The following is a 70,730-nucleotide window of genomic DNA, read 5'->3' on the forward strand; positions in this document are numbered from 1 at the left end:
GCTTAAAATAGCTGCGTCCTGAAAAAGTATACAATCACATTAATGAAGTCTCGGATAAAAAATAATGCACGTCTCTTCTGATAAGAACCAAAAAAAAGGGTCAAAGTGAGTGAATGACTCAGAGGCGCGAGGCCCTCACAAACAGCAGGAAGTGAGCCACTCGATCAGTCGGTGTCAAAAATTACCCAAAGTCATCATAGAGGGGTTTTTTTGGGTTACATCGCGTAAATATATATAAATATTGTGTCGTTAAACCCGCCACGACCCGACACAGCCAATTAGGAAGCTTTTTGTCACGTAAACAGAACGTGGCCAATTCGTCACTATAGTACAGCAACACCGGTGTGGTGGAGAGCCAAGCCACAACATTTACAATCTGAGTACGACGTTTCACCAGTAATTACAACTAGCATCATCAGGCGGACAGCCAGATTTGTGACAAATACTTTACTAATTGTCGGGTGGTGGCGGGTTTAACGACACCTTTATATTTACACGATCTAACCCCCCCCCCCCCCCCCAAAAAAAAAAACTGTATTATGAATGATATTGTTCGCGAAAGCCGACGTGTTACAATTACCCAAACGCTCATCAGTAAATCTGATAATTAACCAGTGTTTACATGCGGGGAGTACACCGCAGTAGCCGGAGAAAACCCACGCGTGCCAGGGGGAATAACAGGTGGGAACCACACATTCGCTGTACCGCAACTCTCCCGGCAGAGCCAGGATTTCAGCACCTCGCCGCCCGCAGGAAGGGAGTTTTCAAGAGGTCGCGTGCTATCCAGGGTGCTGGATGACAGGCATGCACCGCCACCACCACCACCACCCGGCTACCGGGGCCGGCCACATCACAGGCAGAGATGATGTGAGAAGGCACAGTGAGCTTTGGATCCGTCCAGTCAACGGCGACGTAGAGCTGAGGGGTGGTCGTCAGCATAGAAATGATTGTTGACATTAAAGCTGAACGTGATCTTGCCAAGTGGGAAGGAGATGTTCGGTACAAAGTCTGTTCTCCTATTACGCGTGTTTTCGTAACGCCAATTGCATATAACGAAATGAATTTATGAGGGGACACTTTTATTTTCTATAACGTGGATTCGAATTGGATATAACGCGATTGCGTGAACAGAACAACGTCTCGCGAGTAGCAATTCGCAGTTGTGCGGCTGCCTCGGCGTAGCATCACACAAGGCATTGAGATGCTGCTGGATGCTTCTAGATGCTACCCACACGCCTCAGTCTTTGTTCAGCCTGCATACGCATCTCACGTGTTATCGCCAACTGTGCTTTACCCTAAATGATATATTATTTATTGTAACGCGATTTTTTCATAACGCGGTGTTCTTCAGGGAAGCAACTACCGCATTCTAGGAGAACAGACTATACTTTGTTTCCATGTACTGCAGTATCCAACTGGAGTAGACTCGAGTACAAATGAGCTGATCCTCCTTATAACCCAGATTCTTGTTCACGGATTATTGGAATCGCGTGGCTAATTCTTCCAAAAATCTACAGCGTCTTTTTTTTCTCCACGAATTTTAGGTGTATCATTCGCAGTGCGCCAGGGATTACAGGATCTACAGTATGGTCCCCCCCGCCCCCCCTCAGTTTAACGAGGATCGTTGTACAGGTTTCCCTCGCTTTATGCGGTAGTAGATGCGCTCTTACGAACGCTCGCGCACAAAACGAAACAGCACGAGACAGCTGCTTGCCGAGTAGCCCCCACAGTACGCAAGCACAACGTTGCCCCATGTCCGACAGCGTAGCCGCATGAGTGAATTTAAAACTGCATGATAGAAAATGTTTGGCTAGAACTCGGTTATCCTAGCAGTCCTGGTTCTGGGGAGGATGAGTAGGTTTACTTTGCAGCGCTGAAAAGAGATTCGAAATTCCCATATCACTGCTTGGCAGTAATATTTTTGCAGGTCTATTGACGAGTTAATTACGTTTGGTAAGATTGTAAAAATGTTGTGAATGTTTCTGAAACTAACAATTTTTTGTGGTATAAATACTGCCATGTTTTACGTGAAATGAATACAATTGATCATGAGTGAAAAACGGCCATTCATTGAAAGCATCGTAAATTATATTTGTAACAGTTGAAACATTAAAGCTGTTGCTATTTATTGTCTAATTGGCAAAACAATGATTGGCAAAGAGCTGACCGCATCGTGACGTAGTTCCCAACAGTCGTGTTGTGTTCTTTTTTGCTTTGCAGTCTTTCAAAACTCTCCTTCCCCATAATCTGGACAATCATCTTATCACGAGTAATAGAACAGCTGCCCTATACTATTTTCCCGTTGAAACGTTACGGAAAGTCAAACTGAATGAGTGCCATTTAGCCTGAGCATTTTGTGGGTCCTCAGATGGTTCTTTCCCAACGGTTGGGTTGATAGCTTTACGGATTGTGTGGTCCGAAAATCCATTCATCTTGAGAGCTTGGTGCACGTGTTTAAGTTCACTGGCTAGGTGATGATGGTCTTAAATACATCGAGCTCTATGGTGTAGAGTTTTGATGAGGGAATTCTTTTGGGATGGATGGTGGTGGGAGTCAGGTTTTAGGTAGGCATCCGTATGAGTTGCTTTCCTGTAGGCAGTGTCCCATTGAGCCATCTGGTCTCTTTTCGATTAGAACATACAAAAATGGTAGCTTGCCATCCTTTTCCACCTCCATGGTGAATTTGATGGCTGGGTGTATGGAATTAATGTGGTTTGAGGAATTGGTTCAGAGCTGGTCGGCCATGTGGCCAGATGACGAACGTATCATCTACGTACTGTACCTCTTCCACAAGGACGGACGTAGAGTGGATGGCATCTGTCTCAAATGTTTCCATGAAAACATTAGCTACAGCCGGAGATAAGGGAGAACCCATTGGGGTGCCTTCAACTTGTTTGTAAAATTTTCCATTCCAGGTGAAGTATGTATTGGTGAGGCAGTGTCTAACCAGGACCGGTACATCAGCATCCAATCCTTGTTGGACTAAATCTTCAATGATTGCAATGGTGTCGGGCACAGGAACTTTGGTGAACAAAGAAACTACATCGAAACTATATATTTTTATTAATTTGAACCTATCTACATGACTCTACAGAAAGACTCAAAGAATATTAATTCCTGCAGTCACGAAAACTGTATGTCAAGATTTGGAGTTGAGTTAGGTAAGTAAATTTATAAACGCACAACTCTTATAACCTACGTTTATCATGAGTCCAGCATTAGTATCATGTTTATCATCAACCATGATCTTATCCACTGCCAGATGAAGGCTTCCCCAGACTAACGCCTATTGCTCGTGGTCCTGCAATGTCGCAAGCTATCGGGGACTGAGCTCATCTTGTCACTCCATCTCCAGGGTGGTTGTCCCCTTGGGCGTGTTCTCTTGGGTTGCCATTCCATCATCGGGCTCGCCTATTGCCCATCAATCCCACCAGTGACGTGTCCTGCCCAAGTCCACGTACTTCCCGCCAGAGGTGGGACAAAGTCATTGTTATGCAAGTCACAAGTAAGTCTCAAGTCTTTGCTCTCGAGTCCCGAGTCAAGTCGAGTCAAAGATGAGGCAAGTCCAAGTCGAGTCTGAAGTCATCAAAATCATGACTCGAGTCTGACTCGAGTCCAAGTCGCATGACTCGAGTCCACACCTCTGAGGTGGGACAAAGTCATTGTTGTGCAAGTCACAAGTAAGTCTCAAGTCTTTGCTCTCGAGTCCCGAGTCAAGTCGAGTCAAAGATGAGGCAAGTCCAAGTCGAGTCTGAAGTCATCAAAATCATGACTCGAGTCTGACTCGAGTCCAAGTCGCATGACTCGAGTCCACACCTCTGCTTCCCGCAACAGTCGTTGTGATGTCTCTAATTTGCTTTTGGCATATTTTCAATGACTTCCTCCTTTGGCTTCTGAGTGTAATCGCAACGTCAATTTCCCCGTTTTTATTGGCACACTTTTCAGTCTCTATCCCACTTTATTTGTCGGTGTCCATTTTTCGGACTCATATGTCATAGCAGGAACGTAAAAGGTACTGATTTAAACCTTTACTTCTCTAGGTATGTTACCATTCCTTGGCACATTCCTCCATCCTGTTGTTCTCGTTTATTTATTTGGTTTATGTTCAGTCCAATTGCCATCAATAATTCACCTAGGTATAATGACATCCCTCTAAGAATGATTATCCTTGGAGCAAACTTGTTGTACTTGACTTTTAGGAGAGTAATACTTTTATTCAGACCTACTTTACAGCCTGCCATTTCCATGTATGGGTGTTTTTTTAAGCGGCCATAAACATACGGCCAAATGTTTAGTGGTATATCATAGTGTAATTTCCATCCATACAGGATTCAATTTGATTGGGTCTATTCAGTACAGAATTACTCTGCAACCCATAAACATAACCGAAAACCTACCTTAGTCAATTCACTTCCAAGGGTTGGAGGCCTCATGATGGTCACGAGGGTAGTTTGACCATACCTCACCACGCTTGTCACTTCAAGTTGGTGTAAGGTGAACCCAGGACCGGTTACGATATCACTCATCATTCATCTTAGCCGTGGTGGGCATTGAACTCAGGTCTCTGAGTTTATAGTGTAGTCAGCTAACCACTGTTCGGCAATTCAAATCCTGTTGCCCTACATCGCAATAATGTTGACACCAGTGTTACGATTGTTAGGGATAATCAGAGATACGGTGGTGAGTTGTTAAAGATATATGGTGCAAAATGTTAACTACCTCACCTGGTATACAGGAGGTCGTGACTTCGATCCTGACCGTGACGCCTGTATATTTGGAGTTTTCATGTTCTTCCCATGGTCGCGTGGATTTTTCTCCAGATCTACCGAGTTTTCCCTCAATTTTTATAATAAACATGCATTTGAAGCATGTGGCTGCTATAAATGTCCACATTATAAGCCACTTCGTTGCGCTATAATTTGTGACCAGGTCGTTTCTTAAAAAGAGCCTTTAGCTCAGTCAGCCTTACCTGGTAAAATAAAAAATATTTATATTGTAGTTTATATTTCATTTTTAGTTTTCTGTACCCAAGCGGCCTAACTGCCACACAGTGAAGCCTCCATCATTATCCGTTTGGGGGTGTAAGAAGTCAGCAGTCCTGGAGAGGCTGGTTCCAGACATGTAAATGTGGAAATTCTACCAAAGAAGTCATGGAGTAAGCAAATGTTTTCGTGTTTCCAGTGATGCATGAATATGTATGGGGATGGTGTATGTATGTTTACGTTGAACTTCTTTCGCACCGTACGTAGCTAACCGTGCAATGTGCACTCACTGCAGTGCTATTGTGGCGAGCGCTGATAGTGACTATAAAGGTTTGCTTGAACTCATTTAGGGGCCGTCCATAAATGACGTCACGCACCTAGGTGGGGGGGGGGGGTCAGACATTTGTGACGATGTGTGACGATGGGGGGGGGTTGAGAAATGTGACGTCACATCAAAATGCGCAACTTTAAATAAATATAGATAACGCGTTCTACTTCATTAAATAGACTTTTTAATAAATGTTTTCTCCTACAACAGAGTGCAGCGCCACACTAAACACGCACTACAATGACAATAGTTTAAAGCGATTTGAAGCATGTTTTATTTTGGGGGGGCAGAGCTTTGTGACGTCATATTTGAGGGGGGGTCTGACTTTTTGTGACGCCGTGTGATGACGGGAGGGGGGGGGGTGAAAAATCGTCCAAAATCGCGTGACGTCATTTATGGACGGCCCCTTATCTCCCAACTCCATCCCGATTGTGCCATCTGTGTAATTCCATGAGACAAGGCAGTCTGACACCTACACGTTGCCTTGCAACTAAACCAGCGAAACGTCGTACAGTACCAAATTAGCAAACGTGTGGATTGCTCACCAACAGCACACCCGGTGGGCGGTTTGCTGCTGAAGCAGTCATAACATTGACACGTTTGTTCACGTGAGAACTTCATCAAATCAATTATGAATCAAGCGCTCTCTTTCGCTTTGTTTGCTCCATCAATTAATGCATCTCCCGGGCATCTGTGAAACTGCTGGACATCTTATTCTTGGTTCTTTCGGTAAAGTCACATAGAAGGGAAATAATAAAATAATATTAAATTTTGATTTAAAGCTTTCGTGACTGCAGGGATTCATCTTCTTGGTTCTTTCGGTAAAGTCACGTAGAAGGGAAGTAATAAAATAATAAAAATAAAACATAATAGAACAATTGTTTTATTATGTGTAATAAAATAATAAAAATAAAACATAATAAAACAATTGTTTTATTATGTTTTATTTTTATTATTTTAAAAAAACAATTGTTTTATTATGTTTTATTTTTATTATTTTATTACTTCCCTTCTACGTGACTTTACTGAAAGAACCAAGAAGAAAAATAATATTAATATAAAACAATAAATATTCTCACGACGTTTCGACTGCAACACAAGCAATCATCATCATCAGGTGTGAAATCCATCTGTGAAGACGAACTTTACAGCTCAGCGCACTCCTCCCCAGTATAAATACATATTATAAATCTCATCGATTAAACTGCAGCCCCCTTGCCACGCATCACGTGCGAGATGACGCAACCATCCCTCCCCCTCCGACCTTTCACGGCCAGAACAATTCCGTCACCGCCCCCCCCCCTCCTCCAACGTGATCGCCGGCCAATGGGAATGCGGGAATGCGCGTGACCCCCCCCTCCCACCCCAACTGCCTCTTTAAGTGGGGGCCGCAGAGCGGGGTGGGGCTCAGTTCGGCGCCAGCCGCCGACGTGACAGGAGAGCAATTCTGTAGCGCATCAGAGACCCGGTCAACAGCAATTTGTTTTTATATCGGTAAGGGCGAAAACGTGTGTCAGTAAATGCCTGTCGATGTTATGATCGAGGTGACGCTCGCGTAATTTGTGTGTAACGTGTCCTTCACGTAATGCGGTATAACGCGGTGTGTTCTTTTGTTGTTGGAGCTGACGTGTTTGCAACGACGTTGTGTTTTCTTCTTAAGCCTGGCGGCGCGTTATGACTTTTTGTGGGTAATTGAGGTTATGATTTTTTTGTTTTGTATAAACGACCGTTCTCTTGTGTTGTGAGGGGGGTGGTGGAATGATGCCCGAACAAAAGCGATGGCTGTTTACGTGAGAGAGAGAAGGGAACGCCGATGGGTAGGCAGACTCTTACACAATCGGTCAGCAACCCGCTTTGTACAAACCCATGGGGGGGGGTGGTTATTGGTAATGGGTCGTTAGTGATCGTTGGTGTTGAGCACCTCGTGCGGTGTGAGGTACACATCAGCACTGGAGAGACAAAGGCGGCCGGGCGTGGTGCTGGCCACCCAACCGCCCCATCGTGGGTGCTCGCTAACAGCCCCACACATCTGTTTAGGCGATGTTGGAGGTGATTCTGATGATGTTGCCGCTGGTAAGTTGATGGTGGTGAGGTTTCATGGTAGAGGCGATGATGTGTTTGGTGGTGGTAATAGTGTAGGTGATGTTGACGGTAAGTTGGTGATTGTGGAGGTGATGTTGATGGTGGGTGCTGGTGTTGAAGACTATGTGGATGGAGGTCACGGTTGTTGATGGTAGCATTTGATGGTGGTAATTATATAGGTGATGGTGCTAATGATAGTGGAGATGATGTTGAGATGGTAGTAGTGATTGTGGAGGTGATGTTAATGGTGTTACTGGCGTTGGAAGGTGGATTTGTGAGATAGGGTGACGGTGTTGATGGCGGTAGTAGTGATGATGGTGGTGGTGGTTGGTGGCTAATGGTGTAGCAGCGACCACACCCCAAAGGTCTGTTGTAAACAGATTGGTGTCCTAGCAAATCACACGACGTGGGTCCAAACAAACTTGGTGGAAATTGAGAGAACATGGCGAAGTGAACGTGGTATAAGAAGCACATAATTGTTGTCGTTTATGTAACCTGCTACGGCTTGTTGCCGCAAGGGGCGGACTGTAAGGGTCCAATCGTTAAATGTGCTGCAGAGTTGACGCAGCCAATCACTGGGGGCGCCGTGACTTGTCAAATATGGTGCACTCGTCCACCAAGCCCATCATCACTGCGGATTCGGTAAAATGAAGTACCAATTTGTAGGAAGTCAACGGTGGTTGTACCATGGATAGGCTAGCTGATTGCGGCTCCGTTGTTTGGTTGTATTGGGAGACTGGCGTGATTTTAACGATTATCATAATGATGCCCTTTATCAAAGAATGCAAGATTTCAGTCTCAAGACTTTTTCAGGAGGATTCTGAATTGGGATGCGTGTCCAATTGTATTCACGAGGTGTTTGGCATGAGGAAGGAAACTGGAGTACCCAGAGAATGCACACACGAAAAGCTCCACACGTAACATTGTTATCGTCAACTTTCTGGGCTGTCATGTCCTGGCCCCACCGGGTTTGAGCGTTTCACATTTTTTTTGTGGGCCACCAATCTGTCGCCCCTAGAGTGCTGCTGGATTGCAGTCACGCCCCTATTCGGACTCTCTCATCACACGATTTGTGTCACACATGACCACCGGGAGGAGTTGTTGTTGTTACAAAGTGTTCTTTTTGTTGTTGTCTCTCGGCAGGTTTCTATTTTTAAAATCTGCCACCATGAATGTTCTCTGGAGCCTCGTGCCAGCGCTGCTGGCGGTCATGGCCTCGGCCACTCCCATCCACGACCCCATGCTGGACGAGGAGTGGGGCTTATGGAAGGACTTCCACCAGAAGCTCTATGAGCCGGTGCGGTGGACGCACGCAGAAGTTGGCACTCGCGGATTTGCTTGCGTATCATTTTATCTGCCGTTTGCGTGGCCGGGCGGTTTTAACTGATATGATAAATATATAATTGCAGTGATAATTTTTAGACTCCTTTTTGTTGGTGCACTACAAGATGAAGGCTTTCCCCCACTGTTTTGGTCATGGCACGGTGGGGGTTGTTTAACCATACTTTATATTTAGATACGATCTGCCACTGCTGTTAGCCATGGCTGGGAATGGAACTTTGGTGGTGGCCGTACAGTGCACAACCACTGATCCAACAGCTTCCCCCAATAATGAATAACGTCCCTGCTTTATTCATCAAAATCTCAAGACTTTTTCAGGGGCATCCTATATTGAGATGTCCATTTCCATTTAGTGTGTGTGTGTGTTTTGCACTCGCATGGTAACTTTGTGACCTTGGTGTGACGTGTTTTTTTTGTGCTATAGAGGCAGGAGAGCTGGCGGCGTATGATCTGGGAGAAAAACCTGAATAAGATTAAGATACACAATCTTGAACACTCCCTGGGGAAGCACTCTTGGCGCATGGAGATGAACCACTTTGGTGACATGGTAAAGACCTCTATCCCACGGTTTACATATACTATCAATGCACTACATGTATTAATGCACTCTTCATTGACATACAACTGTGGTCACAGCTGAAAGTATTGGTTTTAGTCTAGGAATATAATAAATTCCAATTGCATTCCCGCCTGAGCAGACTAATGAAGAGTTCCGCCAGAAGATGAACGGTTACCACGGGGCACAACCGCGCAAGGTCTCCAAGGGTTCCACCTTCCTGGTTCCCCAAAACTACGAGGCTCCACCCACTGTCGACTGGAGGGACAAGGGCTTCGTCACAGAAGTGAAGGACCAGGTGATGTCTCCAGACATGGTTTTTGTATTCCAAATTACCTCAGATCGGTGGCACGGTGGCGAAATGTTAAATACCTCGCCTGGTTTACAGGAGGTTGTAGGTTCGATCCCGACCCTGATGCCTGTATATTTGGAATTTGCATGTCTCTCTCCCCGTGGCCGTGTGGATTTTTCTCCGGGGCCGTCCGGTTTTTCCCATCCACATCTAGAAACATGCATTTAGAGTATTAGGCTGCTAGAAATCTCCACATAATATGCTATTTCGTTCAGCTATCATGTGGCCAGGTGGCTTCCGAAATAGAGCTATGTAGCTCAGTGGGCTTTACCTGGTAAATGAAAACATTTGTTTAGTTTTTAAAACTAGTTTTAGATTATATCAGGAAGCATAGGTAAGGAGAAATTGCACTTTCAGCATTTGTTTGGCAATCCATTTGAGGCATCTTGAACACACGCAATTTCCCATGGATCGCATTCCCTTTCACCAGGACATAATTTTTCACCAACACTTTTCTGGGCCACTGCTACCTTTTGACTAGTAACCAATGCCATAGCAAGAGGGTTTAATGAATGTGGAATGCCGGATGAAAAAATATTACCCAGGTAACCCCGGCTGAAGTTTAAAACACTTTACAACCCAACAATCTCAAAATTAATAACTTAGTGTGCTTTGTTATTTTACTGCTGCGTGAAGTCCTCCCCGAGCTGTGTTGTGTCGGTCATGGGAGTTTTTGTTACCATACCTCGGCAAACTGCTGAGTGGCGGTTAGTGAAGGCTCGGGGAAGGTGGTCGAGGAGCGGTTGACATAACGCGATGTCGCCTTGCGTGTTAGGGCGAGTGCGGCTCGTGCTGGGCGTTCAGCACGACCGGCGCCCTCGAGGGGCAGCACATGAGGAAGGTGGGCCAGCTGGTGTCGCTGAGCGAGCAGAACCTGGTGGACTGCTCGCGGCCCGAGGGCAACCAGGGCTGCGGTGGCGGCCTCATGGACCAGGCCTTCCAGTACGTCAAGGACAATGGAGGCATCGACTCTGAGGCGGCCTACCCGTACACTGGCACGGTGAGCACTGGAGTCCTCGCGATTTGTGCCCTCCCCCCACCCATTGCGATTAAATTACAAACATGAGAAATGTAATTGTTGAATCCATGCATTGATACACATCCTTGTAATTCTGAGTTTTGTAATCGAGTGTATTGGGTGTTCATTGTTTGACACGTAAATTCACTTAAAGATGCCCAGTGTTTGCGTAATAATGCAAGGCAAGATTTGACTGCAGTTTAAAAGTGTTTATTGTTGTGTTTTTGCGTTTCAGGATGGAGATAAGTGCAACTATGATCCCAAGTTCAACTCTGCGAATGACACTGGATTCGTAGACGTCACCAGTGGCGACGAGAAAGCGCTGAAGATCGCCGTGGCATCTGTCGGTCCAGTGTCCGTCGCCATTGATGCGAGCCATGAGTCCTTCCAGTTCTATCATTCGGGTGAGCGCTCGTGTGTCTGGAGTTTTCGGCGGGTTTTTATGTTCGTGTATTTGGATTTGAAAAATAAAAATGTACTTTAAGATGATTGCACAACTGCACAGGATTCGGTGAAGGTATACCCCCCCCCAATCCCTCCTTGATTAATGTGTTTTTATGTCTTGAACTTTGATTGAGAAGTTAATGTAACAGAAAGAGTAACAATTAAACAATTTCCTGCCTTAAGTAAATTTGCTGCTTAATGACTCTCCCCCCCCCCACCACATCAAACTTTTTCTTTCATGGGGGTTGTTTGACCATACTTCACCATCCTGGCCAGGTGATGGTTGGTGCAAGGGGGGGGGCAGGACTGTTTCCGATATTACAATTGACGTTAGCCATGGTCAAAAATCGAACTTTAGTCACCGGGTTCGTAGCGCAGTTGCACGAATCGCTTCACCCATCGCTACCCACACAGCAGTTGTAGTTACTTTTTAAAGTTTTGTTATTTCAAATTGTCCGTTATGCTTCGCTTTTGGATGGTGTTCTTGTGTGACCTTCGGGCGAGTCAGCGGCTTGTTGTCTTTGTGACACGAGGCAGGCGTAGTCCAAAGTTCAAAACATGTTTTGAGATAGATTTGCGCAGTGCATTGTTTTCACCGAGTACTTCAACGTTTTTTTAGCCAATTATCTTTGTTCCTTGGATTTAAGATCCATTTTTATAATAAGTAAAAGTTTCTAAAGAGTTGCAAAACATGAAATGTGTATCGTGTTTCTGATATAAAAAAAATAACATTTTTAAGTTTATATCTTTCGTGTGAACTGGTGAGAGTGTTTTGGTTGGATCGGTGCCAACTTTGCCACGTGCCAGCGGTAGTTTAACATCGCTTTGCTGAGCATTGCTGAAAGGGGCCATCGAGGGGAAATCCCTTCTCGGCGGCAGGAAGTTGCGGACTTTATTCGACGTGTATTCCGTTTCCTTTATAAAGAGAAGTGTCTTTTTAGTGCGATTTCCATGCAAGTCGTTCATGATTAAAAATCTAATTATTTACATAATATCGCATCTCCGCTGCTGGATGAAGACTTCCCCCCCACTGTCATGTCGGTCGTGGGAGGTTGTTTTTTTTTACCATTCTTCACCCTCTCCATTGCGGGTTGGTGAAATTGAGGTGGGAGCAGGGGAGATTATACAGGGTCAGTTGAAATATCACTCGCGTTAGCCATGGCTGGGAATGAAGGTCTGATCATCTGGTTCATAGCGCAATAGCACTAACCACTATGCTGGCACTCTGCAGTGGAAATGATTGCCTTGTTATAAATACATTTGCTTACTGTGCAGGATTCTTGGGCGTCACATGATCATGGTGTTTGTGCAATCTGCTTCTGCTGTTTTTCATGAGGCCGTGCATGCATGTTTATATAGTTGAATAATTTTTTACTCCTGCGGGTAGAGCTTTACTGGTTTTTCTTATTGCTTTTTAATGTTTGTTTTATATATACATATCTCTCCTAGGTGTGTACTTCGAGCCCGACTGCAGCAGCCAAGACCTGGACCATGGCGTGCTCGTGGTGGGCTATGGTGTGAAGGGGACTGGTGAAAACGGGAAGAAATACTGGATTGTGAAAAACAGGTACGTCCCATTGTTATGGTTCGTGTATCAGACTACGTACGCTTTTAGCCACACCTATTGTCACGTTTGCATTTGTATTGTTTTAATGTATCTGTCAATAAGTAGGTAATTTAATTGGCTTAATTGGCCAATAATTAGGCATGTAATTGATTCGTGCCACACCGATCTCCCACATCGATTCCATAAATTGTCTTATGTTTGTGTGTCTTATAATTTGTCTTTTTCCTTCATATTTAAAAGTATTCTCATTGTGTTTGTATAATTTGAAGTTGTATTCACTAATTGCCATAGGCGTAACATCATAACAGTTGTATATAATTTCCGAGAATTGCACGTAATTGGATATGCACATACAATTTGTTGCGTGTATCCTGAGTGCAATAATTATATTCCTGCGAACTAATGCATCGTTTATCATGTGCCAATAAATGACCGTTGAGTTTTGATGCCATGAAAAATAACTTCCTAGTGGTAACCAGAAGTGCGTGGTTTGTATTTTTAAATTGCTTGTCCATGTGAATGTACGCCTGTTGAACGTTTTTCGCACTGTAAGTCGCCAACCGTGCTAATTTGGACATCAAACTAAATACAAAATGCAGTTCTAAAGAAATTAGTTTTCAATCTAGATGTACCGTGCATAGCTCCAGTGGCTTCCTAATATCGGAAAGAAGAGCGCTCCAGACTGCCGCACAAGTGCATCTGAAGGCGCGCGATGCAGTGACAGTCTTTGTTCGATGGCAATCCAAAACCTGGCACTGCTGCGAGGATGACCGGAGGTTCACGTGATGGTTTTATGCTCTTCGAGATCCGTGACATTTTGTGTAATGAGAGCGAGCTTCGTTCAGCAACTGGAAGCCAATGCAGCTTTGCGAGCACTGGACTGACATGGTTTTGGATCTTGGCAGTGAAGTGATATTGCCATGCCATTTTTTTTATTAACACAACTGTTGTGTGTGTGTTCCCTCTTGTGTGTGTCCTCTGCAGCTGGAGCCCCAAGTGGGGCGATGAGGGCTACGTGCTGATGGCGCGCAACAAGAAGAACCACTGCGGCATCGCCACGGCGGCCAGCTACCCCTTGGTTTAAATGAAGCCACAGCAATGCCCACTTTAGGCTCGTTTGCTTTATATTTATCCCAACTAAAGTTCTTTTTTTTTAGTCGCAATTTTACAATATTTTTTGTTTTGATTAGGAAATCTAGATCAAGTTCGTTTTAATAGTCGTGTTCAACTTTTACATTTGATTGTACATAATGTGATCTTAGTTTCACAATGGTTAACAAATTGTTCTTAAACGTGAAATGTGTTTTTTATTTGGCATTTCAAAGGAAATAGTATTTTTTTGGGGGTATATCTGTGCAATACCCGAGTGTGTACACTAACCTCAAACTCAATAAAGTATTGACAATTTTTGGAGAGCTCTTATGCCAATTGATGTATCTGTTTTCATCCGTGACATTAATTACACAAACATACCCCAATGTTACAGGAGGGTGGTTTACTTATTAGGAGACCTGAACATTTTTACATTTTGACAAATGTGAAAACTCAACCTTTGGCCTTTGTTGGTTCTGAAAGATATGTTATCGTTACAAAGATTAGCTCGTTGGGTGTTTTATGGTGCATTGTTCTGCGTTTGTTGACATACACGAGTTGAGTCATTCTCCAAGTTAAACTCCAGTCTCATCATGTAAAAAAAATGACAACATACAAGAAGCAGTTTGTAGATCTTGTAATTGTATAGTTTTGTTTTAACAGTGAGTGGGGAAAGGGTGCCGATTTGAGGAAAGTGTTGGGATCGGAGCCAGTAATGTCTTATTCTTGGTTCTTTCGGTAAAGTCACGTAGAAGGGAAATAATAAAATAATAAATGTTTTTTATTCTCACGATGTTTCGATTGCAACACAAGCAACCATCATCAGGTGTGAAAACCACAGCAAGAACATTTTTGAAAAGTGGCGGTGGTTTTCACACCTGATGATTGCTTGTGTTGCAATCGAAACGTGAGAATTTTGTTTAATTTTGTATTAGTTTATTATTTCCCTTCTATGTGACTTTACCGAAATAACCAATATGAATCCCTGCAGTCACGAAGCTTTAAATTGAAATCCAGTAATGTCTGTTAACCTTTGCACCCCACTTGAATCCATGCACAGTTTCTCAGCACAGTGTTCGTACGCTTGGCACAGTACCCCTGTATTTGTGAGACTATAAACCTCGTGGTATGTGGGAGCATTGGTGGCGCTAGGAATTGGTTGTCCGTGTTTGTATGCATCACGGTGGAGCTGTGTGATGATAGTACAAACAACCCAGAGGACCACTTCAATCTTAAAACACATGCAATTGGAATAATTAATTTGGTGATGCTGCTTTGGCAGGGGTGCACATTGTATAACTCCACATTCGTTCATAAAAGTGGCCGAAAAATAAAATACTGTATATAATAGGTGAAGTTTCTGGCAATAGCCCTTCACAGCCACCAAGAGGCCAGACGGTGGATAATAGGGATTGGAGACTGCAATTTACACCATGAGGCCTGATGATTAAACCTTCAAAAATTTATTTCTGATTACTGGTTTTTAAATTGGCATAGGAATAGTTAGACTTGCAGCTATTGGGTAACAGACAAACCCTTACACAATAAAAACGTGTTTATAAATACACTTTTAAAATTACAATTATGTTGGTGACCATGTTCCAATTAAAATTAAACTGGTAATTTATTATTGAAAGACAATCTTAACTGGTCCAATGGTAAGAAGGACAGTCTCCAATCCTTACTGTCCACTCTGCCTCTGCTGTGAAGGGCCATTGCCCAATTATATATTTTTATTTTAAGACCAGTGGCGTTAATGAACGTGAGTACTAACTGAAGAATGATTTAAATCTAGAAGAATTTATGACGAGATAAAGATTAAAAACTAGTTAGATCAATTGTGCTATGCTTTAAGGTATACGTGATGCTTTAGATGAGGATCCTGATCCCAGAGGCAGATTAATAACCAGGGGGTGGGCCTAAAATGTTCAGCAGTTTAATCGGGCCTTAGATTAATACAAAAAAAACATTAAATGCATTTTCTCTGATAAAATATCAATCAAATAAAATGTTTCAGGGTCTGGAGGGGGGTGAGGGCATATGCCTGATCCACCACTGCCTGATCCTAGGTTTGTATTGGGGAAGCGACCCATAAACCAGGTTCTCAAGTGTACCGAGCTGTTGGGGTCAAGTCAGGTCTTCAATAACAGCACAGTGAAACTGGCTTTTTACTTCATGTGCCTTCATTCCAGCTCTGAATACACGGATTGCTTTTACTGCTACGAAACTACACATTTCTCCACAGCAGGGTGGATAATTGTAATCGGCCCTCGTGTGGTTAAGAGGTCACTTGGGAATACAGTATCAAGAGAAGTTATATGATATCTCCTCCTCTGCTAGCAGTGGGGTGATGCATTGCTGTATGAGAGTTTAAAAAAAATGGTCACGTGGGAGGTTAACGGAATTTGCTCACGTCAACGAGGAAAGAACCTTGCTGGCTCATTTCCTCTTCACTGGCCGATGGTGACTGAACAGTGCATGACTGGAGGGGGCGAAAACGTGTTTGGAGGAGGAGGTGGTGGTTTTGGGGGAATGTTGCACTGTGACACGTGCAGTCACGCGCGTTCGTGAGCGATGCACATGTTTGCTGGTGGGTGAGCAGCGTGTTGGGAGTTGTGTCCAAAATGACGTCGGCATTTTTGAGAAGTTGACGAGAACGAAGTGCGGCCAGAACGTTTGTCTTACTCCAGCTACGATTGTGTATGTTATAAAAATCCTTGGTTCGGCAGTTTTAATCGAATGCTTTTGATCATCGTGCTTCGTGACTTCACGTTAATAGGCATGTGACGATTCACTTCCTTTTCCAGCGATTCAATGGATTTTCACGATTTGGTGGGAAGGGGGGGTCACAGTTCAATTGAAGAATCCTTCATCTAATTATAATTATTTTTTTTATCTCGTTTGCATTATTTCTGTGGGTTTTTTTCGTGGCTTAAGCGTAGTTTTGTCCTCCATGACTCTAAATGTAACCTCACAGTGACGTAGCCTTGCGATAGTGCGTTTACCGCTTGTTTCAGAGGTCTAAAATTTCAGCTAAACTGGGTAATGCTGCAGGAGTATTAACAATAAAGCAATGCCTCCTTGACACTCGTCAACATTTCAGGCAATGCCACCTCTACACGTGAAGAAGGGCCATTGCCTGAAACGTTACCTATTAGCGCTTTTATTTCTCCCTTTGAAGGCGACGTTGTTGACGAGCGTGTTCAGTTTTTGTTTATTAATTGTGGTTGTGCACAAGTGGACGCTGAAGATCCCAATATTATTCAAAAGAGGAGGCCGTGCGCCGATGTCGCGGTCGAAAATTCGCCAAACATGAACAATCGCTGGCACCATTCTGCCCGTCCGTCGCACGCGTGCACGGAAGGTGCGATCGTAATGGGTCTGTGCATCGTCACGTGCCTAATCGTTTAACCGACGGTCCCGTCGCCTATTTCTTTGCCACGTGCTTCTTCACGATCTCCAGGTACTCGTTGACGTCGTCGGGTGACCCCACGGCGAAGGGCACGCGCTGGTGGATGGTCTCGGGCTGGACGTCCAGGATGCGCTGAGTGCCTGTGGTGGCGATGCCTCCCGCCTGCTCGATGACGAACGCCATCGGGTTGCACTCGTACAGGAGACGCAGCTACGCACACGGGGCAAGGCGGCGAAAGGGCGCAGGGGAGGGTGGTGACGGGTCAGAACGGCAGTGCCACTGTGACCATATTGGGGCATCTGTTAAAAAGAGCTTCATAGCTCATCGGATTCCTCCAGTATAAATAAAGATTCAGATTCTGATATTGGGGCATTTCTCAATGTCCACCACAATGGCGCGGCTGAGGGCCATGGTGACGAGATGTTAACTACCTCGCCTGGTATGCAGGAGGTCATGGATTCGATCCCGACCCTGAAGCCTGCTGTATATTTAGAGTCTGAATGTCTCTCCCTGTGGCCGTGTGTATTTTTCTCCGGATCCTCCAGTTTTCCCCTCCACATTTAGAAGCATGCATTTAGAGTTTTAGGCTGCTGGAAATTTCCACGTGATAAGCCACTTCGTTGAGCTATCATTCGTGGCCAGGTCGCTTCTGAAAAAGAGCTACATAGCTCAGTGGGCCTTACCTGGTAAAATGAAAATAAATCTTGACTTAAAGCTTTCGTGACTGCAGGAATTCATATTCTATGGGTTTTTCGGTAAAGTCATGTAGATAGGTTCAAAGAAAATAACAAAAACTACGACGTTTTGTTATATTTTTTGTTTATTTTAACCTATCTACGTGACTTAACCGAAAGACCCAAAGAATAAAAATGAAAATAGTTTAAAGGTAAAGAATATTTGCTGGCACGACAGTTCGATTTGGTTACATGCTGCGGAAGTCTTCTTAAGATAATCGCAGAGGTGGCTGTGTGGTTCTGGGGGGTCAGAGAGCTAAGGCTACTCCGTTGAGTTATGCTGGGATTTGAATCCGAGTTTCAGCCACCGCCTGCGACTAAACCAGGCTCTTAAGTGCAGCGAGTTGGTGGTCTCAGCCCGGTCACCAAACGACTGCACGCGCAACAACAAAAACCCGCATCGGATGAGATTTGTTTTCACTCAGTCTGGCTAAATTCCAGCTCTAAAGATTAAACAGCAGCGAATAGTTATCAGCGCCAGGGAGTGTGAGAAAGTACAACCCCGGGGGGTGTGGAGGTAGAATTCAACCCGAGGAAACCATTCTGCAGGCCGTTGTCGAGCACGTGGGGCGAAGCGCTGGTCCGGTGAGACTTCAGATTGGACACTTCGTCTCATCACATTTAGCAAATAGTTACACAAAAGATTGGAAAGATAAAAATGTATCATCGCGCGAAGTGGATGCGTGCGTACACGCTTATTAGAATTATTAATTTTCTTGGTGCAGTGCTTTGCCATGTATGGTACTGTGGAGTGGTAACTAGTCAAAAGTAATTCCACATATGTACTCGAAGTACACCTAGCCTGGCACAAATGACAAAGTGATATCACCACCACTAAGCAGCAAAGGGCAGCTGTTGCAAGTTTACACAGGTGAATACTTTTGGTCCGTTAAATCACCAACTTAATAACTTAAAGATATAGGCAACATAAAAAAAATAACAATAAAAATAATAGAAATAATAATAGAAGTAAAATTAGTGATTTATAATTTTATTTCTATTATTTTTATTGTTATTTATTTTTACCTACGTGACTTTACTGAAAAAACCTAAGAGTATGAATCCTTGCAGTCACGAAAGCTTCAAATCTAGAACATAAAAAAACAAATATGTATTGTAGACAAATACCTAAGCTGAGTCGTGTTTAAAGCTGCGAATGAAAAAAAAAGCATTTAAAGTTATGGTCAGGAGTATACACGGGATGCCTCCGAGTCGTCAATCTTGTACTTTTCAATTAGATGTCACTGCAGTGATGTCACGAGAGTGCTCCTGACAAATAATGTTCTCATAGTTTAATTATATATATATAAATATCTTCCTCTTTAATAAAACTTCAAACTCGCATTGTACAATAATAGGGTTGTTTCTCCTTTTTTTCTGGCAACAAAACTGAAACCTTCTTCCGAGGAATCATGTCTGCATTAACCACAATACTTGCGTACCCTATTATTATATTTTGGTACTGGCAAAGGAGGTCTAATGATCGCATTGTACAGCCCTGAAGAAAATATACAATCTCGCGCAAAGTTCATCACTTGGCGACTACCGTAACGTGCGTACGTGTAACGATTCATCGTGGTGAGGATTACTCAGGAATTTGTTTTCCATTATAGCTCCGCGTCCCACGTACAGCCCGCATCTCGTGACAGCAGATGAGTGTGTGTAATGCTTTGACTGCGCGCCAAGTCAACAGGCTCCCTTGTGTTGCCCTGTGCGTCGCACCTTTCCCTTGGGGCTCTTGGTGTTTGCCGGGTACATGAAGATGCCGCCGTACTTGATGGTCCGGTGAACGTCGGCCACCATGGACCCCACGTAGCGGGCGCCGTAGGGGGCACTGCCGTCCTGAGAGCGACAGCAGAGGCAGGGGGCTTCGTGAGGTGTGTCGCGTGGGTCCCGACACGATCCCTCCATCACGCGGTGGTTACTCTCCATATCCGTGGAGGAACTCGGGCAAAAAAAAGGCGTCTTGCCAGCGCTTTACGCGTGGGTGTCCTATAAAACTCGCGAGAGACATTTGGTGTCATAAATTGCGTCAACAAAGCAATGTACCCGAGTCAATACAACGTGAAACTTATAAAATAAGTTATATAACCATTAAACATAATTTAACAACGTCAGTGAATGACATGGTAAAAGCAGATGTAGTGGGTTGTGGAACTCCCTACCTGTGGAGATCAGGCTCCCCACTCACGCTCACATCTTTAGATCCCCACTCAAAAACCCATCGTTTAAAAACATGGTTTTGTTTTCTTCTATATCGTGTTGTTCCGTCTTTGGTTCTTATTCTGCCACCCGGCTCTCTCTCTTTAAAACAAATTCTCATTTTAACTCACACAGCGACTTGGGACTTTTTTTGTGAAAGGCGCCTTATAAGTGCAAATTATGATTAGGTGCACGGAAAGAGGGGGGGGGGGTTATTAAACATTTAAATGTACCTAAACTATTCGGTCATCGGATGTTGGCGTTGGTGTCATCGAATGTTGGCGTTGGTGTCAAGACCGCCAAAAGAATTCGATAGCGTAGCAGTGGGAAAACCATCTCCCCTACTGAGGGCCAAACAGGATATTCGAATGCCTTTGGCGACCACACAGCAGCTGACACCGAACTTTGATTGTGCTCGGACTGTGTCCGTCGACTGTGTGCTCGGAACTACCTGGATGACGAGACGCGACTGAGCACGCTGAGAGTTAGAAATGCTGTTTCCAGGTCAAAAAATATCACCCCCCCCCTCCTCCTCTCCTATTCGATCAGCGCGGCTAAGATGCTCGCAGTTACGGATAAATGATCGTCTGCAAGGCCGTTTCGAAGTGGTCGGCGTTGTGTGGCCTTAGGCCGAGTGGAATTAAGTCACAGGACGGATATGGCCCATGAGCCATCGATTCTTCACCACTGGTGTCGAGCGAGAAGATCGCCGAGTGAGATCCATGACGTGAATTTACAGAACCCGTCTTGTTGCTACATAGTCATGTATGTATGTTGAACTTATTTCGCTCCATATGTAGCCAACCATGTTAATCGGAGGTGCGGGGGGAAGGAGAACAAACTCAACACAAAAATATATTTTAAAGAAATTAGTTTTCAATATAGATTTGAAAGTGCAGAGCTTCAGTGGCTTCCTCATATCGGAAGGAAGAGCGTTCCAGACGGCCGCAGAAGCACATCTTAAAGCGCGCGATGCAGTGACCTTCTTTGTTCGATGACTCGCCAAAATCCCGAGTCCGCGTGATGGTTTATGCTCCTTGACGAGATCAGCAAGGTATCGTGGTTCATTTGTGGCAAGCACTTTGTGTGTAATGAGTGCGACCTTAAACTGTATTCGTTCAGCAACTGGAAGCCAATGCAGCTCAGCGAACACAGGACGGGCACGGTAGTAGTGTTTGATACACGACAGTCAAACCAATATTTGTATTTCTTGAAAATACAATTTACTCAATAACAAATGCAGAACCAAATTCGATCTGATGGGTTTTTTTTGTACAGCCTATGCGGACCGGGCCGAGCCCATTGACTCACTACACTGGAGAACCCATTGTCATCACAAGCAGCTGTCTTGGATTCAAACCAAGGATCCCAGCAGCGTTGCCAGCTCAGTCATCTGACCTCAGAGCCACACAGCCATCTCGTGACGAGACACGCTCCTGCAGACAGACGGCTTATGTAACTTGTGTGAGCAATCGTCGCACGTGATCTCTCTGAAGCTTCCACACAATCAGCAAACAGCAAAAAGCACTGGGCCGGGCAGTTTGTGCAGCCACTGCAGCCAGGGACGGACGCTGTCTCGTTTATTATTTAATCAGAGCTGCTGTGCACAAGACCAAGTCTAAAAAGCCAGCTGCAAACAACAAACAGGACTGTTGAAAAATACTAATACAATATTTATGTATCCAGGAAAGCCACACTGAGTCGTATGGCTCTTCTTTAATTAGGGTCCTGAAATGCGGTTTCATTTATTTATTTGTAGACGTTTTTAGGCAATTAAACGACGAGTGTTTATTATTCAGGTGGGAGGAAACCGCAGGGCTCGGGGGAAATACCACGCTCGCATGGGGGAAACCCTCTATCCCCGTACAGATGTAAACGGATGGAGATTAAGTCCACTTGCAGTCCTGCCTACTCCTGGCGAGCCAGGGTATGGCAACCTCCTCGGCGCCCACGGGAATGGAGATTCACGACCGTCCGTGCGGTCTACGAACACCGTCGCCTGCGCAGTGCTCGATTGGCAGGCGTGCAGCCACGAGGTCTAATAGATACATCGCGAATATGCGTGTGTTGAATTGAGCAAGCTTATGAGGAAAAAATTAACCCGTAAAAACAAAGTTTTTCACTATAAATCCTTTATATGCGTGGCATCGGTTTTATTTTATTATTCATTTCTGTTTTTCTTGAGTAAGAGTTTCATTTTTATCACATTGGTATTTTAAATTAAATATGAACATTTTTTTTTCCTAAAAAGTGGAAAATTTTGGAAAAAAAATTTTCACGAAAATAAATTGTCACGCACAACGAGTCTGTGTGCAAAATGTCAGCTCGATTGGATCACGGGAAGTGGGTTAAAAACGACCGAAAGATTTGCACGGTCGTAAGCGCGCAAGCAAGTGAACTTAATATAAAGGATTTAAAAAGAGACGCGATGGGAGGGAACTCTGCAGTCCCAGCAGTGTGAGGGAAGAGGCGGAGGAAGCGATGAGCGAAGTTTACTCGGTGATTCCAGTACCCCCTCAGTAGTAATGAGGAGGCAACATACGGCCGGTCACACCATTGGCCAGAAGAAAAAAATGTGAATTCTGCGTAATCTAACGTAGTAAGCTCTTGGTGCTAAAGGCCGTGCTCTTTTGTATTTGTTTGGTTGTTTGTAGTCGCAGTTGTGGGGAGATACCTGGCCGATATCAGCCAACAGTGGGTGGTGATGGGGGTCACAGGGTCAATGTGAATTATTCAAGCAAGTTGTGAAACCTCTCGCTGCAGTGAAGAGACCACACTTGTCAACAAGATTTCCTTAACTCCACTCCATGCAGACGTTCATCCGCAAGAGAATGATGACAGTTTGTTATTTCCCAATAGGCTGCACGTTGGGGGTAGCGGTGGTGGCGGTGGCGCAGATATTAGTGCTATGCACGATAAAACATCACCCGAGTTCAATTCCCGACAACTGCTGCGACATGAACCCAATAATCTGAGTTTGACTCCCAGGCAAAGCTGACGTGAGTGGAGGGTGATAGCGGAACTGGTCCTAGACTCCTGCCTTCGCCCTACCTTCACGAACCGAAACTGACCAGTGTGGTGAGGTACATAAGAATATGTATTACCCTTGCTGGCAATAAAACAGCGGTGTTAAGATGTTATAACACCAAACAGAATCCTTTTTCAAGGAATCCTGTCTGCATTAACCACACGTACTTGTGGTGAACATGCAAACAAACATGCTCTGATCAATTTTGATTTAAAGCTTTCGTGATTGCAGGGATTCATATTCTTGGTTCTTTCGGTAAAGTCACGTAGAAGGGAAATAATAAAATAATATAAATATAAAACAATAAAAATGATCACCAAGTTTCGACTGCAACACAAGCAATCATCATCATGTGTGAAATCCACAGCAAGAAAATCTACAGCAAGAAAATCCACAGCAAGAAAATTGCTCTGATAATATATGCATTGTCTTTGAAAGTGATTGGTCCACACCAGAGACAGCTTTCTTTTGAGCCCAGTTTCTTTTGAGCCTTAGTCGAGATTAGGTTTCATCCTGTCTGCATTAACCACAAACACGTGTGGTTAATGCAGACAGGATTCCTTGAAAACGAATTCTAGTTGGTGTTTTAACATCTTAACACAGCTGTTTTATGGCCAGCGAGGGTAAAACCTATTGTTATATTCTGATACTGGCAAGAACTGCGACATATTGTGGTGAGTTGTGGTCAAACAACCAACACGGCCTCGGGATGCCTTGCTCAAGCAGTGGATTAACGAAGGGCTGTAAGTTGTTGATTGTAATTTGGTGGTTGGTTATCCGATACAGGGGATGCATTTAAAAACTCTGTCCGAGTCCAGCACCCGGAAAATATTTCCGTACCCGGCACACCACATCGAGTATACTGTCCGTCTTTTGTCTGGCTGTGGTTACAAGTCACGCGCCTACTGCAGTCTGACAGTGACATTAAGCTCGGGTTGTTGATGCACAGTGCACGCATTAGAAGTGGCTGCTGTGATCAAACTTGTCCGGTGGGTGGGGTACGTTCCGAGTGAAACCGCAGGCGTGTTCCATAACTCACCTCTGGGAATTTCTTCTTTTGAATGTACTCGGTCAACGCTGGGTCAAAGTACTTGGCGTAGCCCTCGTTGAGGCTGAAGATTTTGCCTTTCTTCTTGATCTTCACGTTTCTCTCCACCAAAATGAATTCTCCGATGGCCTAAATGTGGTCATAGTGGAGAAAAGAATCGGGGAAACAACACTGGCTATTTTATTTTCATTGTTCAAAGATGGTTTAAAGACACATTTATATATTTACGCGATCTAATCCAAAAAAAAACTCCATTATGGATTAATTGAAATCGATAACATACGTCGGTTACTATGTGTGTATTCTACAGCCTTAAATTCCGCCTATGGCCTGCATTATTGTCGTGCTCTGCTGGGCATCAACAACCAATAGTGAGCCAGGTCCACACCGCCGATGAGCACAGTTGGTTACGTACGGCGCGAAAGAAGTTCAACATACATACCGCCCATAGACTCAGCACTGCATCTCCGATTAGCACGGTTGGCTACGTATGGTGGTGCGAAAGAAACGCAACATACGTACTCTTGCCAATGAGACTATACTGGTCTCTTTAGATCTAGCCTGGTTAAATAAAATGACATAAATTGCTACGATTTAAACAATTAATAAAAACGTACAGTATATATTTGTGTTCACGATGTACTTGTATCACGTGTAGGCCAACAACAACAACCCTTCCCTGAATAATGGCAACTGCCCAACAGGTCAAGGGGCAATGTATGTTTGTCTGTTATGAGTCAGCGTGACCTCCACACACACACACGAGTGTGTCATTTGTGGTGGTGCCCGTGGAAAATACGCAAAACCACTGCACATGCTTGGAGTGTTAATTATACAGGAGCATAGCTATCAACCCACACGGTTTACCCGTCGTCATGTACAGGGAAATTGAGTTTTCAGGTCCATACGGCGTACGGCCGTTTCAATACGGGCATCATTTTTGCTGTCTATTTGTTTGTGTTTCTCTCTTGCGATGGGACTTTGTAGGATGAACGTTGAGATGCATAAGGGGCACGGGGTGACCAATAAGGTTTGAATTGGTCTGTAGTAAGGTAGGGCACTGATAAGGGGTTGACAGGTATGCAAGAGATCAGTGAGCAAAGCTGATAGGTTCGCATGGGTGTTCCAGGCATTGTAACAACAGAGGACACAATACAATGTACAATACAAAGTATCGAGCATTTCAGGGCACCTTTACAAAAAATCCTAAAAAGCCATTTCCAAATCAATCGTACAGCTATTATAAATAATCCATGCCTCGAGTTTCCTAGCTGGCTGCTGACTGGGCTCCTCTCTACCCCAACGATAACTCTTGTTGTTGTTGTTGTAAGTGGCTGCCGCGGGACCTTGCCACAAACACTAGCTGGGTGAACTGGCTAAACGGGATTTTCCGTGTGACAAGTAAACATTAAGTTAAACCGAAACGTCGGAAGAAGATGTTCAGAAGACATTTAATAAAAATACAAGGTGGGACTAACGAATACAGGAGACTGACCACGGTTAATTAAAAATATCTCTAACTTTTCAGTTTGTGATTCTGTTAATGTAATTCTTTCACCAGAATATTCCCGAAATCCTCGTGAATATACTGTACAATTTAAACCCTCACGTGGCATTTCATCGTGCCGTTTTATGATGTATTACACAAAAAAGCAGATGATTTTCGTGCTTCCGAGAACAGGAGGAGTGTGAGAAGGGAATGGAAATGGTTGTTGCCGTGTTCTGACCCCGTGCCCCTACTGGACGTCTGTGAAAAAGAGCTTTATAGCTCATCGGATTCCTCCAGGTAGATATAAAAAAAAATTCTGACAGCTGTCTCTCATTTTTTTCTCTTGAAGAGCAACTATTGGTTCTCCACTCGTTGAGCAAAACAAAAATAATTTTAGCGAACTAAATTAATGCTCGACGATGAGACCAAGGCCTCGCTTGACCCGTTTCTCCCAATGGAACCACACCAGGAGGTCGGAAACCAAAAAAACAAGAAGACCCATTTTTTGTCGAATTCGATCAAAAAGCTCAATATTTCAAGAGCCGCAATGCAACGTGAATACCAGACGGTGGCCCTTGACAAAAAATAAAATAACATCACGAAGCAGCCCTTTAAAGAGTCGCATGCGGTTCCGGAGCCGCCGGTTGCCCACCCCGGGGCCAGACGGATCGAGCCATCCACGGCCCCCGACCACGCACCGGATCGAGCATGAAGAAGTTGAGTCCCTGGCCCGTGGTGAGGGCCACGAGGGTGGCGCTGCCGTACAGGGCGTACCCGGCCGCCACAATGTTGCGGCCGGGCTGCAGGGCGTCCTTCTCAGAGACGGCGACGCCCTCCTCCGACACCTGCACACGAAGGCACCAACAAAGATCCCCCGTATAGCCGTTAACAGACTGTTGGGGCAAATGCTGTCTTGCGAGTAGCAGCACCTATGGAGGCTGGCACGGAAACACGAGGGTGGGTGGACAGCAACCACGCTCGGCCGCCTTTGTCTCCCCAGTGGCAATGTATACTACACACCGCACGAGGTGCTCATTTGAGGCTGAGCCGACTTAGGGGAGGCCCAGGACCAGTACAGATAATCGGGTCGCCGCTCCCAAAAATGGGCACGAACACAACAGCAGCAGTGGCGGTGGTGGAAGCAACATCAGTAGCAGCAGCAGCTGTGAATTAAGGGCTCTCATCGGGGTTATAAGGGAGTGTTTGTGTACAGGTCATTTCATACCAAATCAATAAAGAATATCCTTCAGCAAACCCCTATGACATTTCGTGCAACAGCTTTGTCGTTGGCAAAGAAAGATACCACACACATTGCAGATCAATCCGACATTCCATTCCCGAGATATAGATAATTGAAGTTGGACCCAACAAGGACATTTGACGACCTAGCAGGTACTGGGTTGAAACTCCCTCATTGTGTCGGGGTATAAAAGTGAGGTTGGCGAGTCGAGTGACTTTCTTGGATGAGGACATAGGCAGGTTTAGGAACGATTCCATGTACGTATTTATGGAGGGTTCTGTATCAGTTTACTGCGTTTGACACTTGGGGCGATATGTTATCCGCAACGCCTGGTATGCAGGAGGGCGCGGGTTCAACCCTGACGCCTGCTGCTGTATATTTGGAGTTTTACTGGTAGGAACCCACTGGTTCCACCAGCCCACAGGGGATTATTGTGTCCGTCCGTCGTGCAGGAAGGGCTGGATGGGGAGGGAGGGGCTGGGTGGGGAGGGGAGGGTGGGGAGGGGCTGGGTGGGGAGGGTGGGGCTGGGTGGGGAGGGTGGGAAGGGGCTGGGTGGGGAGGGTGGGGTTGGGTGGGGCTGGGTGGGGAGGGGCTGGTCACCCCGTGGTGCCCTTATAAAACTCAACGTTTAACCAACTCACGCCGGCTTGTGCCCGCCCTCACAGTCGGGAATATTTGCGGAATACACCACGCCGCCGTTGACCCTGGCCATTGACCGAGCAACCCAACGTTCCTACCAGCTCCCTCCGCAAGGAATGTGCTCGTGTCTCTCTCCCCGTAGTCGCGTGGATTTTTCTCCGGGTCCTTCACTTTTTCCCTCCACATTTAGAATCATACGTTGATAGTATTTGGCTGCGATAAATGTCCACGTGATGAGCCACTTTGCTGAACTATTAGTCGTGGCCAAGTCGCTTCTGAAAAAGAGCTATGTAGTTGTGGTAAAATTAAATCAAAAGTTAAAATAGCATTGGACGCTTGCAAAGTTGTCGAATGAAAATGTTGATGGCTTTGGGTCTATATAGAATTTTTGGGGGTTATTTGTCGACTTTCCGCACTAAGGAGTTGGTAACACTGCTCCACTAGATGACAATTTTCCACGTCTGCTACGTGTGAACAACGATGGGCTTGGGTCTACAAAGCAGGCATCTTGCCAAACGTTGGCACACCATTCATTGGCTTGCGTTTCAACGCGCCCCAGATTGTTGTGTAACGCGTCCATTGGCTGCTTTGAAAGAGAAAATAAAAACCCCCCACGACATTTAAAGTGGCTTCTCTTGCAACATTAACAATTGTGAAATTGTGGCATTGATATTTTTTATCTAAATCTTTACTAGATGCGCGTGTGACTAACCACTGTCCTCTAGTGGCCCTCTGCAGGCCTGCATGCAACGTTCAGCACACTAAACGTGAACAAAAATGGATATTTAATAATATAATTGAGAGATATCTCCCAGGCCATGTTGACCATGGGGTTGTTTGACCTGGTCAGTGCGGCTTTAGAGAAGGGGGTGACCCAGTATCAGCACGCACATCACTCGCCACTGATGTTACGATGATAATACATTCAATTGTCACGCGCTGCGCATTTTTCGCTCGCTCACGAAGAGAGGAAACGACTCACAGGCGCGAGGAAACCACAGACAAGCGGGGAAGGCAGTGAGATGACACAATCAACATTTACACAGGCTCTGCTGTCCTTAGTATATTAAGATATTTTCAGCCCACCCGGAGGAAACCCACGCGTAAGAGGAGGAAACGCTATCTCGTGTAGATGGAACGGATGGTGATCAGTCCACATTTTCCTGGACTGCAAAACCAGGATATGGCACCTCTACACCCATGGGGGGGTTCACAAAATTTGTGCGACTCCACCAACCCTCGTTGCCTTAATTAATTAAAGCCCTCAACCGTCAGGCGATTGGCTTTGGGTTCTTGGCCAGGGATCGAACTTTGGGTATTGGTTTCACGGCGCAGCGCATTGCCCATTACGCAACAGAACCACCCCAATATGCACTGTACGGGAAAAGTGATGAATAGCTAGTCAAAGCAGAAAGGTCCTCTTGAAACTTTAACTTCACTGGGATTCATCACTGATCCAGGGATGCCATCTGCTGGACGCAGCCGTGCTAAACTGCCTTTAGAATAAAACGTTCTTTATGACGCAGTTCCTGCTTTTTGACAGTGGTGTACAAACACAAATAACATCTCCGGCCTCTGATCTGTGTGCTGTGAAGAAAGCCCATTGCCTAAAACGTCGCTTCTTTTATATGTATATTTATTTTTCGAAGGCAATGTTATTGACGAATGCGTCGAGTTTTTTTGTGTTTTTTAAATTGCCGTTGCGTGCTGTGCGACACACTAACAGTGCCTGTTCAAGTCCACGACAAAGGCCCTCTCCGTCTGTCCCCGACGAGTTACACGAATTACGTTTAATTTTTGTACAAAAAAGAAGGTAACTTTAACGGAACAATTACAGGAATTGGAATAGAAATCGTAATGAGTAAAACGGTGGATACTATTTTTGTCGCAGTGTTCATGACAAATATCGCATCGTATTGAGCTCATCAATGAATAATAATAATCCCATCGTTCGCTGGTTTCTTCTCTGTCGGAATGCAGCCCTTAATTAGACAACTGTGACTGACTTACAGACGGGGAAATAGAGTTTCTTGCTGTTATAATCACGCTTATTTACTCAGAATAGCCGCTTTGAGTCTTGCATTTTCAAGTTTTCGCAGTAGGGGGCGATTGCTGTGTCCAGGACAGTAACTGCTCGTTTTTCTTATTCTGTCCAATTGCTGATGATGCAGATGCAAAGCAGCAGCTACAATTTCACATTCACATGGTTATCAAGCCAGATAACCGTGTTAGGAGCAACGGAGTGTATCGCTGCGATGTCTCCTTCGTATTTGTGGCTCAGGCATTGCGTCATTGTACGTTGCATGGTCTGTTGGGGATGACCACAGTCGCACACTGGATAATTTATAATTTTCCATTTGCACATCAAGCATACGCATCAGCCACGGTGTGTGCAGTGGATGGGTTTAGGGTGGACTATGAGCTTTGTGGAAGATCAAACCCAGAGATCTTCTGTGTTGGATCTGTCACAGGGTGTTTGTTTTTTAGTTCTTTTGACGCGGTCGATGCATTCCTGAAAAGTGCCGGGTTGAAGCGAAAACCGCGTTAAGTGAGGAATTACTCTTACTGAATCTCATGTACGCTATAAAATCAGCCTGCAGTCATCCTATATGGGGATAAAGAACTGAGATGGGGGTACGCCGCTGCGTTCTGTATCATTCCGCATCCTGTATCAAACCCGCTCAGCCACACAGCTCGAAAAAGTTCATCGTCAACCGCTCAGAAACTGCGTTGTAACGGTGCACGTTATAAGGGTGCACGTCTTCCACGTTGTGCGAACAGTGTTCTTGAATGGAATAACCGCATTATAGCGAAAACGCGTTGTGTGAACGCACGTTATAGGGAGGACGACTCACTGCACTGTATAATCCCAATTCATTAATTTGCGAGTTTTTCAAATTTGGTAACTAAGCCCAAAATTGTGTCTACTCTTGCGAATGACCTCACGGGATCTTTAAGAGCCGTTGCGAAGCAGATGGCATGGAGTATTCTACGGTTAATGCACCCGCAGCGATAACCAGGGCGGCCGCTGGATTCGAACCATGAGGCCGCTGCAACAAGTTGCGAACGTGCCACGGCCGGGCCATGTCACCGCCCTTTGCTGTGTAGTGGAAATAAAAGAAAAACTACAACTGGGTGGCATCATGAATCCAGTAGTGATACGATGACCTCTTGGTTTCACAAACTCAAAAAAATAAACTTCCCTTTGTTGATCACTCACTAAAGTCTTGCAAATAAGACAGTCATATACAGTGGTAACCGCAGAAAATTAGGAGCAGCAATTCGAAAATTATTGGGAGGGGGGGGGGTTTCTCAACACTGTAGCACTTGAGTTGCGAGTGATCACACCTTCTTGTAGATGGCGAAAATGGTCCCGATGGACTCAAGGCAGTCGATGTTGGAGGAGCCATCAAGGGGGTCAAAGCAGACGACGTATTTGCCCTAGAGTTCACAGCAGACAGAGCCACCTGGAATTAGGCCCCATCAATACCAGTTCACAAAACGGGACTTTAATGTGCAAAACGGCAAAACTGTGTCAGGATTTCCCAAAACCCGCACCTGTCAACCCACCACAGTTGGTTTATACCTTTACAATTTTTACAAATGCATCTTTGGAAAAAAACATCAATGTAGTTTCACACCACACATGCCTGATGATTGCTAAACAACAGTCCATCATCATACAGTCAGCACTGATTCAAATTAAAGCGCTGATCTCTCTGTCCCGAATAGCCCTAACCTGGCGAACCGAGTTCCATTCCATGCTCACGACCAATATGCATCAGTGGCGAATCTTTGCACCTTTCCTGGGCCTCCCTAAGATCTGCTCAGCCTTAAATAATCATCTGTTGCTGTGTGTAAAGATCCCCACTGTGGAGACAAAGGTGGCCCGGCGTAGTGTTGGCCACCCACCCTGGCATGTACCTTGCCCACCTTAATATCTGCTCGCTCTCAGCATTTGCCCCAATCGTCTGTTAAGGCTACAGTATATGGGGGAACGTTGTCTGTGTAACATGACATGGAGCCAGGTCTGCTTAAAATAGAGATCTGTGTCCCACATGACCTAAAGAGCCAGTTTAAATTAAGACGAAACCATACGTGTGTTCCTAGCCCCATGCGAGAGCAGTCTTAATTTGAATCCATGCTCACTGCGTGACATTTACAATTGTGTATAAATCATCAGGCTTGTGTTGCGTGCCACGATCCAAGAATCTGTTAATCCACTGGTTTTAACACAACGTTTGGAACCAAAAGTGGCAAGACGACGAATTTCTGGTGGCAGTGCCAATTATGGTGCCGCGCGTGTCTGTGGCTGGGCTATCGAGGGCTTCTGTGTGGACGTGGGGGGCCTCGTTGTTGTACCGTCTCCCCCACCCCTTACCTGCTTCTCGGGCTCCACGATGATGGCCTTCTCGTTCTCCTCGGAGACCAGCACGCACGTGGAGAAGGAGGCCTTGAGCATGTTGATGACCAGGTCGTTGGACAAAACGTCGAGTTTCTTCACCTCGTCACCGGTGACGTTGATGTTGCCTGCGATGCCGTACCTGAAGGGTGGAGGCGGTCATCGCCTGGTCAAGCGTGACTCATATCGGATCGTCACTGACCGTTACGTTCAGTTATAGATACAGCTGCCCAACCCGAGCTGTTCACACTTTGATGCTTACATTGCCTTTGTAGTGTTCGCTTTTTGGTGTTATCTGGTCTAACACTGGTGAGACAATGCCATGAAGAAGGTTATAGTAGTAGGTTTTTTTACCCTTTCAACTGGTACAAAAACTGACACCTTTATACAAGGCATCATGTTTGCAATAACCACAACACAAGCAGTCAAAATGCAAACAAAAACAACGATGATAATGATATGCACTGTCCTTGAAGTTGATTGATCCACACCCGAGACAGCTTTTCTTAGAGCCTAGTTTCCATTGGTGTTGGACCAGATGACGCCAAAAGGCGTACAACTCAAAAACAGCGCACTATCAGAGTATTGAGAGCTCGGGGTAAGCATTTACACTATGAGATCTCCTTTACCAGTTGAAAGGGTAAAAACCTACTACTATATTTTGCCACTGGTAAAGAAGGTCTCATAGTATGAAGAAGGCTGTCTGTGGTGTTGGCCAATCTGTTTCAAAGGCAATGCTAACATTATCAGAGCACGTTTGTTTTTGCATGCTTTTCCACAGGTACGTGTGGTTAATGCAAACTTGATGCCTTGCAATAGGCATCTATTTTGTGTTTGAACATTTTAACACCTGATTTGAAGCTTTCCTGACTGCAGGAATCCATAGTCTTTGGTTCGTTTATTTTATACCTACGTGACTTTACCGAAAGAACCAAAGAGTATTTTAACACTTCCTGTTAAAATTATTTCTTTGCTTAATTTGGCTACAGTCCATTCCTGAGAATTAAATATACCAACTTGACTGCCGTGACATGAACATTTCTGTACAGTGGGGTCCAGAGAGAACGTGTTCGGGCAAGACAATTACTTGACGGGGTCTTGGAAGTAGCTCTGATGTCCCTAACACGAGGTGATGTACTAAGTTTAGAGAGTTCCGAAGAATCACTTTGCCTCATTACATGATGCCAAAAGCACAGCAGGAAAAAAAAACGAAACAATATTTTTTAAAATAACTTTTTTGCACGTTATTTGAAACATAGCTGGCCCCAAATAATTTATGTTTATCACCACAGGTCTCCCAGAGAAGTCGAAAGCTAATGTTGTTATGTTTCAACTCACGTGACCTATGTTTTCACAAAATCTCAGGCCACATGCCTTCCCATGAGCCAAATGTTAGCATTAATGCATCAACATGTCAGCATTGTTGTTATCTAATTGCAACCACAGACTCCGTGAGATTCTGAGGGCTCGATTTTGAGGCTCCCTGATAGAGCACAACATGAAGTTTACTTCGTTTGATTTGCTAAATCAAAGCTTTGATATGGCTCGGTGGGTTCGTTGGACTTGATCCACATCAAAGTTGAGAGTTATCACTGCTGAGATCCCGGGTTCAAATCTTGACATCTACCTTCTGAGTTGGTGTTCTCAGCCTGGTCATTACGAAATGCAAAAAAAAAACATTCCTAAATTTGGTTTTACATTTTTAATAAATTCCAGCTATGAACATTAATAAACATGTTTTGATTGTCACACTAATTATATATTTTTTCAAGGCATATAACAGATGTGTGGATGAAGAAAGGTAAAAGTATTTACGTGATTCCATCTTCCTGGGCATTACAGCAATTGCTGATCACAAGGTGGTCCACTGTTTACGGTGAGAGTTGCATATTATTTATTTATCTCACGATGAAATGCGGATTGCACGTGTGTGGAACAATGCACACGGAACTACACATAATATAACTTTGGATAAAAAAAGGCAATAAACAGCAAAGCAAAGCTTTATGTACAATGCATCGCATGTGTTTATTTGGCTGTTATATTTGTCACAGCCGGAGGACACGAGACACGCCTCTCGACCCCGGATATTCTGGGAGCATCGTGACCGGAATGTCTGGCTGGCACAGACAGCTGTCTGTTCGGTGTCTCACCGTTCGTAGTTGGTGGCGTCGTTATCGTGCGTTCAGGCGGTGCTATTTGCACTGGTGGCCCCCAACTGGAGGGGCCCATGTCAGTAATATGTAGGTTGAACTTCTTCAGCACCATACTTAGCCAACCGTGCTAGTTGGGGGCCCCAATTCATCCTTTGCACCAGAGCCCATGCCAACGACGTTTCGCCACTACATCAAGTAGCTTGGCAGTGCCATCAGCAAATGCTGTGGCTAGTGGTTAAGCATGAGTCGCCTTTCTCTAAAACGCACGCAAACTTAGCCTTGTAGTCTTTACGCAAGCTCACAATGAGCCGGTCAGTGTCTTTATTATTATCAAAACATGTTCGTGTCTCCCTGCCGAATTAGCAGTGAGATGGCATTCATCTCAGTCCGTATTGTAATTGTATTCCAGTACTAATTATATTTGAGCAACTTGATATGCATTTCCGACGCTATTTCTTCCCAAATCAAACGTTTCTTTTTTATTTCATTTTACCAGGCAATGCCCACAGAGCAATGTAGCTCTTTTTCAGAAGCGACCTGGCCACAAATGATAGCTCAACGAAGTGGCTAATCACGTGGACATTTATAGCGGCCAAGTACTCTGAACGCATGTTGATTCTAAATGTGGAGGGAAACACCAGAGGACCCGGAGAAAAATCCACGCGACCACTGGGAGAGACACGCAAACTCCGAATATACAACAGGCGTCAGGGTCGGGATCGAACCCACGACCTCCTGCATATCTGGTGAGGTAGGCGCGTTTAGCAAAACATCAGGGACGTTCTTTGTTGAAGGTTAAGGAGATTCAATGACAGGGGACAAAAAAAGGTTCAAGGTTGCTTATTTTAAAACAGGGATTCCCAAACTGTAGTCCTCATGACCCACCACCGAGCCCCTTTCCACACTTACCAATCTTTTCCATTTGAATACAAATGAAGTCGTACACACTGCACGCTCCTTATTATTGCAAATACAGTTCCTCCCGATGCAAAAAGGGCTGGTTCAAATTAAAATAACTACACAGCACATTATGTGGAGCAAACATACGTAAGTACACATACACACACACAAGAGTTCTATCTTCATCTTGATTTGAAGCTTTCGTGACTGCAGGAATCCATACTCTTTGGTTCTTTCGGTAAAGTCACGTAGGTAGAAAAAGAATAATAGATCACGACGTTTCGATCGCCACACAAGCAACCATCTTACCTCTCTCAGTGCTACGTCGCGTTAGACGTGTTTAGCAATCATCAGGCATGTGTAGCATGCCACTATTTTGCATCGAAATGCATACCGGTGAAATTTGGAAATGAGCACATTGGTGGGTAACAAAGATTTAGATTTGGGAAACCCTGGTTTGAACAAAGGCTACTGGGAAACAACAGAAATGTTTATCTGACAACACTTTCTGCACTAACTTGCCCAGTAAACACGCAACTTTAGGTCAACGTTGGCATGTGGTTGGAACCGTTGGACCAACGTTGGACCCAACGTTCCATGTTTATTGCGTTAACCTGTGCAAAGTCACCACAGCAGCAATGCATCGACATTATGTAAGAACAACTGCATATGGTACTATTTGGTTTGCGAATAAATACATTTTGCTTTCGTGTGACTGTAAGATTTCTTTAATAATATAGTAAGAATTACACGATGAAGATTATTTTTGCGATGTGAGTTTAATGAACATCAATGAGTATAATAGCAGAAAAGTTAAAAGTGTTTTGCACCAACTATGGCATTGGTGAAGCTAATTTCCATCAGCATTCCTGAGCCAGCGATGGGAATTCCACATTCCAATGACGAGGGATAGTCAGAAGGACAGCATCTGTTAATTTCAAAATAAGTGGTACTCATTATTACACGAGAGGGATTTTATGGAATAAGCCTCTTGATAAATAATGTCACTTTAGCCATAAAAGCCCGAATCTCGGATTTATTTTTCAAGAGGAACTGTATTGCAATGCCCAGCCACCTCCATGAATTCGGTGTTTGCAGAAACGACTGGACATCTGTGAACCTACTGGACATCTGTGAAAGAGAGCTACAAAACTCATCGGATCCCTCCAATCTAAATAAGGATTCTGATTCCGAACTATTTTGCAGACTCGGAGCAAGGTTGACTCTTCGAGAGTAACATTTACGCAGTGCGTAAGAATGAGCGCGGCGCATGGTGTGAACGAAGCGTGTCGCGGAACTCACAGGTGAGCGAGGCCGGCTTTGCGCACGGCCGAGGTGATGGCCTTGATGGAGGTGAGCAGAGCGGTGAGCAGCTGGTTGAGCTCCCCGGTCCCCTTCGCCTTGCGGCCCTCCTCCAGCACAAACCGGGTGAGCGTCTCCACATTGGTGTCGAACGCGGTCTGGTCCGACATCTTGAACGCGTCTATTTGCACGTGCCGTACTAAAGAGCGCGCAGATTTGGCTTCCTTCTTACGCGATGAAGAACGGCGAAGATGCCCGGGGCCCTGTGCAGTGCGGCGGACCCACTCGGTGGACCCACTCGGCGGACTGCTGCAGCACTGCGCCGGTTTCGTGTGTCCAGCTAACTTTGGGTTCCCCCTGCCCCCTGCAACTTAAAGCCCGGGACACATTAGGCGGTGTCCGATTTCTCTGCGACACTGGGCATAGTGCCAGATCTGCACCCGTCGTGATGTCACGTAGGGACATGCATCTCTTGGCAACCGGAGACGAGCCACACCTCGAGGGAGTTTTTGTTTCTTGCACGAGGTTAACCTTTCAGCTGAAGCAGCTATTGGATTTGGCAATGGTATAAATGCGTTAAGGTGTGTCAATGCGGAGGTGGCTAGGTTGTTTTTAGGGGGACAATGTCGTGTCCAAGCACTGTATTGACACCGCAAAAATCCTGGGTTCTAATCCAGTGTTTGCACCACGTGATTAAACAGGTTTTTCAAAAACGGCATAAAGAGTTGGTCTCCGCCCAGGCACCAATGAAATCCGCCCCAAAAGCATGACCATTAAATTTGCTTTTACATGCAGTATATTTCAGCTCCGCAAATAAAACAAATTGTTTGCTCAACATGTCCACAGATACTCCCTGCATAGCATACAAAAGGTGTGTCCCCTCGTAGAGATAAAAAGGGCGACTGAAGTTTAATTCAGAAATCAATGTTGCATTTTCTTCTAGAGCCATCTTCAACACATGGCGGTGCACTAGTAGCTGGGAGAATTCAGAATTAAAGTATCAATATCGAGTGGCATGACCCCAATGGCGCAATTGGAATATAATTGCGCGGAAGAAAAGTACCACTGAATCACGACGGTTTTAAAACCATCCTTCACCAACGACCCTTGAGCACCATGAAGAGGAGTATTGCACGCATCAGCATATATGAGAATATTTAAGGGGTGCAGCAGCTAAAAATAGCATGAGGAATTGCTGTGCCTACGTGTCTGGCAAGGTTGATAAAGGCCAACATTCCAGGCAGGCGCATTTAGCAAAACCATGGTCGCGTGAAAGCCTATTTTGAGAAAAAAACTATTTGGAGAGCTCACATTTTGTATGATATATGTAATTAGTCCGTTTATTATAATCAAAACATCTTAGCGTCTCGCTGCTCTAACCTAGTGATCTCACTTTGATTCGTGGCCACCAACATCGGTAGAATTATATCTGAATATATATCTGAACCGATCCTGGGCATTCTTTTAAACACGCCACACTCACCAGCATGGTGATGTACGTGGGGATGATGTCACGCAGCAGTGGATTGATAAAAGACTGTAAATGATGTATTTGCATTGAAAGACAACCACAGATGAATGACCACTGAGGTATACATCTTACAATTGATAATTGTTTTTTTACCCTTCTATCTGGCAACAAAACTGACACCTTTTTTACAAGGAGTCATGTTTACATATGTAGTGGTGGTGCGGACGCGCGCCCGCAGTGAGAGATCACGGGGCGGCGCGGGGTGCGTGGTTGGGCACGCGATGTAGGCGTGGTGTTGACGCGCGCGCCGGGAGTGAGAGATTACGGGGCGGCGTGGGGTGCGTGGTTGTGCGCGCTGACACAAGGTGGGAAAGAGGATCGTGGGCAGCGCGCAGTGATTGGTCAACTGGGGTGGGTGCTCTCAGCGACGTCCGCATGACGGACTATAAAGGGGGACGCGCGGGAGCACTCGGGGAGTTGTTAACCAGTCGAAGACCGAAGACGGAGTTCAGAGGTAGGCCGAGACCCCTAGTCCCGCTGTCCTTATGAGGGCCGGGGCCCTGTGTGGCTCGGAGGCGAGACTGTGGGACCCGTGGTCTGACGTCCCTGTGGACCGAGACTGTGGGACCCAGAGTCGAGACGGACACCCCGGCTGGGTGTGTTCCGAGAGGCTACGGGGCGCAAGAGCCCGTGTGGGTGTAGCCGGGGGAACCCCGTGGGTTAAGGTTGGAGTTAGCCACCCGTGTAATATAAGTTGGTGTTAATAAAAGAGTGTGCTACCCGTAAGGTCGTCTCCCGCCAAGTTCCTACATTACACATAGACCACAATACCTGCAGTCATAATGCAAACAAAAAACATAACTATGATAATGTGCACTGTCCTTGAAGTTGATTGGTCCACACCCGAGACAGCTTTCCTTAGAGCCTAGTCTCACATGGGTTGGACCAGATGACGCCAAAAGGCGCACAACTCAAAGACAATGCACCATCAGAGTATGAGAGCTCGGGTTGTGTATCAGACAGCTGCACAACATAAACCGTGAAAACGTGTGTAACAGTAGGACATACATTATTTCTAATTTAAACTGCTAATAATGTATAGTTTTGGGAATTAAGCTGAAAGTTGAACACAGGAAAAATGAAGCAACCATTTTTGTTCGTGTTTTTTTTTTATTTGAAACAATATTCTTCATGATTAAATTTGCTAATATTTTAATGCACAGTGGCAGATTCGCAAAAATGTAACCGGTGACTTGCAAGCTAAAGTGACCATCAAGTGATTTGTTTGATAGCAGCCATTAACAACACCCTCGTCAAAAAGCAAATGAAAGGCACACATCCAACAGTTGATCTTTTTGTATCTAATGAGAATCAATAGTTCTTATACTTTACTGCTTCTTACAAAATAATTGTAATAAACTGTGCATTCATGCCGAGCGATTGACACAAAAGCAGCCGTGGCGTTAAGTCCTTTCTCTCACCGCTCCCTGTTAGGTCCTCAGCAATCACAGCTGTCGAGAGGAGACATTTAAAAGCCAGCAAGGTTTGGCGGAGCACGTAAAGTTCATAGCGTTAAACGGATTAAAAATACCATTCTGTAAAACACTGATTGCCGACAGAAAGGACTGCGGGTAAACCAGTGCAGCGAGTATCAAAAGCAAGCGCGTTAATACCTTCACATGTGAACCAGCCGGACACTCTTAAAACTTCCCGGTCACAAATGCTCCTGCAGGAAGTGGAGGAGAGTGGCTTCGTAATGCTCGGCAGACTCGGCTGAACGGATGCTATGCCTCTCGTTGGGGTAGATCTGAAAACAAGGCCAATTCCAAAGGTAAAATCCAATCGCGCACGCAAAGACGAAACAATATCGACGCATTACTTTTCTTTATATTACTAAAGATGCATCCCTGCAACTGCTTGCTCGACACACAATTGAAACTTCGTTGATTTAGAAAAAAAATTTAAATAAATAGTCAAATGCATAATTACGGAATTCGAGTACACGTTAATGTGAATTCAATCACATATGTTTGAATATGTCAATGTATTGACATCACGTGGCAATTATTATTGAGAAACCAGCCACAATTTATTTTTATCATTCACGAAACCTCACTCTTGCTGAACAACATGGTTGAGTATCTACGATGCATAGCCCGAGTATCTACAACACCCAGCCTGAGTGAGTATCTACGATGCATAACCCGGCTGAATAACTACAACACACAGCCCGGGTGAGTAACTAAGATCCACAGCCCGGCTGAGTATCTATGACTCACAGCCCGGGTGAGTATCAACAAGAGCTGTTTGTGTTTTGAGTTGTGTCTTTCTTTTAACGGCAGCACTGGGAGTGAATGGAGATAGGGAAGTACCTGCAGCTGATAGGGCTTGCCCATGCGCACCAGCTGAGACACCAGCATGCTCGTGTGGAAGAAGTGAACGTTTTCATCCAAGAAACCATGCAGGATAAGCAGCCGGTTTGGCCTGGGAAAGTTAATCACAATCGCAATATCAGATTTGTTTAAACATTATAACACCACTGTACACGATAAGCAAAAGTGTATAGGTGTTTAGATGTTCAAACACCAAATAGGTACCTTTTGAAAGGGATCAAGTCTGCATTAACCACAATAACTTGTGGTGAACATGCAGACAAAACATGCTCTGATACTATTGTCAGACCAGAGAACGCCAAAAGGCATTCGCCGTAAAGAAGGCTGTCGCTGGTGTAGGCCAAGCAGTTTCAAAGACAATGCATATAGTATCAAAGCATGTTTTTCTTGCATGTTCACAAGTAATTGTGGTTAATGCAGACTTGATTCCTTGCTAAAGGTACCTATTTGGTGTTTGAACATCTTAACACCTGTTGTATTGGCAGAAAGGGTAAAACCTAGGGGTTATTTCTCATTCTTTGGTCCTGGCAAAAAAGGTCCCATGATAAAAGTTAATAGTGTAGTTGGTTAAATACGTATGATGCATGAGATAACGCTCGACAGTAGTAAGGAAATAATGTAATGCTCTTTGATAACGTAGGGGAGTATTTACACAAGACCACAATGTTTCACCACTAAAGCCACAGCATGACACACGCTGGCAATGTAGAAACTGCTCATCAAGTGTATGCCTACGTCGAAGCCTGTGGTTTTAGCTAAGTGTAGTCTGAGCACTTGGCATTTTATAGCTCATGCCCCCTTCCTGCCACGGCTAAACGAATTGTTATTTGGATTAGAAATAGATTTTTTCCTCATCTCATTTGTGCTGCCTCATTTGAAATGTAACCAATTTTTTTCCTACCGTAACGCCTGTCTCATATGTACTATCCTGTTTGTCGCTGTGTTGTTTTTCCGTCTCGTCTATGTTCCATCTCTTGTTAAGTACCTTCTGTATTGTCTGTCTTATTTGTTGTCTGATCTATTCCAAGCAATTGCTTAAGATGCGATCATAAAACGTGCAGAAATTTCAAATAATCGAGTTTTGCACAAACAATTTGACGCACGTATCATTAGCCGGAAAATCTACTTTCACGGACAAATAATTTTGCAGCAAACGATCGCGCTGTAGGCAACACAAGCGTAGTAATACAATATTTACAAAAAACTATTTGGAGTACGGCATCTAAATGCGACTGCATCTCACGACGCACTCCCTGGGCAGCTTGTCCACGTGGTAGGCCACGGAGCTGCTCTCATAGCCGGACATGTTCTCGTCGGGGGTGCCGAGGTAACGCTCCGTGTAGGCTGTGTCGTACGCCATCCACACGGTCACCGGCGCGCCCGCTATCGCCACCTGCAGGGTGTTCACGAAGAGGAAGATGAAACCCGTAAAAAACACAACAATCAACTTCAAGGACAATGCACATTATCAGAGTTATGTTTTTGTTTGCATAATGACTGCAGGTATTGTGGTCTATGCAAACATGACTCCTTGTAAAAAAGGTGTCAGTTTTGTTGCCAGATAGAAGGGTAAAAAGCCAATTATCATATTTTTTACTGGCAAATGAGGTTCCAATGGTGTAAATGCTTACCCCGAGCTCTCATACTCTGATGGTGCATTGTCTTTGAGTTGTGCGCCTTTTGGCGTCATCTGGTCCAACCCATGTGAGACTAGGCTCTAAGGAAAGCTGTCTCGGGTGTGGACCTATTAACTTCAAGGACAGTGCACATTATCAGAGTTATGTTTTTTGTTTGCATTATGACTGCAGGTATTGTGGTCTATGCAAACATGACTCCTTGTAAAAAAGGTGTCAGTTTTGTTGCCAGATAGAAGGGTAAAAAGCCAATTATCAAACACAACGGTGTTGAGAGAAAAAAGTTTACCATCTAACAATGCATCACAGTTCTCGAGTCAAAGTCACTCCTCTAAAGTGTACAATGAGAGTCGAGGACCGTATCAAACTTCAATGCATCCGATCTCATCCCATCTCTTCCAATCTCAGAGTTAAGCCTCGGTTAGGAGGCATGTAATGACTCAGTCCCACAGCAATTGACAAATTGTCACGATTTGCGATATGTCAAGATACCCAGTGAGGCTATCCTGCATGGTCAGCTCTCAATTATAAGGGGTGATGGGAATGGAAGGGGAGGCTCGGATAAAACAAATGCCTGGATAAAGCAAAACAAATGTCAATTATCCTAACTACATAGAATAGAAAAAAAGTGGTTTATTTGCCCAAATATTTGCAATCACTTGCGCACACAATTTCTCACCCTCGAAGAGTAATTAATAAAGCAGCGAGTATGTCATAAAAAATAAAAAAACGGGTTATACACAACCCGGACAATCCACCCAGAGACAATCGAGTGTTAACATAAACGGAATTCCTATTCAATACATTAGTCCCTCTTCTTGAAGCTCGCGTAAGCAGGGCACCTTGAAGATGTCCGGGCGCAGTGCGAGTCCCATGAGGGAGAGGTACCCTCCGTAGGACCAGCCGTGGATGGCGACACGCGTCAGGTCGATAAAGTTGTGCCTCTCGGCCAGCCACTGCAGCCCCTGCACTTGGTCAGCGACTTCCACCTCGCCCTGAACAAGCAACAGGTGAACACAAACGCCCAGCAGGTGTTAGTGCAGAGAAGAAATGCACTCTTTGCTTACACCAGTTTGTATTTCACTGCAGTAGGTTGCACGGTGCAAGACTTGCTTATTTATCATCTAGGTAAAATATAATCCATTCAAATTTTCTTAAGAGTATTTCTTAGCTTTTCAGTAAATAAAACCTATTGACAGCATCAATATTTCCGAATATTAGCTTCAGAAAATAAGGTAATTTTAGAATCTAACATATCAAACTCTTGTCACCCAAAATGTAAAAAGCACACAATGAAACAGAACACTCACGACAAACAGAAACAAGATACTGCAAGCCTCAAGTCCAAGCTTTGGGCATTCAACATGTGTTGGAAGTCGGTTAAATAGTGGTGGAATTAAATCAAACGTTGCCAGCGCCGGTGACATTATAAGCAAGAAAGGGTGGCGGCTTGCTTTGATCACCACGAACCATTCGGCGCTTGAGAACGCCCTCGAATTGTAGCCCTCGGTTGGAGGAGCCGCGATTGTCGATGACGACCACGGTGTAGCCCAGCGACGCCAGCGTGTTGAGCCGCATGAACTTGGTGCCCTTGAAAGAGCTGCTCACCAGCTGCACCTGCGGGGGAAACATGAGAGCCGTGCACTCGAGACAAATTTCGACGTGGGAAATTTACGTTATTTAACATCCGTTTTTGTTTGTGCAATTGTTGATGTCTTGTGTAACGTCGTTGTTTTTACTTGAATTTATATTTGGATGTTTTTCCTCTATCTGCTTTGTTGTGGTACTTTGTTTCATGTTAGTGTTTTTGTCATTTTAGTCATCCAGGTAACTGTTTAAATAGCCTATCCTGGTCTCGACTTCTCACCTGGTTAAGCAAAGTAAACTTGAAACTAAACTAAGCTGTACTTCATGCAACTTGGCAGCTTTGAGCAAATCTCTTCATACAATATTACTTTTCAACAACAGGATTCATTTTATAGCAGCCATTTCTCCACGCCGATATAACAAAAATTAAAAGCACCACATGTAGACATTGATCATTTTTTCACTTTTTAATCATAGTTCTTCATCAGTCAACTCGTATTGCTTCACACATTAGATGCGCTAAAATATGCATTCGTACTGAGCGACACAACAACAGGTGAAGAGATGTGGTGTGAATCCTCAAAGTAAATATGTATGCACGGCAAACGTTTACGCAAGAAAGTGTACTTTACTGTGATTAAGTAGTACGGCATGCAATAAAACACGAACGTTTAAGCAGCAGTGGGAACAAACCGTGTGCAGGATTAAATATTTAACTATTTCGAACTCGGGTATTGTGGCACTGCAGGGCGTGCTTGTTGGGCACAGTTGCTTGAACTCACGTGGGGTCCCCCATACACAAAGACGACCGTGGGGTATTTTCGGCCTGGCTTCAGGTTGTGCGGGTGGTAGAGCATGCCGAAGAGCGTGGGGCCGGACTCGCTCTTGAAGTTGAATATCACCGGTGGTTTGTACTCCTGCATGTTCTCTGGTAAAGCACAGATAATTCACACTTCCGTGATTTTAATTGCAGCACCACAACACGTGATGTGTTCATCGTGTAAAATGTTTAAACATTTGGCATGCAATGAATAAAACTGGAAGGTCACGATATACGCATTGAATTGTGCTTGCAATGATACGATGGTGTTGTTATTGTTTGTACTGGGTTTAGATGAACCATGCAACCACTACAGGCCACTACATTAACAACAATGTTACCATGGGTTCAGGTGAACGCGACAGCTACAAGACGTGCCACGTTCACTCAAGCGTTAAAAAAGTAACGATTATTTAATCAAATCATGACCCAGAATTGAGACATTTCATATCATTGCAAGTGGCCGTATTTTTACAGCCCATTAAATATATTTATTTTTAGACATTCAACTCAAACAGACCATAAGGTGGCAATAAAGATACACTTGAGAATATGCCATAAACACTAACGACGTGCAATTGCATTATTACGTTATTGGACGTCGTTTAAACTCAATGTGCCGCACGACTCGATGTGCGATAAGCAGACCAGGTGGCTCCATGAGGCTGCCCCAGGGTCCAGGCGCGATGTGGGAGGAGGCTCCCGAACCCGGGCTTGACAGGGGGAAGAGATGCACGGCTGGCGGCCGAGCCACACTGCTGCACTGCGTCACGAACAAGTCAAAGTCCTGCAGCAGAGGGACAGCGGGCAAACCCCCCCCCCCCACCCCCAAAGACTTTGGTTATGTCACGTTTGGCAAAGCAAGGTAACGAGACAAAAAAAAAGAATGTGTACATAATCGCCGTAGTGTTACGCAATGAAATGGTACAGTGACAGCTGTTATTACAATAATGAACATTAATCGCAAAGGTCACAGTTAACTTTTTGAAGTGTAGCATTTGAAACTTCATCTCAGATCGAGTTTTATACCTGGGCTAAATGCATTTTCTTTGCATTAAAATATGCATACAATTCTTGAACTGATATTAAGATTATATCTCTATCACGATTTACCGTTCCATTTTTCTCCCGAAGTGCTACCGATTGTGCATTGCCGATCATCTACCTCCTGTTTCGCTACGTTCTTGGTTATAAATCAAAGGGGATGGAGTAAATAAACAAGACATTCCTTACCGGACTTAGTGAGCAGATATGCGAGAAGCCTGGCTGGGTGAGTCTCCGCACCTCCCCCGGACTCACGTAGCTCACCACGTACAGGTGATGCTCCAGCGGTGAATCAAGTGTGCTCTGGAAGAACACCACGCCCTGCGCCTCGTCCACCCACACCTGGTAGCAGTGGGTATTTTAAAAACAGGATAAAAGTACGCCTGTGACAATACATCGATTAATACATTTTAAATAGATTCTTACAAAAGTAATAAAAATAATTTTCCATCTCAATACGCTTTACAAGAATGAATGCAGAAGGGGGGGGGGGCAAGCAGGGGGATTAGAGAAGGGATCCCAAAGCATACACACATTTCATCAGACATGTAGGAATCAATACCTTACACTTTATGCAAAGTGTACACACATGTTATGCTGTTACATTTCGGCTAATGGTATAAAAAAACTGTACTAAGGACACAAACAAACATAGAAACAATACAAATGACATTGGAAAAAGTGAGAAAAATAAATAACTGAATGTTAAAATTTAAACCCCAAAATCATGACAATTATTGGAATCATGCCGAGTTTTCACTACATTTCTAAACCCGCAGTGCCTTAACCGTTGTCTAATGTAACCATCCAAGCAGGAGCTAGGTTGCTCACTTTGAATCCTTGCTGACCAAGCACCTCCCAGTCACCTTGGGTCAAGACAATTTCTTCTTTCAGGGGGCACAAAAAATCAGCTGGAAAAAAATATTCAATATGATTACATAAGACTAGTTAAAAAAATACTTTGGATATCTATATACACACACGCAGTATATTGTCGTTTTAAAGATGGAAATATGGTCAACCAGAATCATTTCTACACGTATGACAAACCCACGAAGCAGTGCTATTAAAGTAATTCAGGCCAAAGATCTTGGCACGATACGAGGAGATTTAATGACAAACACACTAAGCCTGTAATCGCGTGAGAATGGCACTGCAAATGAGATTATCTGGTTCTGGAGGCACTTTCCCCTTGTTACAAAATTATGAATAATTTATTAAGTCTCTTCACACCTACTTCCTCTGAAGCAAGAGTAACACAGTAAATGTCAGTTTGGAACACCCTCTGAGAAAGGAAATCAGAATCCCCCTTTTGAAGATATTACTGTGGAAAATTCCACCAAAGCAGTCCCAAGAGAGGGGATCACTCTAGGGGTGGCTGAGTTAGTGACGTCTCACCCTGTGATTATATAGCCGGGACAGGTGCACAGGTGGGAGGAACTTCTGACATCACCACCATCATCAGTACCATCATTACTGCCATTATCACCAGCACTACCACGATCATCAGCACCATCAGTAGCATCATCAGCAGCATCAGCACAATTATCGCATCTCCGATTAGCACGGTTGGCTATGTATATGGTGCGAAATAAGTTCAACATGCATACATTCAGAGAACACATCCAAGAGGCTATCAATTGCAGAGATGGTGCGTTGAGATCAGCTGGTGTGCAGGTGCTAAGTGGATTTTTACATCGCAGGACTGCGAGAAACGGCGACGGCGTTGGGAGACCTTCATAGCTGATGATTATTATGAATGGCAATAATCAATGTTAGTAAGCAATGCATGTCGTGTTCATAGGGAAAGCTTACCAGGGTTTGGGGCCGACTCCTCAGAGCTTTTGCAGCTGTTCTGCTGGAGAAGCGCTGTGACTCGATGCAGGTGGCGAAACCCGGTTTTGGTCTCATTTGCCCAGATGAAAGTAAATTCATTCTCTTTCTCTTGAGGAAGTGGATGGAAGATGTCGGTGACCTGAAGGTCAACAATACACATATCATTGTCACCAGAAGCCTAAATAACTTTATTGGCAGTCAGAGAGATGAGGTGCCCCGTGTTGTGCGTAAGGATGTTCAATTAACGGCTGCTTGCCATGCCATACATTTATCCAGATGTCAGTCTCCTCCTGGTAGATGAGGTAGGGAGTGAGGCTGCCCGGGGTGGCTCGAGCGATCTCATCCCACTTTCCACCTGGAGATGGGGAACGCACAAACAGCGTGGACGGGAGCAGCACCAGCTGCAGCCTCTGCTGGGGACGGTCTAGCAGCTGGGCCCACACACTGCAGATGTCAGAAGTTGCAAGGGGACAGAGAGGCAAGTGTCAAAAAACGGCACGCACACACACATCAAATATTTCACCACAACCACCAATTCTTAAACATGGCCTGTTAGGCAAATGATGACGCAATGGTTATTTGATAAATGTCCATTCTCACGCTCCCGATGCATGAAAGAAATCGTGTGAGAAATTATACTTTAGGGTATAATAAAACTATATGCAATGACAGACTTGTTATATTCAGAATGGAGGAAACGAGACTACAAATGGGACAAAAAAAACGACAAACAATGCAAATAGGTCAGTACAATTTTTTTACTAAAAGAAGTTGTTTCTTGAACCGAATTGAGAACCAAGAAAAATTTTGAGAGGCGAATCCATTAGATGCCTAAAGCTTGCGTTGCATTGCACGCAAATCGCTTGTAACGTAAGAGTGCGTGTGCCGTGCCCATTATGCGATGTCCTTAGTGCACTTACTACTGTCCATCTCGAGTCCAGCCTGCTCGCGTGATGTATTCCGTGCCAGGGAAAAGCACATCAAGTGACATCAGCAACTCCTTGTCAACCACGTCTGTGATCTGAACAACAGATGTGCGCAGTTGGTTTTAACTGAAACAGTGTAAGGGGATTCAATTGCCAAATAACTTTCCCTGTTTTGAGAAGCACCCTCAGATAAAATCATTATTAATTGAAAAATAAAACATTATTATCACTTCCACTTACCCTGCCTTCTTTGTCCACTGTGAATTCACATATCTTAAGTGAAACGAGAGGGTTTTTACTCCCTGAAAAAAAGACAAAAAAAATTAAAGCATTGTTGAAAAGTGTATACAATAATGTCATGAAAAACAATGTCATGCCAATGATGTCATGATTCAACACATTTTTACTAACTTAAAGGGATAGGGTGAGAACACCCTATCCCAGCAATCAACGGCTCACGAAGGGTACACAACTGTATTTTTTCAGTCTATCTCCTGCACGACCCGTGTCTGTAAATGCTGTATACATAACTGCTCAATGAAAAAAGAAACCCTTTGAAAATTAGTTAAATAATTCCATGTGAGAGACGGTTACTGTTTAAATTACCACACATTATCCATGTACACAAGAAAAAAAAGAAATGGCCGGTTTATGGCCCATCGGGAACGCTGTTTCAAACGGTGAAATACCTCCGGAGAGTCAGCTGCAGCCAGGGTCACCCCGTGTGTTTGTCGGAACCTAGCGGTGTGCGTGGGTGGGGCGCTGGGATGGGTTAATGACCAGACTTCTGTTACAACCAAGTAATCGCAAATGACGGCAACTTAGACACAGCTAATGTGGAATTATGTGATTATGTTATTGAGGGTTTTTTGTCATGTTTGTGGGGTTTTTTTCTTTGTGTGTGGGTGCTTACCGGCACGGGGGTAGCGGAAGCAGTCTGCTTTGCGCTGCTGCAATGCGGCAGCTGGCACGTGAATGACCTCCACCTCGCTCTCGTCCACCTCTTCATACAAAATCTGCAGAATGTTGCTGTCACCAGCACCTGCAGTTCCGGTAGGTTTAACGAGGCAGGTGTTACATACCTATCTGTTTCTAAGAATTTCATGAAAAATATCAACGACAAGTGGAAGGAGAGGTAGGATCACCTGCTTGTGCCACAGGACAGCACCAGTAGCCGGTGTATCTGTCAAACTCCTCTTGAATCACAAACGTGGCCACACCAGCTGTTTTGCAGTCATCAGCCACTCCACCCACACCTGCAAAGCAGAGCCCATAAGAGGTCAATTTATTTGAAACTGGCTACAAATTTGCTTGCGGGCAGTTCTGTGTACATGTATGCAACTAGACTGTTAATAATTTGCTGTGAACCTTTGTGAGCAAAGGTGAGCCTGCACTCTTCCCCACTCTTCAAACTTGCTGCCCAGAGGTCACCACTGTGGATAAAGGTGACGATGGATGGATCTGGAGGGAAGATTTTGGGATCCATGCGGCTGCCAGTACAGCTTGTCTGTACCTCTGTTGGCATCAGCTGTGATGTCTGTCCACAGCACAAACAAAAATAGGCATGTAAGTGAAATTAAATCCTATCTTAAAAAACTGACCAGAAAACAAGTCACTGGAAGACTCACGGTGAACTGGTTGTTGACACCATCCTTGCAGTAGAAGATGCTTCCACCAGCCTGGAAAAGAAAGGTTCCGCTGTCCCTGTGGTAATCGTAAGATGTGATCCCGAAAGTGCCCATCCTCTTCCGCTCACGAAGAAGTTCTTCTTCCCGTGAGAATGTGCCAAGTTGTACTGCTGACTGTTGAGAACATATTTGCAATTTCACTACAAGTGTACACATTTTTGCACTCTTTCACATCAACATAAACACAACTATTAACTGGCATAGAAAAAACAAGAAAGCAATCCAGCATCTACATTAAGCATATAATATGTAAAACGTGAAACACCAGTTACTACTGCCGGTCACTTGGAAATTTCAAATTTATTTAAAACCTGTAAACTGAGCAATGATTATTCGTGGGTACGAACCTGAAACTGATCCAACATTTGTGTCCATGACAAGAATGTATGTCCTTCATTCTGAAGCTGCCTTGGAACCTCAGTATAGAAGAGAGTGCTCTCTCTGCTTCCTGTTGGCATACCTGTAACAGAGGCCCCAGTTAAACTTAATTCACATGACATACCTATTTTCATCTTGTCATGCAAATTGTACTTCCCTGTTGATTTACCACAAAAAGTACTTTTCTTGTACTGCTGAACTCTGCAACTAATTATCCATTTCAATCTTTTCACCAAATCATGTTGCAGTTTGTTAAGGTCAATGTAAACTGCTTACCACTCCTAGATCTGCATTGGTCCATGGTTCCCTTCCAATAAGTTCCTTCAAGTCAGAATGAGCCTTTGTTCTATATGACAACATTTCTCAAGTACATTCTGTGACTAATAAATTAAATTTCTACACATAAAGAATGAGTGGATGGTAGCGGTGGTGCAGTGGTTAGAATACTGCATTATTAAAACGGTGAGTTGATTTCAGCCATGGCTAACATCAGCAGAAAATGATATCTGAACCAGTCCTGGACCCCCCCCACACTGACCAGCATGGTGAAGTGTAGTCAGATTGCCCATTACTGGCATGGTGTGCAGAGGCCTTCATCCACCAGTAGATTGTCAAAGTTCATTATTTTATAAAATTATGAAGGATTGTGAGTGCTGTTAAATTTGCTCTGGTGCCCGATCACTACTAAGTTGATAGTGAAAGGGCCCATGGCTATGTCAAAGTGCAGTGTGTGTCCACTGCCCGCATGTGTCGCACCGAGGAAGTAGACGCGGTGGGATCGCTGAGGGTCGGCCTCATCGCCGTAACGTACGAACTGGAACTCGTGCGGGGCCTTGCAGGCCATGAGGCTCTGCTGCTTGCGGCTGGCACGCACCACCTCCCGGAGCTCATCCCACGAGCGGCGCTGCACGCGAAAGCGGGACACATCGGGCTCGAACACCTCCGATGGTTCGGGAAGGTGAGTCATGCTGTAAAAGAGATTCAAGGATTTTTTTTAAATTACATAGTGCAGCGAGAACACTTTCCCCCCTGCTTTAAACCCAGATGCAATGTGCAGGACTGAGGTCTGCGGAATTTCTGTACACCCCCCTTCTGCCTCATTTTTGCTCTGTACCGGGCTCATATTGAAATACAATAAATACAAAAAATAACATGGTAAGCTCTGTTTTTAACCTAGATTTCCAATTAACTTTTTTTTACATAAGTGTTGTTTAGTTGGTAAAATAAACTGTTTGTAAAGTCGATAGTAAGAGAAGAAATGTACTGTATATCGCCTTCGAAAAAGCCTATCCTACTCAAAAATGTATTTTGTCCAATGCATTGAAGATGCAGTAAATAGGTTTCATCTTAAGCTGAACATGACAAATTACATCCGATTGTGGAACACACACATACTATAAAACGGATCCATCACATTCATAGACACAACAGTGCCCGGCTGTTAAAGAAAAACTATTCCATTTTTAAAAACAATGTACAGTACTTCAATTTTGTTTTAAATTTTCTTTGAATAAGAAGTATTTTCCCTACTTTTTAATGGATACTCGGTGCTAACTACAGCATCCCACGACACAAATTGTATCGATACGTGTTTGAATTGGTCAACAATGGCCCCTGAAGCTTATACCACCACCCATCTTTGCTTAGAGGGCTTTGAAAGCTATATCACACTCAAAGACAGTCCAGCAACAATACTGTATGTTTAAATCCCAGTAGGTTTATGACGAATCCCATGACAACGAGTTCATCTTGCAATAATATAACCAGTTACACTGTATTCATAACAAAATCAAGCAATTGCTCAAAATAGCCACCCTTCAATAAGGGAATTCGGGGACAATTAAAATATAATAATCTTGGAATGCACTTAGGTTTCCTGTTTCAAAAACAAACAAAAAAGTTTCCATTAAAAACCAAGTCATCTCAGTGGACTATCCGTGTTTTAGTACTTAACATTGTCAATAAAACATCAGTCCTTACTCAGGGTAAAGTTTACCCTTCGACATTCACAACATTGACATGCGATTGTAGCACAGCAACGGAATCTTTCTGCACTGTGCCAACAAGAGTCGTTAAATGAATTGGGCCGAATGTCAAAATGCATAACTTCATGTTCAGACGCATCCGCATGTCGACGCGATATAATAAACACACACACATTGTTATAAAATTGCAGTATCGTTGAATATTACATTTTTTTAAAGTGATGTCCTGTACTTTTGGCGATGCTCGTGTTATGTGTTTTATTGGCCTTAAAGGTATAAACAGCTGCATTGCCGCACACATTTCGTCACGTACGTTAAATCGCAAAACACTACATGGGAAGATAAAAAAAAACATGTAAATGTCCGTCACTATCGGGTGAGGCTTACGGCAAAACTGCCGAAACTCCCCGACCCACCCCTGGCCATTCTGATAACGACGCCGGGCAGGGCTCGCCTTCGCCGGGAGCCACGCCAGGCAAGAATGGGCCTCGGCTGCGGCCTACTCGGTCTCGGTTGTTTTTGCAAGCCAAGGCAATCGGCCACGGAGCGACCGGGAGTCGAACTACAGACGACGAAAATGAGCGGAGGTTCAATTTTTTGTATCGAAGGGAAGAAGGGGAACACTGACTTTGTGCCGACAGAGGAGGAGGACGAGGGAATAAGACGCAGGCGTCCAGGAACAGCTGGCCCGTGACCTCTGACCCCTCGGCCAGGGGCGGGGCTTCATCATCGTCCTCCTCCCCCCCTACTCAGCCGCTCTCGATCCACTGCTGGACGGAAGCCCTCCAAATACCCCTTGTCCGCCTTTCACGATCGGCCGATGTTAAAGTACCTCCACCGCACACGAGCTGCTTTCATGGCTCCGTCTCCTGGGTTTTTTCGCGTCCTCTGTGGGATGGGTTTCCTCCTAAATCAGCAGTTGTCCTGCTGTATCGGTTCCGCGATGAAAACGTCGTGATTTTATTTATTTTAGTTGATACCTACGTGACTTTACCGAAAGAAACAAAGATAATGAACCCCTTCTCTGTGCCCTACCTGATTACAGACCTTATTGGTCACCCCCGTGTCCTTGTCAATCTCAACATCCATCCTACAAAGGCCCATCACAAGGGAGAAACACAAATAGACAAAAATGTGCCCGTATTGAAACGGCTGTACGCCGAATGGACCTGAAAACTACATTTCCCTGTACAAGAATACGGGTTAAACTGTGTGGATTGACAGGTGTGCCGTCATGACGATTGACCATCTGTTACTCGACTCTTTTGGCCAAGACTTGTCAAATCACCCTCCGAACGCTGGAGTTGCAACGCCGCCATGTGATTCGCGTGTCCATGTTTCTCTCCGTCAATGTTAATTCCAAGCGTGCGTTTTACGAAGCTTAAGACTTTGATGTTCAAAAAGCAATTGCCCCCATGTCTGATTGTCTCCCGCGCCACCACGAAGTCAATCTCACGCGACCATTTGGACAATCTCATGCGTAACCCCATCCATATCCCAATGTCAGAGGTCTCAAATAAAAAAAAGTCGACAGACAATTAGTCAAAGTCGGTTAAAATACAAGGGTGGCCAAATCTTCACAGACTGACCCCTGTAATAAGAATATCGAATTTCCATCACTGGTTCAGGGTCAAACAACCCAAAGCTTGCTTTAGATACTGCACAGTGCTCTCACGTGGCCCGAGTCCAGTGATAGGAGAGTAATCAACTTATGAGTCGTGCTAAACCTGTGGTGTGAGATAAAAAATTCTACACTCTACGGGCAAGTTAATAACAGACAGCTTGCCTTCAACTTTGCACTGGAATAATCATTAAATCCAGCAATGACATTTTGTATTGCCATTATTTTTCACAGCCATCGGAGAAGCAGGTGATTGATTCTACAAGAAAGTAGAAATGTCCAGGCATTCAATGGACCCAATTTATACAAAGTGTATGGACAATCACGACTAAGGTCTGACTTATATTCTAAAATGCCAATAAAGCTGAGATTTGGTAATGTCGGTACAGGGTGCGTATGTTTCATTATGTGGGGAAGTTAGCCACGAAGATATCGTTTGAAAGATAGGTTGTGTATTGTCTGTAGATTATTAGACTACGTGTATTTATATTAATTTGCTGCTATAAATTTCCACATATGCCACTTTGTTGAGCTATCATTTGTGGCCAAAGTCGCTTCTGAAAAATAAGTTAATAGTTCAGTGGGCTCTACCTGGCAATATTAAACAAATTGTTAAGTTTTATTTGTATATTTTTTTTATCTGTTTGTTTACCTTTCCTTTACTTTGCACTCCTATCGTGTTTTTCTATTGTTGTTGCAACGTTCTGACCCGCCCCTATTGGACATCTGTGAAAAAGCTTTGTAGCTCATCGGATTTCTCCATTTTATTCAAATTCTGATACTAGGTAGGTCAGGGGTCGGTAAACTTCTTTGGCTGCCCCCCAACTCCCCATTGGGCTATTTGGCTGCCCCCTTGTGGGCTGTCGTTTTCTTTTACTGAATTTAGTTCATTCGGTTATTTACACTCCAAAGGGCAGCACAGCCAGCTATGGCTGCAGAGTTTGATGGTACATGTTGTTTACGTCGTTTATTGTGAAAATTCGGTCACAGTTCCTATGATCACTGTTTCATTGCTTTTATGGCTTTATTTTGGTGATTTTCGAAAAGTTTGTTGGTTTGGCCATGTTTGTTTGTTGTAGTACGGAGTAAGACTGATGGCCTTAATCGAAGTTGTCTTGTGGTTGTTGTTTGTGCATTCCACTGGGATTTTTGAACACAGCGTTGGTGTGCGGTGCTTTTTCTGCAATACTTTGCTGTCTTTTCTTGGATTTTCTGTTTGCACATAGTCACTTTAAGATGTTTTCTTGTTCATGTTTTTTGTTTGTTGCGGTTGCACCCGATTCAAGAGCCGAATGGCTCACAGGGCTCTACCTAATAAATGAACTTGAACTTGAATAGGCGGTCTCCTGTTTTTACGACACGAGTTAACGGAACCCCCGTGGCAAATCGGATCCTACATTCCCATAGAGATGCAATGTGAGCGTCATGTTGACAACAACATGTACAGTAAAAACTGCATTGTTACAGAATAACTTGGGGGGGGGGGACGACCTCAATAGACGCGGTTGATGCCATCGCCTATTATGTTTATTTAATTCAGAATGCGTTTGTCATCTGCTCTAAACCTGCCGCTAAGTTTGTGCAGAAGTCGCTCTCCGCGCGTGCGATGGCGCCTCCGGGAATATTTTGGTCAAAGGCTCAAACCAAAATATTTTCTCTCCTTCTTCGAACTCGTGCCGAAGGCCGAGGTTAGTAGGTGAACACGAATGTACGGGGGAACGAGGGCGAGTGAGTGAGCGATTGAGGGAGGAGGCTACAGCAAGGGCCGGGCCTAAGCCAACAGAGGGCGGAGAGAGGCGAGGCGCCCACTGGGGGAGCCCTGAGCCAAGCTGCTTCATCTTCCGCCTCCGCTATTGTTTATGGTTCCATTACAGAAGCTGGTCCACCACCATCAATTTTCACCACCAACAACAATAACAGCAGCAGCAACACTCCCGACATCAACAACAACGACAACAACAGCAGCAGGGAGAAGCTGGTGTCTCAACTCAAGTGTCTCCATCTTCGTCAGCCAGCGAGCGAGCGAGCGAGCGAAGGTGAGAGATATCTTCGACAGCATTTAACACGGTTATACATCCACGATAAGGAAAAAACGCCTTGTCGCTTTCACACGGTACAGTTCTGAAAAACAAGTACTTTCAACGGGCTCGGTCATTTCGACAGCAGGGACCGTAGAGGGATCGAGGCCGGCCTGGTCGGGGTCTGTGCCCGCCGGGCGCTCCCAAACCCGGCTACGTAACTAGTCCCACAGCGGTACGCAGCCTACGGCCTAGTCGGTGTGGAGTATTTTTTTTGCATTGGTGTTGAAGACGATTAAGTTAATAGTTTTTTTGGGGGGTGTTTTTACGGCACTTATTTTTTTGTACTGAATGTAACAAACATAATGTAAATCAATGGGGTCCTTGAAAGGGGGTTTGTGTACACAAGCCACGAGGATATGAGATGTGACACGTTGGCAATGTCCCTATGGCCCATTGGGGGAATAGCATTACAATGCTGTGTGTTGTAATACGTACACATTTGGTTATTTCCCCTTGGGTTTATTTGAATGACAATGGGTAATGCTCAAGGTTGTACACTGGTTGTGTTGTACGCCTTTTTACCATCACTGTCATCACGATTGCCACCACGATAAAACAAAGTTACCGTCGCTACTACTACGATCGTTATCACTACCACTGCTGTTACCATTAACTCTTCTACCTTTATCACTACCACAACCCGCATTATCGCCACCTTTCTATCTGCAGCAGGCACATATTGTTTATTGTAAATAAAAACGTAGGTTTCCGCGGCTAATATGATTCGTAATTAACTTTTGATTACGTGGTCTAACCAAAATAAATCAATTGTGAATCGTGTTTTTGTTTGGAAGTCTCGTGGTAACTTGTTCATGTCTTGACAGAGTTAGCTGTGCAATTGCACTTGAGGTCAGAATATTTGTGTCGGCGAATGTCCCATTTTCGTCCCGACTCCTTTGCCTGAAACTAAGCCGTTTATCTCCGTCCGATGTAATGGGGCTAAGCTGTAAGGTGACTGTTTAGGCTATTTGTCAAGATGGGAATCTGGTGCTTGTGCAGTTGGAATTGTTAAAATAAAGTAAGCATGATGCAAAGTGCGTTATATATCGTCAGCATCGTCAGATCGGCGTTACTTATTCATTTACCAAAGAAGTGAGAAGCCTTTCTGGATAGTCTAAACATTGCAAAGGTGGGCCCAACCTAAAGATATTAAACCTACCTTTGCAATGAAGAATTTGCATTGAAACTCAATATTCTACATTATATTGCAATGGTAAAAAGGTTAATATCCATTATAATAAGGAATGTGTTTTTTCTGTACTGCACTTGTGACCAATAAACATTATTAGGTATATTTGCCAATGAGATCATTTAGATGTGCACAAATAATACAGCTGCAGGCACAGATTGATGTAATTAATTATCATGTCCTTCGTTAATAATTCCTTGTATATAGAGTTATTTTGCAATTCACAATCTTGTAGTTATGCAAAAATAATGGTAATAAATGATTGATTAATTGAAATTACAGGATTTTTTTTACTGTCACGGAGAGGAAAGTAAAGGCACAGTATTTTAAGCCAACTGGCCTTTTACAGAAATTCCAGTAAATCATTGCATAAGTTCACTGAAGTAACTAATTTTAGTTTTTTTTTCCATTCCGAATTCTTGCAGCTGTAAGTGCATTGTGTCAGAAAACATGCTTGGAAGATTTCATCACATAATTGCTTCTGAAGTCACTGCAACACGGCCCCTCTTAACACAAGTGACACATTGTTATATATTTGCTCTGCAAATATTGGTGCATGTCAAGATCATAGACCCTTTCCTGTCTATCTCTTAAATGACTCATTTACACATACGGCTCCAGCATCTAAAGCATTCTAAGTTCCAAGTTAACCATCACTCCGTGAGATACCATGCCGTCACATCTGCTTTCTCCATAGTTTGGAACTCCCTTGCCCCAGATATCTGCACTGTTGACTCCTCTACCCCTGTTTAAGACCAGGCTTTATACCATATTTTTCCTCTGCTTACGTCTGACTGGCTCTCGATATTAAATAAATATGCCCACTATTTTCTGTGGTGCATTACAATGCAATGGCATTTACACGCTGTATAAACCCAAATTGCATTGTGTTGTTTTGTATTGTGTGTGCAGCGTTAAAGTTCTGCAAGAAGGTGTTTAGAGCCTGACAGTGCAACAATGATGGGCTTCGGCGGGACGCGACGTGGGGGCCGCGCGCCCCCTCTGGTCCTGGCCGCCCTGCTGGTGGTGTCCACCGTGCTGGCCTTCAACTACTGGATCGTGTCTGGCCGCAACAACCACCTCACCGAGGAGCTGGAACAGTTGGGCATGGAGAAGCACCGGCTCGAGGCGGCCAAGGTGCGTGTGGAGAAACGCACGGCCGAGCTCTCGGGCCAGGTGGAGAACCACCGTGTGGAGGTGCAGAGCAAGAAGGACGAACTCATGCAAGCCGGCAGCCTGCTCAGGGACAAAGAGCGAGAACTCCACCAGTGCATGGGAGAGAAGGTGAGGCAGATGACCGTGGCTGCGTTGATATCAGTGGTGTTGGATGTTTTATTTCGCCTGCTGGGAGCTTCTTCAAGACACTGAATTGATTGATTGAAATGAATTTATTCAGTTCCTGAAAAATCGTCCAGCACCTGGAGCGAAACATCAGACATCATGCCAAATAACTCGCGGTACAACCCAAAAAAACATTGGAGGGTTATACAGTGCCACCGCATAAACCTACGCGGTCGTATAATGTAATTTGGTGTTTCCTGTCCTAATATGAGAACTCAAGCTACCCTGCACAACACCACATCCTTAATTGTTATAAAGGATGCCGAGTCGTTCTCCATTTCTCGTGTGTGTGTGCACTTTCAATTTCACCTCAACACAAAACCCACATCTTCATGACTTCCCGCACTGCAGCACTCGTTTCCACCCCTAACACTGTCGCTTGAACTTTGATGAGTCACCATGTCCTCAACGAGTGGACTCAAGATGCATGCGTCAATATGTGTGGATATTTGCGTTGTGTGTGAGCGTGGTGTGTGTGTTGAACTTCTTTCGCACCGTACATAGCTAACCATGTTGAGTGTTAGATGATCACACAAAAACATACATGGTATATAAATCACTCTCAGTCGATTCATTAACACCATAGTACCTTCCAACAGATGCCGCACTCACCTCTTGTAAACCTATCTCACGACTATCTTAGCAACGTCAAACTGTATAGAGTCGAAACATGACCCTCGTGTGCCGGAAAACAGACCTCATTAACTAAACCCTGTATAGCCAAAACTCGTGTTCGATAAAACCTGTATATCGATCCCCTTGCCATCCACCCCAATTGGTTGAGTAAATTGTCACGGTTAGGTGCCATGGTTCTCTTCAGGAATATATTCTTTGTTGTTTTGAACATATTTGTACGTATTTTTTGTTCAATTGTTTTGTCACGTGTACAATATTATTCACTCCATTTTCCTAAATATACTGTAACAGGATATCACCATGAGCTGTGGTCATACCACTGCTGCAAAAAAGGCCTCCACAAGCATTGCCATCTCTCACGGTCCTTCGAAGTAACAATCCGCCTTGCACTTGTACATTAGCTGATTTCATCGTTCCTTCTCAGTGGTGGACGTACTCTCAGGCACATTCCCTCCCGTTGGCTGCTGCTTTGATTATCCTCAATTTGCATTTATTTTGCATAAACCATAATCATCACTTTCACTAGTCGATGTAATTGTGGGCTTAAAAATTCGTTTCAGCAATGAATAAATGCAGTTACATACAACTGCATAGGCATTGAAAGTATGCAGTTTTCCAAAGCAGTTGACCGTAAATGTTGAATGTGATGTGACATTGTAGTTTGAAAATTAGATTTTTGGTGATGGTTTTTGTACATCGCAATTGATTTAAGTCTTCGATTAATTGTGTACTAACTTAATTTGCCACATTGTAATCTTGTCACATACAAGGGAATGGAATTAACTTTGAGAATCTGTAGTGAGGCAGAGTAGCTTATTCCTTTTTATTGGTGACAGGTTGGACACCGAAGGAGATGGCGGTTTTCAAAATAATGTTAACATCAAAGCAAACCACTTAAGAAAGTCTCGTGAAACACAGATGGGCACGTGGTGCCGTTAACCCGAGAGTGCTGTTTCTCAACAAGAGTTCCAAGTGTTGTCTCTCCTTGTAGAGAAGACAGTCCCTTGCTGAACTCGCGTTTCACGCCCACGCAATCACGAACATTGCCTTGGTGATAGGAGCTGGGTCGCCAGCCAGTCAGGTTCTTCAAGCTCATTCGGGACCGCACGATTGTAGATGCCGCCACCACCACAGAACAGTCTGATGAAAATGAACAGCATTTTCACCAAATATCAGAATCTTTATTTAGACTGATGGAATACGATGAGCTACGAAGCTATTTTTCCCAGATGTCCAGTGCATGGCCCTTCTTTTAGTGTGAAATAACTACAATGATTCACGCAACCAACACTGTGAGGTCATTAACCATGGCCGTTTTCAGTGCAACATTAATTTTACATCCACGTGTCTGAGTATAGATATTATCTTCAAGTGTCAAGTTATAAAACAGAATCACGCTTGTCTGCCTGCGCAAATGTACACGAGTCTCCATCAGCTTCGCTGCCCCGGCAATGCCAAAATTTACGCAGACGTTTAGAAAGGTGGGAGAATTATCTCAACTGTGGGCCCCTTTTTGCAAACATGAAAACAATTACTGTCAAACATGAAATATCTCTGGATGAACCAGGCCCAGTTTGTGAATGGCACAGCAATTAACATCAGAACTCCACACGAATATGAACTTGCATTGACCCCATAATATACAGTGAGTGTTAAATCATCATATCGTTACAATTCTGTAAAAAAAATACCTAAGCATTTAAAGAGTGTTTTGTTTTGCTTTCAAAAGCAATATTATATACTGCACTGCATCGCCTCATAGCAAATTTCACCCACGTTAACACTGAAAAATATTCATGTCCTATGATGGCATTGTTGGGTAAATGGTTTTTAATATTTTCTGCCACGCGCAAATTACTTGCACAATTCAGTGGTTCTGGTTTCATCTGGTTTCTGGCGATGTATTTCAGGTTACCAAGCTTGCCAGATCCGGTTGGTTCAGATCATGTAAATCTATGCCCTTAAAGGTCCCTCTAAGTGCAAAGTTGCCATCGACCTTTGTTCTCTCTTTGGTCAATTACACTGCCTTAAAAGGTACGTGTATAATAGGCGACGTTTCGGGTGATAGCCCTTCATAGCATGTAGACGTGCGTGTGCCCCAAAGCCAATGCAGTATTGCCAAATAAGGTTCCCTCTTTAAAAGGTCAACAACATTGCAAAAGCATCAGTTGTGTTGCATCACCATCTTTGTTGCATCACCATCTTGCTTTAGGGCTTCCCTTTTTGGTTGTCAACCACCAGGTGCCACTTAAATGCCAGTCTTGGAAGTAAAATCCTTCATCCTACATGCACACATCCCAACCAGTCACAAACTACTCTCCGTGATTACATATACACCACATTCCTTTGCACAATTTACAATATGTTCGTAAATTCAAAGCATCCTTCACACCTCCGATTAGCACGGTTGGCTACGTATGGGGCGAAATAAGTTCTCCGTACATACAAGCCCAGAGGCATTTTCTGGTTGTGGTGTTGAAGGCTAGCTCTGACGTGAACTAAAACTGATATTACTCCTGCTTAAAACACTTGTCTTTTTTCATACTAAAGTTTGACCCCCATCGAAGAGATTTTACAAAGTCCATCAAACATAGCTTCTATTTAAACATTGTAAGTGTACGTAATATCATATAACCCGTTACAATCTACACAGTACTTTCTTTCAAATGACGTAATTACCTGTGGCTTTTTTTTTATTGCATGGCGTTGTAAATGGCAAAAAAAATCCTAAACAAATACAATAATGCCACGTACAAAAGAACTACTTTGGCCTTGTGCAGGGCAGATCTGTGCACTACATACGAAAGCCAGTAATGTTTAAAGAGCTGTAATATGAGCATCTGTGGTAATGGTATTAAACAGTCGCTTGGCATGATTTGGTGTATAGGTTAGAACGTCAGTGAGGCAGAGTGTATATACTTTAAATCACATCACCCTGATGATGTAATGCGATTTAAGTGGAACATTTGTAAATATGTGGTTATTGGAGATGGAACGATCCACCTTGCTGGCGATTTTATTAATCTTCACAATCCAAAGTCGTGATTTAATTATATAGAATATATATTTTGTTAGACTGGTAAATATAGCAGCCTCTGGTGACTGGTGAGGTTCACAAGAACCAATTACTTACAAATGACATGGACACATTGAAAAACGTCACCGCTCGGACGCAATTAAGTGCAAGTGTCGTGAGCATAAAAATATTTGATTTATGAGTCGGTGCATTGTGACATCTCCAGAAGTCACGTTTAATATGAAACTGCAAATCGAATCATTTGGAGTCGTATTAACTTTGTATGATGCACTTGTGTACAATTCTTTCAGAGTCTAATGGCAAGGAACATTTCTGACACGCAAGTTTCATTTAAAAAAATTCAAGGTGAGAACTTGTCCACAATGTACACAAATAAATATGCATCACATTACATTATTTGGGTGTACAGTATATTGTGTATAATAATATAACGCATAGACTATAGATTGTCCAAATATGGTATGCAAAAATAGCAGGTTATTGTTGAATTTCTTTAAAATGTTATGCAAGCTTACATGTCCTAAACAACTGCATTCCATAAAACAGGTTATCCTTGTCCGTCCAGTATTCACAATGTACTTGTTCGACGTGTAATACACACGCGCTTTCGAATTTGATATTTTGCAATAGGCTATTGTAATATAGTATTATTTTTCATAACTCATGTAGAAAATTGTCATATCATTAATATTGGGGTACTGAGCGCATGCATGCGAGATGATCATGATTAACTCATAACATGCATGTGGATATGGCATTGGAGTGGTTGAGAATCTGAGTAGTCAACCATGATTAAACCAGGTTCTGTGACTGATGACTGCATTAAAAACAAGTAGTTTTTTCACTCAATTCGGCTTGTTAGAGCTGTTAAGACTTCCATTCTCAGCTGAAATTCTGTGTGAAAAATATGTAAGGCATAAACAAGGCTTTTATAAACAGGCCGCTTAATGTCACTTCAAAAGTTAGTTGTGACATATTCCAAATCTCAAGACATAGAGTGTATGTTGAACTTCTTTCGCACCAACCAAATTAATCGGAGGTTTGGGGGAAGGACAACAAATGAAAAAAAATAAGTTCTAAAGAATTTAGTTTTAAATCCACTTATAGCAGCAAATTAAATATTCTTCATCTTGTGATGTGGTCTGTTGCAGGCGAATTTGTTGAGCTGCAGAGAGAGTACATCAGATTACAGGGAGAAATGGATGCATACAAACGGAACTCCTCTTCACTCCAGCAAAGACTGGAATATAACAGGTATGTTAGGAATGTACGCCAAGTGCTTTCTCATACAGTTTAAAGGGTACGCTTTGGTCATGTCCATAGGATGAAGGTTTTAATGGAACTTGCCCTCTTTACTAAGTGTGTAGTTAAGCCTGAGTGATGGCTGAAATTTAGAAAATTAACTTTTTTTAATTTGTTAACAGTGCATGTCTGCATTTAGTTAAAAGGCAGCACAGTCGGCACAGAAGATCATCGTACAAACAACACTGACAACGTGACGTCTGAAAAAAATAACTTTCTTCGGAATGTTGAGGTTTTACTTTGCAGAGTGTTGGCTACATTTAGAAAAAACTCATATGACTGAGGAAAAGACTTAGAATTTATAGCCAGTGAACCATTAGCATAGATGGTGGCATCATGACTTTAAAGCTTTCGTGACTGCAGGAATTCATATTCTTTCGGTCTTTTGGTAATAAAAACAATAACAATATTACGACGTTTCGATCGCAGGAGAGCTGCTGAGAATACGTCGTGATATTGTTATTTATTATTTGATCTTTCTACGTGGCTTTACCGAAAGACCCAAAGATGGTGGCATGTTTGACAAATGTTAAATGATGGCTTTTGCTTTTGCACTTACTGGTAATTTTTAATGTCTTACTGTAATAACGTTATTTACTTTTCCATGAAAGCCTCACTGAATATCAGGACTTTTTCAGAAACAAAAAACATGGAATGTAATTATTTGTTTTATATGACGTCGTTTGTGGAAATTGCATCTCACAATCGCTGGGAAACCACAGGCAAGCTGGAAGGCTGCCAGGTGGTGAGCCGGTGCCAAAGATTGCTCTAAAGTCCTCTATATATTAAGATGTTTTCAGGCAATTAGAGTTTGTACACATGGGAGGAAACGAGCACGAATGATCTCCACCTAGTGTTTTGTTTCATGCACATTTTATGTGTTGAATGTGCTGTTTTGAAGTAAACTTGCGTTTGTCATGCGCAGCTTTCAGTGTAACCAGCAGCTGACTTCCCTGAAAGATCAGTATGAAGAAAAACTGGAAGCTCTCAAGAAAGAAAACAGCAAACTCAAGGCAGAAGCAGCGGAAAAGATAGAAAGAGATATTGTAAGTTATTGATATTCAAAAGTGTATACCATGTATAATATATCAGGTGGTGCTTTAATATGCCTATGTCCACTGCACAGGATGAAATGAGCACACACCACAGTGAATTGATTGGTATGTTGCGTGTGGTGGGGTAAAGTGTGGGTATCAGAGTATGTATTTATCCTGGAGAAATCCGATGAGTTATGAAGCTCTTTTTCCACAGATGTCCAGTAGTATTCCCACCTCTTCCAAGATATATACAGTAAAACCTTGGATTGCGAGCATAATTCGTTCCAGATACGTGTTTGTAATCCAAAGCACTCGTATATCAGTTGTGATCACGTAACGCTCGGCAGACAAAGCGTATACACGTACTACTCATTGCAAAACCTCGCTCGTTTATCAAATTAATATTTATGAAAAAAATTTGCTCGTCTTGCAAAACACTCGCAGACCAAGTTACTTGTAATCCAAGATTTTACTGTATGTTGAACTTCTTTCGCACCATACATACTCAACCACGCTAATTATAGGTGCGGGGGAAGGACAAACAAACTCATGTCTGGTCAGCCTGGAAGAGTGGGCCAAGCAAAAATTCTAAAGGGGCACTCAAGAGTTACCTCTCGTGGATGCCCTTCCAGAAACTGTAGCACGAGCAAGCAAATTGCAAGGTTACACCTTCACTTTTTTTTTTAAATACCGTTGAAAGAGAAGGGTGAGATTAGGTGAGCATTCATGTCAATTTTGGTTTGTGATGGGGTTCCTTGTATAATGCATTCACCAGTATGTGAGCGCAGGCCTTTTGAAGACAATGTACATAAGATAAACACAGTTGTTGTCTTGTATTCCTACATCTAAATGGGGCAGGACGGAAAGCCAACTGTTGATTTTACTATTGACCATTTCACTATGGCGATTTAACTATTGTAAAGTATGCTAAATGTATAGATGTTAATATAATACGTAACATTTCCTTTTCCAAAATTATGTTCAATACCTGCAGCTGCCTTTTATGTTTTTCCAAACAGCCACCGAAGGCACCTGAGAAAGAAAAAGTGAATGCTGCAAAGCCAGAGCAGAATGTAGGTGAAAAGGTGAAGGTTGAAAAACTAGAGACGAACGACATCCCAGCAGAGCAGGCAAATGTGTCACCTGATGGTGAGCAGGGAAAACGTGAGTGTTTAAATTCTATGCAGTTGACACCGACAGCTGTTGCATTTCACTGTATGCTCAATTTACTTTGTTTGGAACGCCATTGTTTTATGCTTTTTAAAGTGTTTACGATAGTTAAAATAAAGTGCTGAATTTAATTTGTTTACATTTTCGTAGTGGAAAAGAAAGAAGGGGATGCAGGGATGCCAGACATTGTAGAAGAAACAGAGAACAAGAAGAAACCCGATGATGATGAACAGAAGGCCGATGTTGAGGAACCTGGTAACCGCAACACCACACGGCAAACTTTGCGCGCCAATTTATGCGGTTAGCTGTGATGTTAAATAAGCATTGCTTTCTTTCTGGTGCTTTTTCCACCTGCAGATAAGAAAAAGGAAGACACTGTTAATGATGGCAAAGTCGTAAAAGTAACATCGCCCAAGCAGAATAAACCTCCACGTGTAACCGAGAGCAAAAAAGCACCAAAAGTTGTAATCGGGAATCCAGGTCCTGCGCCAAAGGGTGGGAAGACAACCGTAGTTATGATGGTGCCCCCCAAGGAGGAGGACAAGATTGAGCAAGGTCTGGAACAGGTGGAGAAAGCCGATGAAGCCGAGGATCACGAGCCTGGCAAGCCGGGAAAATCCGGTATGTAGCTGCGCTCCGTCCGAAAGTGGTGATCTGTAAAGTTGATCATTTTATTTCAAGGGATATGGTCGTCTCGTATCATCAGATACAGCATCATTGTAAAAAAAAAGCCGAGTTTATTACTAAATAAGCTATAGGTGCTCATGCTTAAATTTTACTGATGGCATTTACTTTTCATCTCCTTGTGCATCCTCGTATTTTTAGAATGTGTGCTGTAGATTGGGTCTGAAATTACGCAGAAAGTGGTTTTGGTGGCTGAGCGGGTGAAGCTTTACCCCGGTTCTCTGGCCTCCCTCTATGCATCTGTCCCTTGTGGCTTCCTACGTTCTGTTTCCCTTCTTTGCCAACTGCGTGATCGCCTTCACGGCTGGCTGACCGACCGGCCGGCCGGCGACCTCAGGCCGCCTCTCCCGCGAATCGGTGGCTGGGGCGGCCGGGGCTCCTGCGCGGTCGGGGCCCAGTCAGGCAGACCCAGCGCAGGCCAGTAGAGCCGACTACGAGGGCGACGGGGGTAATGTGGGTGAGTACGAGGCAGACAAGCAGGCTGAGCTGGCCTACAATGAGGAGGAGGACGGGGACGGAGGGGAGGATGACAACCAAGGTGAGCGGGGTTGGCAGCCCCGTGCAGGGAAACCCAAGGGTACGAATTAACCGCACGAATCACTTTCAACGCTGACATGCGGGTGTCAATGGGCAAACCCCCTACGCTTTACTCACCTGGACCGAAACATAATTTTCAATAATGAAGACATTGTCTGTATCGGGGTAGGGAGGCACTCAATAACTTCCATAAAGATGAACGAACATTAACGAACTTGTAGGTATAACGTTGTTTTGCTAACTACCATTTTCACAACCAGACAAATTGATGAAAGTATTGCATAAACAAAGCAACGAGGAGTGTTTGCAAATATGAAAATGAATTTCGCCTGACAGCTAGCCCTCCAGCCTCTGGAGTGTTGATTAAATACTTCCAATGACAAACTCATGTTGCAAAACGTAACATAATCCATGCTTATGTATGATTTTTTTCCCGAACTTGTTTTTTGACATTGTGGTCAATGTTTGCAGTCACAAACAGTTGCAAGGCTAACCTGAACCCATGCAACATATGCATATTGAAAAATATGTAATCTTCCATGATGCGATGTACGCATTGTAAGATTCCAAATCATTATTGACCACGGAGTCGTGCATTATTGATCCAGGAACAGCCCTACAAGGTCTCTGGATTTTCATTCGGGGCGTTTTTTTTAATTTAAAAGATAGAATCTCATGAAACTGTACCCCATTGGCAACCTATCCACAATAACGTCTCTGTCTTTACTACAAAGAATTTGGGATAGAGAAATGTCAGTTGTCCGAGTGTCTTTAATTCTTCCCTCGTTCTTGCTTTGCTCTTGAGGTACATGTGGCTTGGTTCATCATGTGGCTTGCTAATCTTTTCATGGCATGAGCTGCTCTTACAACCATCGCTATGTTCACGCAGTTTCCTTACCATAAGTATACCGCTTGAGTTGTACCTTTGCAAAAAAAAGTCAATTAACATCATTGTGTGTTTGTGATTTTGTTTTTATCCCCAGGCTAATAGACCCCCCCACCCCTCTTGACAGTTTTAACTGAATATTCACCACGTGTCAACAGTTGCATGTTGCTGAACTTGCGTAACGCCATAATGCATGCACTAAACGTCTCTTTCGTTGCCATTTGCTTACCCTGACATTCCGATGGTGTTTGCTGCACAAGTGAAGATGCGAAATCAGACGTTTGTCTTGTGGGCATGTAACGGTGCACTCCGCTTCCCGCAATTTGATGAACTGTCACATTCTGGGGTGACGATTCTACTCAAGAATCAATTGTTTTGAATTTAATGCTGTTGGTTTCACTTGTATTCTATGATAGTTATTGGTTAATCGTGCTTATGCACTACTGCCAATGCAGCTTCATCAAATAATTAGTATTCTCATCTGTCATGTTTATACGGTCTCATTTGATCCAGTAGTTTATACGTAACACTTAGGTATACGCTTAACTAATGGTGAGTCATTGTCGATGTTTGCATGCATAATTCGATGCATTTATTGCGATCGTAACATTGGATTTTTAATGATGAACTGATGAATCTTTCCATGCCTATTATTAGATTGTCATGAAAACATACAAATTGTTTGCATCTGCTCCAACGGAATACCCTGAGCTGTAATTAATCAGCTGTTGCATATCCGTTGCGTTATTGGTGCCATTTGATGTTATCACAATTGCAACTCTTATGCATTGTTGCTGTTGTATCTATACAGTGGCTGGAGCTTGCAGTATGAGGGTGGGGGGGGGGTGTTTTATGTATCGACAGTTCATGCAAACTCTTAATGAACTGTGCGCACTACGTTCCTGGCCAGGACGTGCAAATGTCGTGTGTACATGTGGCGTGTACCGAGAGCCCCCTTCTGTTTTAATTTCAGATGACGAAGATGGGGCCATGGGTGCGGATCGTAACCCAGGTTATGCAAACAGGCCTGACGCTCCAGCCGACAATGACTTTTGAAACACGGTGACGAAAAAGGGCGATTACACTGTTGAGACGGGAAAACTAAAATAATCTACTAGTTTTTTCTAACACTTTTGTTTTATCTAAAACTTTGGGGGTGTCTTTTGGGTTTGTAATTGCAAAGAAACGTTGTGGTTCAATAGCGGAATGGGTTAAATAGAGTATATAAGTTATATTTTTAAAAGTAAAAAACTGGTAACTGTTGATCTCAAAAGGTTCCACTGGGTTATGATCATTATTGTAGGTCTGAAAAGCAGATCCCATGTTTACATATTAGCAGATGTATAATTGCATGTGGCTTTAACGCCATGGTACACATATATTTTTACAAATGTGCTGGTAGTTTAACGTTGGGTAATGTGCCACAAAAAACCAACTTATTTACCAATATAAAAGAAAGGCCAACTAACGTTTTTTTAATGTAAAAAAGTAGGCACAGACCACATGTCTGGCAGCATCTAGTCTTAGCCAGGGACTCACAAATCAACATTTGAATTGAATTCCAAAGGGAATGCAGCACAGGGTTGCAATGTAAGTGGCAGTCTAACTTCCTGCACTTTTAGGAGATAATGCAATACATCTTGATTTAAAGCTTTCGTGACTGCAGGAATTCATAACTCTTGGGTCTTTTGGTAAAGTCGCGTAAATAAAAAACAATAGATCACGACGTTTCGCTTGCAACAAGTGATCGAAACGTCGTGATCTATTATTTTTACGATTGCTTGTGTTGCGATCGAAATGTCGTGATCTATTATTTTTACGATTGCTTGTGTTGCGATCGAAACGTCGTGATCTATTATTATTTATTTACATGACTTAACCGATAGACCCAAGAGTATGAATGCAATACATTTTCAGTTGATTCACAATTTAGGTAAATCTACAGGTCTATATGTATTGCTTTACACACAGAAATTGGACGTTTTAAAAAATGTCAACGTGGTTTCATGTTTTATTACATTCAAATATGTAAAAAACCCTTTAACGTTACAGCAGAAATTATTAGTGAACAAGTACTCTTTTTCCAAGTTTTGTTCTCAACAATTAAAGGGTGGGAAAAGGCCCGAAAATTTTGGGAGAAAAAAAATTATGTGGTTATTGCCGCCATGTGCATTTCTATTTGTTTGCAAATTATACATATTTATATTAGCATCTGAGACAACACAATGCGTTGTAAACTGATCCATTGACTTATTTGTTAAAGCCTATTTTCTATGAAAACATTGATGGGGCACTCTGGGCAGCCATATTGTATATAAGCAACATTAAAAAATTCATTACCCTCTAATCCATCAACTGTGCTATGGTTTTAACTAATTGACAGATAATTCACTGGTGTACAGAACTCGGTGTTTAACACAGACAGGTATTTTTTGTAAAGCAAACCTAAGTTTTGTTGGTCTTCACAAAAAGAAAACAACGGATGCACAGAGAGCACTTTTGTTATGATTTTTTACAGCACTCCTTTGATGTTGCCAAACGTTGATTCCGCATACGTCTCTATGATGGTAAATCCACATGGTGTGATCAGTCAAAGCCCTGTCATCAGTTTTACTCCTTGGGGTTTAAGATCCATAAAAGAATACATTTCCTTCCAAATGTCTGCTTCTTCAAACACAAACTGTTTGGTGCAGTTTGTGTGTACGGTTTTCAGTGACAGTGACAAAGTGGAAAAATTGGCCAAATTGTAGCATATCTTTGAATCACAGTGCATGGTTAATGTCCGTATATGTTTTGTCCGTGGCCTGTAGCATGTTATTATAATATAGCTTGCTATTATCTTTTGGAAAACGTTAATATTTTGCTACATTACCAGTGGGCTCTAAATGACGATTATATCTAAATTTGGTGTATTTCCATAATTGCAGCCATTGTAAACATTTGTATCTCAAGGCAATTAAAGCCGCTGCTGGGTTTGGCAACACCAGGTGTTGTCATAACTACAGTAAACAAGTTTATGGTCAGGTTATTGCATGGGTTACACCCTTTTTGAAGAATAATATAAATTTTGTAAAGCTCATTTTGGTCCACCCGAATGTATTCGCATGTCTGGTTCCCACTTAGTTTAGTTAA

At 43.7% G+C, this 70,730-nt stretch overlaps 4 protein-coding genes across 8 annotated transcripts in view; 2 read left to right on the forward strand and 2 right to left on the reverse strand.

Moving 5' to 3' along the window:
- The first annotated feature begins 6,679 nt into the window (after positions 1 to 6,679).
- LOC144935416 (procathepsin L-like) lies at positions 6,680 to 14,077 on the forward strand. Its single transcript, XM_078862021.1, has 8 exons — positions 6,680 to 6,804; positions 8,536 to 8,689; positions 9,158 to 9,280; positions 9,432 to 9,587; positions 10,417 to 10,641; positions 10,895 to 11,063; positions 12,553 to 12,670; positions 13,655 to 14,077. Exons 2-8 carry the CDS (start codon positions 8,561 to 8,563, stop codon positions 13,752 to 13,754), a joined length of 1,020 nt encoding a protein of 339 aa, XP_078718147.1. The 5' UTR covers positions 6,680 to 6,804; positions 8,536 to 8,560; the 3' UTR covers positions 13,755 to 14,077.
- Positions 14,078 to 14,438: 361 nt separating this feature from the next.
- LOC144935415 (fructose-1,6-bisphosphatase isozyme 2-like) lies at positions 14,439 to 36,677 on the reverse strand. Its single transcript, XM_078862020.1, has 7 exons — positions 36,316 to 36,677; positions 31,937 to 32,099; positions 30,904 to 30,996; positions 26,374 to 26,520; positions 24,178 to 24,315; positions 19,631 to 19,750; positions 14,439 to 17,384 (listed from the first exon to the last, which is right to left on the reverse strand). The coding sequence occupies exons 1-7, from the start codon at positions 36,483 to 36,485 to the stop codon at positions 17,190 to 17,192; spliced, it is 1,026 nt and encodes a 341-aa protein (XP_078718146.1). The 5' UTR covers positions 36,486 to 36,677; the 3' UTR covers positions 14,439 to 17,189.
- A 2,266-nt stretch (positions 36,678 to 38,943) lies between these two features.
- LOC144935417 (dipeptidyl peptidase 9-like) lies at positions 38,944 to 52,782 on the reverse strand. 3 transcript variants are annotated; one of them, XM_078862025.1, is made up of 21 exons: positions 52,706 to 52,782; positions 50,849 to 51,060; positions 50,062 to 50,174; positions 49,655 to 49,828; positions 49,395 to 49,563; positions 49,172 to 49,282; positions 48,940 to 49,068; positions 48,267 to 48,328; positions 48,021 to 48,121; positions 47,367 to 47,544; positions 47,080 to 47,239; positions 46,096 to 46,175; positions 45,454 to 45,606; positions 44,869 to 45,007; positions 44,183 to 44,328; positions 43,284 to 43,430; positions 42,656 to 42,808; positions 41,430 to 41,572; positions 40,159 to 40,270; positions 39,460 to 39,593; positions 38,944 to 39,297 (listed from the first exon to the last, which is right to left on the reverse strand). In XM_078862025.1, the coding sequence occupies exons 2-20, from the start codon at positions 51,057 to 51,059 to the stop codon at positions 39,501 to 39,503; spliced, it is 2,574 nt and encodes an 857-aa protein (XP_078718151.1). In that variant the 5' UTR covers position 51,060; positions 52,706 to 52,782; the 3' UTR covers positions 38,944 to 39,297; positions 39,460 to 39,500. The 3 variants fall into 3 exon arrangements, with proteins under 3 accessions (XP_078718151.1, XP_078718148.1, XP_078718149.1); XM_078862022.1 differs by having other exon boundaries at positions 38,944 to 39,593; XM_078862023.1 differs by lacking the exon at positions 52,706 to 52,782 and adding an exon at positions 52,465 to 52,674 and having other exon boundaries at positions 38,944 to 39,593.
- A 2,664-nt stretch (positions 52,783 to 55,446) lies between these two features.
- Positions 55,447 to 70,730, forward strand: part of GOLM2 (golgi membrane protein 2) — an 18,192-nt gene continuing 2,908 nt past the window's right edge. Inside the window, exons 1-10 of one of the 3 annotated variants that reach the window (XM_078862027.1) lie at positions 55,449 to 55,734; positions 57,881 to 58,252; positions 62,273 to 62,327; positions 63,134 to 63,236; positions 64,210 to 64,330; positions 65,341 to 65,485; positions 65,642 to 65,746; positions 65,849 to 66,112; positions 66,513 to 66,713; positions 68,572 to 70,730. The exon at positions 68,572 to 70,730 is cut by the window's right edge and continues 2,906 nt beyond it. In XM_078862027.1, coding sequence (XP_078718153.1) covers positions 57,926 to 58,252; positions 62,273 to 62,327; positions 63,134 to 63,236; positions 64,210 to 64,330; positions 65,341 to 65,485; positions 65,642 to 65,746; positions 65,849 to 66,112; positions 66,513 to 66,713; positions 68,572 to 68,654 — 1,404 coding nt within the window. In that variant the 5' untranslated portion in view covers positions 55,449 to 55,734; positions 57,881 to 57,925 and the 3' untranslated portion in view covers positions 68,655 to 70,730. Of the gene's footprint in view, positions 55,735 to 57,880; positions 58,253 to 62,272; positions 62,328 to 63,133; positions 63,237 to 64,209; positions 64,331 to 65,340; positions 65,486 to 65,641; positions 65,747 to 65,848; positions 66,113 to 66,512; positions 66,753 to 68,571 lie in introns of all 3 variants that reach the window. The other 2 variants (XM_078862026.1, XM_078862028.1) reach the window with 2 other exon arrangements.

Source organism: Lampetra fluviatilis, chromosome 13 (genome assembly GCF_964198595.1).
Source record: "Lampetra fluviatilis chromosome 13, kcLamFluv1.1, whole genome shotgun sequence".
Classification (NCBI taxonomy): Eukaryota; Metazoa; Chordata; class Hyperoartia; order Petromyzontiformes; family Petromyzontidae; genus Lampetra; species Lampetra fluviatilis.

What these genes read in the sequence shown, in the direction of transcription:
- LOC144935416 (XM_078862021.1), top strand. Translation starts at nt 8,561, where the DNA reads ATGAATGTTCTCTGGAGCCTCGTGCCAGCGCTGCTGGCGGTCATGGCC. An exon ending in TGAACCACTTTGGTGACATG is followed by an intron (nt 9,281 to 9,431) that starts GTAAAGACCTCT and finishes CCGCCTGAGCAG; the next exon opens with ACTAATGAAGAGTTCCGCCA. An exon ending in CCTACCCGTACACTGGCACG is followed by an intron (nt 10,642 to 10,894) that starts GTGAGCACTGGA and finishes TTTGCGTTTCAG; the next exon opens with GATGGAGATAAGTGCAACTA.
- LOC144935415 (XM_078862020.1), bottom strand. Translation starts at nt 36,485, where the DNA reads ATGTCGGACCAGACCGCGTTCGACACCAATGTGGAGACGCTCACCCGG. An exon ending in AAAGCCGGCCTCGCTCACCT is followed by an intron (nt 32,100 to 36,315) that starts GTGAGTTCCGCG and finishes TCCACCCTTCAG; the next exon opens with GTACGGCATCGCAGGCAACA. An exon ending in ACTTCTTCATGCTCGATCCG is followed by an intron (nt 24,316 to 26,373) that starts GTGCGTGGTCGG and finishes GACCACATTTAG; the next exon opens with GCCATCGGAGAATTCATTTT.
- LOC144935417 (XM_078862025.1), bottom strand. Translation starts at nt 51,059, where the DNA reads ATGACTCACCTTCCCGAACCATCGGAGGTGTTCGAGCCCGATGTGTCC. An exon ending in AGACTGACATCTGGATAAAT is followed by an intron (nt 47,240 to 47,366) that starts GTATGGCATGGC and finishes GTTGACCTTCAG; the next exon opens with GTCACCGACATCTTCCATCC. An exon ending in TTGTGTATGGGGGACCCCAC is followed by an intron (nt 43,431 to 44,182) that starts GTGAGTTCAAGC and finishes TTTCCCCCGCAG; the next exon opens with GTGCAGCTGGTGAGCAGCTC.